Source organism: Hippocampus bargibanti, linkage group LG11, assembly GCF_051943395.1.
Source record: "Hippocampus bargibanti isolate YZ-2025 linkage group LG11, ASM5194339v1, whole genome shotgun sequence".
Classification (NCBI taxonomy): domain Eukaryota; kingdom Metazoa; phylum Chordata; class Actinopteri; order Syngnathiformes; family Syngnathidae; genus Hippocampus; species Hippocampus bargibanti.
In genome coordinates, this window is record NC_142744.1 from 21,310,702 (window position 1) to 21,382,790 (window position 72,089).

At 45.2% G+C, this 72,089-nt stretch overlaps 1 protein-coding gene and 1 long non-coding RNA gene across 5 annotated transcripts; both read left to right on the forward strand.

The window, feature by feature from the left end:
• Positions 1–12,190: 12,190 nt before the first annotated feature.
• greb1l (GREB1 like retinoic acid receptor coactivator) lies at positions 12,191–43,739 on the forward strand. 4 transcript variants are annotated; one of them, XM_089008048.1, is made up of 26 exons: positions 12,191–12,384; positions 18,214–18,317; positions 25,648–25,807; positions 25,893–26,072; positions 26,343–26,519; positions 26,656–26,835; positions 26,900–27,022; positions 27,215–27,337; positions 28,196–28,333; positions 28,468–28,593; positions 28,934–29,071; positions 29,653–29,841; positions 30,398–30,697; positions 31,805–31,933; positions 33,409–33,543; positions 33,882–34,076; positions 34,152–34,329; positions 35,140–35,329; positions 36,487–36,620; positions 37,816–38,158; positions 38,264–38,379; positions 39,745–40,516; positions 40,695–40,812; positions 40,874–41,020; positions 41,505–41,644; positions 42,790–43,739. In XM_089008048.1, exons 3-26 carry the CDS (start codon positions 25,651–25,653, stop codon positions 42,961–42,963), a joined length of 4,602 nt encoding a protein of 1,533 aa, XP_088864174.1. In that variant the 5' UTR covers positions 12,191–12,384; positions 18,214–18,317; positions 25,648–25,650; the 3' UTR covers positions 42,964–43,739. The 4 variants fall into 4 exon arrangements, with proteins under 4 accessions (XP_088864174.1, XP_088864172.1, XP_088864171.1 ...); XM_089008046.1 differs by having other exon boundaries at positions 12,192–12,399; positions 33,879–34,076; positions 42,790–43,738; XM_089008045.1 differs by having other exon boundaries at positions 12,192–12,384; positions 33,879–34,076; positions 42,790–43,738.
• A 15,796-nt stretch (positions 43,740–59,535) lies between these two features.
• LOC148891927 (uncharacterized) lies at positions 59,536–64,745 on the forward strand. The gene is made up of 3 exons (XR_016116419.1): positions 59,536–59,670; positions 60,698–60,836; positions 62,439–64,745. It is a non-coding gene; the product is annotated as an uncharacterized LOC148891927 (long non-coding RNA).
• Positions 64,746–72,089: the final 7,344 nt, after the last annotated feature.

The window sequence follows — 72,089 nt, forward strand, 5'->3', positions numbered from 1 at the left end:
GAGAGAGAGAGAGAGAGAGAGAGAGAGAGAGAGAGAGAGAGAGAGAGAGAGAGAGAGAGAGAGAGAGAGAGAGAGAGAGAGAGAGAGAGAGAGAGTGTCAGAGAGAGAGAGAGAGAGAGAGAGAGAGAGAGAGAGAGAGAGAGAGAGAGAGAGAGAGAGAGAGAGAGAGAGAGAGAGAGAGAGAGAGAGAGAGAGAGAGAGAGAGAGAGAGAGAGAGAGAGAGAGAGAGAGAGAGAGAGAGAGAGAGAGAGAGAGAGAGAGAGAGAGAGAGAGCCAGGGGCTATTATCTCCTCTCTGTGTCATTGTCGACTTCAGCAATGGCATTCACTGGGAATGTTTGCCTTTGTTTGGCATGACCTTTGCTCATCTGAGGTCTTCATTCACGCACATTTGCACTTCAGGGCCCAGCAGGCGGTGTCGGGTCAGGAGTGTAAGAGTGAAGGCGGGGCGGCATCCGCAAAGGCTTTTTTATAAGGAAATGAGATCTGCTGATCGCAGTGCGCGAGTCCTCACACGTCTCACTGTGGGAATTTGGGCATCGGCGACTGTTTTTGTTTTGCTTGCTGTTGTTGCGCTTTGGTTTTTGGTGACGGTACACGAGGGGAGATGTGTTAATTGGCACCTTGTTCACTCGCTGTACTTCCTCTCCCCAACTGATGCTAATTGCTCATCTGTGGATTTGTCAGTTGAACCTCATGCTCCTAATAGTGCAGTGTCAGACCCACCACTTGTTGCCACAGCTGTTAAACCAAGTCAGCTCCCCCATACACACACACTTTTCAAAGAGGGCTACAGTAAAGCGGTCAATCTATATGACTAATAATTAGACCTTAAAGGACAACCGACGTCACTTTTTTGTTTCTTAACTGACATAAAAAAAAACGTTTTGTAGCATCTAAAATACCCAAAACATGCAGTATGATATTTTTATTGAAATGCAAAACACCAATAAAAATGACTTAAAGTGGCAAAAATCTGCAAAAAATTGAGCTGCGAATTGGGCATTTTCAGAAAGTCCCGCCCCCAGTTCATGACGTCATGCCAAGACGTCTTGCATTGCGGGAGAATAAAAACAATGGCTTCAGATTCGGATAATATGCTTTCTTGTCACACATCCAGTTATGAATATGATTCAAATAGTTCTGAAGAGTAAAGCATACATGTTTGCACTCGATTAAAGAATTTATTCCGTGTCATTTTGAGGCAAACGGGCGGGGGGGAATGTCTCACCGAAAAAAAGGGCAAGAAAATGGCCACCAAGCTGTGAGGAATGAATCAGCCCGTTTCCACAGGCTGATAAATTCCTTCCATGGAGCTTGGACTCCCTCTTTTGGCGGCTTTTGGGTGCAACACAAGGTTTTCAAACCAAACAGTACAGCAAAATACACTGATGTGATGTAAGGACGCTACAATGCGTCTTTTTTACGGTCAGGGGGCGGTCCTTTAGTGACGTCACGTACGGACTCGTCACCAACTCAAAAACAAGACTTCCTGAATGTTCAGCGCGAGTCTTAAAACGTAAAATATAGCTATATGCGGTGGAATCTTATTAAAATACGCTCAGTAGAAGTCATTTGAAGCCATTTTACAAATTATGGACACAACTTGTCCGGAGACGTCGGTTGTCCTTTAAGTCAACCTCACACCCACCTCAACGTCAACAACCATATGGTTTATGCAATCAAATTTAAAGCTTAAATGCTACAAATAGAAGTTGGTAATACAGATGTAAAATATTTTGGCACACAGTCTATTGTTAAAATGCAGTGGTGGGCAGTGCTTGTCACTCCTAGGCCTTCAGTCGTGCTATGTCTGAATCAATCCATCGCTGCCACTGTAAAAAAGTGTGGTGTGATTTACTACACGTCCCGAACTGTACTAGTGGGTACAGTTAGCCAGGAAATAATCTGTTATTAAACTGTTCAAGTTTTTACCATCAATGTGTGGATTCATGATATGGGGTCAGAAGCCACTCTTTCACACCGGGTCAGAAGTCGCTCTTTCACAATGCAGAGAAGACGATTGGCGAAGGATGGCGAATCATCATTAATAACGAAATAAAATTGCAATATTATTTGCTATTTTTGTGAGTCCGATCTTTCTTAATGATGTCCAACTTTTCTTGAAAATGGCTTTAACAGTAAGTCTTCAACCAAATCCATTTCTTCTCCTCCTTCAGCCATTGTGGGTTGACAAAACCGTGACTAAATCAACACAATATATCTGCTTATGCAGTTCGTGACTATATACAGTGTGCTTGCTCTGGCCACTATGTGATTGTGAAGGCGCAACAGGGAAAAAGTAATGAAAGGACACTGAAAGACAATTTGGAATTATTTAATACGAATTCTTGGACATGGTCGGTGATTCAGATATTTTTCGTCCAACAGAGAAGGGTTTGCAGGCCTTGACGGTCTGCCACTGTTAAAATGAGCCGAGATACAATTAGAGAAGAAAAAAATGCAGAGGAAAGATGCCTCTGTCAAGTCAAATTTTGAACAGAGATCTCCGCTTAGACAAATATTTACAATCATGACTCCCATTCTTGTACTCCTGAACCTTTTTCCCTGTTATATTTCAGAATCAGAATCAGAATCAGAATCAGAATCAGAAAGCCTTTAATAGTCCCACAATGGGATAATTTGCAGTCCACAACCGCAATTTGAAAGGGTGGGGTGGGGGTGGGGGGTGAAAAGTTAAAAAACAAAATATTCTAAGCACAATAAAAATGTCAGAAGACTGAGATTTATGCTGTAATAAAAATGTCCGAAGACTGAGATGTATACTGTAGCTGAGATGTATCTTCTATTATGTCTTCTATTGAGAAGATGAATAATACAACATAATACATATGCATTGAAGCAATATTTGAAATAATCATAATAATCTTAACAATAATGATCTTACCAACAATAACAATAACAATAACAATAATAATAATAATAATAATAATAATAATAATAATAATAATAATAATAATAATAATAATAATAATAATACGTCTGTGCAAGCTCTCAGTCGTACAGGAGTGGTCCATCGATGAAAATGTTTCTTCAACCATGAATCTGTACTTCTTTGAAGGTGTCGGACGTGATATAATAATAATAATAATAATAATAATAATAATAATAATAATAATAATAACTCAGACATCTTGGATAAACATTCACCTCAGCAGTGACATTTAGACGCTTTGTGATGACACATTCGCATAGCGAATAATAATAATAATAAAGACAGTAAGCGCGGCCCGGTAGTCAAGTGGTTAGCACACCGGCTTCACAGTGCAGAGGTCGCCGGTTCGCGTCCCAGTCCGGCCTCCCTGTGTGGAGTTTGCATGTTCTCCCCGGACCCGCGTGGGTTTTCTCCGGGTCCTCCGGTTTCCTCCCACACTCCAAAAAACATGCACGGCAGGCAGATTGACCACTCCAAATTGTCCCTAGGTGTGAGTGTGAGAGTGACTGTTGTATGTCTTTGTGTGCCCTGCGATTGGCTGGCAACCAATTCAGGGTGTCCCCCGCCTTGTGCCCGAAGACAGCTAAGATAGGCTCCAGCAACCCCCGCGACCCTAATGAGGAATAAGCGGTATGGAAAATGAGATGAGATGAGAAAGACAGTAAGCTTGGCAGCTAATTTTCATGTTCTCGGATTGACATCACTAAAAGGCTCATTAGCCCACCAGGATTGTACTTTTGGCTATTCTGTGACGGAATCTGGACAAGGAAAACCATTATAATCGATAGAGAAAACCTTTAACATAGTTGCAAAGCAGATGTTTCGTTGTACTTCTCGTACTGTGGGAGTCAAAGGGCTCTTCGTTTATAACACAGACTATAATCTCTAGCTCGTGCTGTGTGTGTGTGTGTGTGTGTGTGTGTGTGTGTGTGTGTGTGTGTCTGTGTGTGTGTGTGTACGTGTGTGTGTATGTGTGTGTGTGCGTGTGTGTGTGTGTGTGTGCATGTGTGTGGATGTGCGTGAGTGTGTGTGTGTGTATGTGTGTGTGTGTGTGTGTGTGTGTGTGTGTGTGTGCATGCGTGCGTGCGTGTGTTCTATCACTGTGAACAAATGGATTAATTATTTTTTTAGGTGTGTGTGCAATGGGCGCCTAAAGTGCTCTATCATTCGTTGGGTGGCTGCTGAGTCAGCTGAAAAACAAAAACATTCTGCGCTCTCCTGGGAATCCCCGAGAGGAAGAAGCCTTTCTCCCCATGCCTGCCCCCCTGGTGGCGTCATGTGACTCATCATTCCTCAGTTGGCGGCGGAGATCCTTCCTTCACCTTTTGTGCAGGCCACAAGCTGGAAAAGGGGGCTCAATGCGGCTGGTGCTGAGGGACGACTCTAGGGGTGGGAAGCCATTCAATCTGCACTCTTTTGTTGTTGTCTTTTAAAGGCCAACTCATTATCTGCGTTTTAAATGGTTTATTTAGGATGCTTGTCAAAACCACTGTCAACTCTTTTCCCATCGTTTTAACATGGGCTCACTTTTCCTCTGTGATACCTGTGATACTGTATATCCACTTTTTATTAGAACAAAAACTCCATAGTCCAGGCACCCTTTCACAGTCAAACCCAAGCCCGCTGTTTGGACAACTGTGGTGGTTAAAAAAAACCAACAACAACAAGCGTGTGAAAGCCTCCCTAATGGAGGCAGCCATTGGCTAGCATGGCATTTACAGCGGTTCCCCCTCGCGCTGACTTTGCCCCTCGTATAACCATTGAAGTCGAGGTGCGAAGAACTGCGGACAACTTGATTAAAACAACTGTTTGGGCGCGTCTGCGGTAATGAACTGGAACATGGGGGCTAATGGCATTTACTGTACACAATCTGGGGTCCATTCAGTTCTATCAAGAATTTTTGTCATTGGCTGATGTGCACCAGTAAATATTCGCACACAGCTATAAACTGTGCTTTCCCACCATGCGGAATTTCTGTTTACCTGACAAATTCTTGGCTCAGCTCATTAGAGGACAGGAAAAGCGCACACAAAGAGGCCTTTTAGTCTTCTAAAGTGGTCCAAAATACTACATAATGGGAACTTTGCAACAGTACTCTCAACAAAGGTCACTATTGGTGACCTCAGAATCAGTCGGTCATCTTGAGACACAACTTTTCAAGGTCAAGAGTGAAGTAATACTGAGAGCGGAAACGTTTTCAAGCATAAGTTCGTTTGTGTTTTTTAAACGTAAACCACTCAGATTTATAGTTAGACCCATCGCAACGTGGTTCCCAACTAAAATGCTTTTGTTTGGCAATCTCCCCCAAGTGAAGTGATTTACAGAATGAGCCAGTCAGTCGTTGTACTGGGTTGTGTATTTGCCCAATAACTTCTCTTTGCACATGTTGTTGACCTATTTGGAGCTGCGTGGCATTATTCACATTAAAATGTCTTATCCCCTCCACATATTAAATGCAGAACGCACAACAAATTAATGAATAACTACTTTTCAAATCTGAATTAAAAAAATAATGACTTTTATTGTGGTTTACATGGGACAATTTAAAAATTTAGTTTGGGCTTTAGCAAGCATCATGGAAGTTTGATTTGCTTTGGTGGGACGAATAAAATTATGTGCTGGGCAAGATTTGACTTTGACACCTGTGGGTTATTGGAAGACTCTAAATTGTCCCTACCTGAGATTGTGAGTGTGAATCGTTATCTATGTGTGCCCTGCGACTGGCTGGCAACCAGTTCAGGGTGTACCCCGGCAACTAATGTGGGGAGCATCCAAAAATGCAACAAAACTACTGAGCAATAGCAATGTAGGACACAAACACGCTACGTGTGCTCACAGTGTTAGAGTGAAACTTCTACAATTAAATCATGTTTACAGAAGGAAATTTTTCACAACAGGGGACTTTTCACTGAAGCAAATTTTATCTCAGACGTAAACAAACGCACGCACGCGCACACGCACACACGCACACACACACGTGCACACGCACACACACACACACACACACACACACACACAAATGTATGTGTACCCCAGTGACGTGCGGTGAGGTTCATGGCTGGTGAGGCCCTGACGTCATCATAGTCAGATTTACAAACATATGAACTCTACAGAGTAGTTTATTCACCATTTGATTGGCAACAGTTAACGTATTTTGTTTAAAATTTCATGTCAGCATTCTTTATATAAACTGTAGCATAGAAAAAAATAATTAAAAAAACGTTTTTAGCGTGTTACCTTTACTTGTAAATGAAGTCCATGCGCCGCTCCTTCTGAAGAAAGGCATCGATAACTTCTTTGTAGAAGCCTTCCTTATCTTTCTTCAGTTTCTTCAGTCTCTCTGTCTCAACGGAGATCACTGCCAGTGAAGAAAGTCGTACTTGATCAGTCCTGTTCCGACTGTATGTTTTCAGTGCTGAGAATGACAATCTCGTCTACAGCAACAAATGGGGCTTCACCGATCTCCTTTTTAATGTCATTTCTAATGACATCACCAACTGCTTCAATTAAATCGTTCTGTATTCTGTTTCACAGGCTAGAAAATACAGTGGATGTCCCAAAATGACTCGCTAGCCTGTCATCTTTCTCAGCGAAAGCATGTAATAGTTCAACATAGTTGCCACGATGAGCAGAGCCTTTACTTTTATCATTTCCACGAAATGCCAGCTGTTGTTTGGCAAGGAAGCAGGTGGCATTGATGAGATCTTTTAAAATCTCCCGCTTCTCCTTTACCTTAGCATTGTGGATGCTGATGTTGAGTCTTCGCTCATTTTTGATGAGGCTCCATTGTAAATTTTTCAGGTCGCAATATCCCATTTGAGTCCAGACATTGTCACAAGTTGAGAACAGAAGGCAGGAAAAGCAGAAAAGGCGGTTTCTTGCTGGACATCCACACAGCCAGCCTTTTCGTGTGTACCAGTCCGCCTGAAAAGAGCGAGTATTGTGTCCCGTTGTCTGAAGCAAACCTTTTAGCTCCGGTGTTGGTCTTCCTTTAATTATTACCTCCTGCTTCGATTGAAAGTCCAGTTTAGAAAATTCTTTCAATTTAGATATGTAATCCTCCATTCTGAAAGTTAGGCCAAGCAACACGAAACTTGCTAACTGTTTACTGTAGCTTTCTGTCTCTAATTCTATTATTCTGCAGACGTGGAGTCGGAAGTATCTCTGGAATCACAAGCGCCCCCTGCCTGTCATGAGGCGGGAGAACTGTTTGCCTCACCTTCGCACAGCGTTTTGATAAAAATAAAACAAAATAAACACTGGAGTACAGTGTTTATAATGTACAATGACATTATATACACCAGCTAAACTGTGGAAATTTAGTTCATATACTAAACGTGTTTGAACGCTTTAATAGCGATATGCAGAAGGACAGCAATGCGGTCTCACTGCAGAGCAAGCCAGCACAGTAAGCATAGTGATTGCGCAATCCATGTTGAGGCTCAGCCGGCTGCTGCCTCACCGCTCGTCTCTACTTAGTATTTGAACGGTAAATGTGAAAATTCAGCGATTTTGAAAAAAATCCTAAAACGGTGAAGTTAAATGGACAACAACTTTAAAGTACAAATCACTAAATACTTATAACTGTTTCATTTCTTTTTTCATTTGATATTTCCATGACAGCTTTCCATGATGACAGGTGAGGCACTACCTCACCTGCCTCCCCTGACTGCACGTCACTGGTGTACCCTTTATTTTTATTCCAATAGTGCATTTGTACAAACTTACACTTATTGGACACTTCATATAGCCAATCTAGAAGGAAGTAAAAAATGGGAAAAAACAGAAATTTACCATCGACATTCACATTCACTTACTTGAATTCATTGCATAATGTCATTTACTTTTCTTCCTCCATTTTTTGTCAAGGTTTGCAAGGTGGTGATGGTTGTGAATCCCAAATAAGCAGGCAGGAGGGAGCAGGTGGGAGTATTAAAATAAAGTCAGCAGGAACAAAATCTGAAATATCAAAGTAAGCAAACATGTATGCTTTCCTCTTCAGAACTATTTGAATTTTTTGCAGATTTTGGACACTTTAAGTCATTTTTATTGGTGTTTTGCATTTGACTAAAAATATCATACTGTGTGTTTTGCGTATTTTAGATGCTATAAAACGTTTTTCTGATGTCAGTTAAAAAACAAAAAAGTGACGTCGGTTGCCCTTTAAAGGACAACCGACACCATTTTCTACTGACCGAAGACAGCTGGAATAGCCTCCAGAATCCCCCACGGGAGGACGGAATGGCTTTAATGCAGTGGTTCTTAGTCTAGTTGGATGCACCGAACCCCACCAGTTTCAAATGCTCTTTCATCAAACCCTTCTTTAAATGACTTTGTCCATTAACTGCAGATGAGACTGAGGGGTGGAACTCACTGAACCCAGAGGGTTTGATCGAACCCAGTTTTAGAACCACTGCTTTAATGTATTCAGATTTGTTTCACACCAGAGGGTATTTTCGCACAAATATTGTAGAGGTGTTTCACTGTTATTGGAACAAACTACAAACAACATCGCTAGGTTTACAGCTAATAGCCAAAATAGCTGACAATTCTTCAATTACTCTTCAAAAATAGCTGACGATCCCATTTACTCTTCCTGAGCATTCAGCTTGTATGTGTGGTCCAAAATACATCTTGCCAACAACCTTCTCTCCCTCCAACTCTTCAAACACCTGGATCCCTTCAGATAAATTTAAAACAACACTTTCCAAATCTATTTCTGTCTATACACTTTCCATTGTGAACATTGCCCTTTAAGGAAGATATATTTTTTTCAGGCTTTATTATTTTTCCATTGAATTACTGTGCTATAAAATATTTAATTTGCGATTTTCTGTAATTTTAGAGCTTTTTTTGTGCACGCTCTGCAAACTGGAGTGTACTGAATATAATTAAACACGCTTTTACCTTCCACAAGTGATTCAATGAAAATTTTAAATTATGTAAAATCTTTTATATGCATAATATTTAACTTGTGCCATTGAAATGGCTGTACACACTGTAATGAGTCTGCTCCATTAAAAAACTTCCAAACATTTTTAAAGAACCTACATCCTGCATTTTTTTTAATGGAGGCTGAAACAAAAGCTGAACTGAGACAGCAGGGCTTCACTGTGATGAAAATAAACAAATAAGTAAGTAAGCAAGTAAGTAAGTAAGTAAGTAAGTAAGTAAGTAAGTAAGTAAGTAAGTCAGTCAGTTAGTCAGTCAGTCAGTCAGTCAGTCAGTCAGTCAGTCAGTGAGTGAGTGAGTGAGTGAGTGAGTGAGTGAGTGAGTGAGTGAGTGAGTGAGTGAGTGAGTGAGTGAGTGAGTGAGTGAGTGAGTGAGTGAGTGAGTGAGTGAGTGAGTGAGTGAGCTTTATTTATATAGCACTTTTCACAGGTAAAACCACAGTGTTTCACAAAATTTAAAACAGCCATAATAAAAACAATACACAGAAAAGTGCAAGTGGAACATGATGCAGGCATAGAACATAACAGTTAATCAACACCTGTTTAAAAAAAAAAAACTCTTTAATTGTTTTTCCATACAGCGTAGTGATAGGGGTAGTGCATTCCATAGCCGAGGGGCTACCGCTTGAAAAGCTCTCTCACCTCTAGTTTTAAATCGGGTACGGAGGAAAACCAGCAACCGTTGGTCAGATGATCTCAGACTGTGGGTGGGGGAATAAAATTGTATAAAATCAGACACATAAGAGGGAGCTTGTCCATGCAAAGATCTGAAAGTGAGAACTAAGACTAATTTAAATGAAAAAAATTAAATGCACTGGTAACCAGTGCAGTGAGGCCAGCACAGGGGTGATGTGTGCCCTCTTGCTAGTTTGGGTTAAGAGTGTTGCAGCAGAGTTCTGGACAATCTGGAGACGCTCCATATCCTTCTTGTTAAAACATGTTAAAAGGCTGTTACAATAATCTAGGCGAAATGAGATAAAAGCATGCATAATCATTTCTAGTTCACCCCTTGATACCAGTGACCTAATTTTTGAAATGTTCCTCAAGTGGAATAAACTGTTTTTCTGCCACAAACTTTGCATTTAGATTCACCGACATTGCTGAATCAAAAACAACACTGAAATTCCTGATTTTAGACTGGACAGATGAGCATAGCACACCAATATGCTGCTTGATCTGGGGGATGCAGTCATGTAGGACAGGGGTGACCAACCAGTCAGAGAAGGGGAGCCATTTTTTAAAATTATGTTACTGCAAAGACACACACACACACACACACACACACACACACACACACACACACACACACACACACACACACACACACACACACACACACACACACACAGTCCTGTTTCAATGGTTTTGTGAGGTGCAGATAACTCCAGATAAGGAGTTGCCGTTGCTGATAAGTTTAGAGAAGAACTAGTGTTACATTTGAACACTAAATGTCACTCCATTTCCCACCTCAACTTCTTCAAAAATAAAGAAATAAAAAGTGGTCTTGAAACTAAAATAACAGCAGGAATGAGGTTTCTGAATGGGTGCATTCAAAGTCCTCACCCCTGTATTGAATTTGGTTAAAATATTGTTTTACTTTTTGTGGTGTGAACTTTTTCCTCTCATTAACCACGCACACACACAGATAAACACACCACAGCGAGTAAAAACGGTGTGTATCCAAGTGAAATGAAACTACACACAGAAAAATCATTTTTGGTGAATCTTTGACGACCTCTCTGAAACTTTAACAGATGCATGTATAGACCCTCGAGAAGCCTTTAGAATGAAAAAGTTGTGAGTCCTCACTTGTCAAAAATATACTCACTGCGTATGGTATAAAATGTTAGTGGTCCTCACAAGACTAGTCATACAAACACACACAACAGCCGGAGCGCCCGAACATAAATGATACCTAAAAACACAAACACACACATCTTTTTTCCCCAATTTCCTCCTCCCACCGTTCGCAGTCTACTTGGGACCAATCTGCTGGTTCTTGGTCGATTGTGATTGACTTAGCATTTACCACATGGCATCGATTTCTCCGCATGAGTGGTGATCCAGTCATCTGATCGTCTGCCCTCTATGTCAATCAAGTAGCGGGATTGATGATAGGCTGATGCGGTTCGTTCTGTGTATTCAGAAACGTTTGAATGGAAGCGCCATCCCGAGGCGTTTTGGTTGTCGTGTGAAAGCCCGGGAGCCGCATTGAAGCAGCCAAAGAGCCGCATGCGGCTCACGAGCCTCGGGTTGGCCACCCCTGATGTAGGAGGAATGTGTCTATAAAGGGGGACAAATAAGAATGTTGTCTACCAACTGTCACTGAATTGTATAATCCCCAAACAAACAGTTTTTGCGGGTGGAACCTGCATTGTGGCGTGTCATTGGTGATGGCTATTTCCTTGACATGGCGAGATAACGGCACCAAATCCCTCATTCTGCCATCAACATCCGCCTGTCGCTTGTTCCCATCTATTTATTTTGCAGAGGATGACTCACTGGTATTTATAGCAGTTGAGTGAAAGTCCCTGGCCACCCTATCCAGCTCCCTCGAAAATCCCAACCCCTGTATACTTGACGTGGGGGTCAATCCGGGCTGCTGTGACAAAATGCTGCCTGACATTCTGGCCTGCCGAAATATTCAGCTGCACCTATCCCCGACTTTCCACCCTGTACCCACACTAAATAAAATGATAAAGTGTTTCGATTCAAAGTTACCCCCCCCCCTTGACATTCCCACTCCGTACACAGTGCTTCCTTCATTCCAAACTTGACACAGTGGCCTACGCCAGCGTGCTGGGTGGTCACGCGTGGCAGACCCTAGGAAGGTAAAGACCCCCTCCTCGTCCTTCCCCTGTTTTCACCATCTTTCTTTCCATTAAGACCCCCCCCCCCAATGCCTTACCAGAGCATCTGTCACCACAGGAGACCAGATGAATGCATTCTCCTCCTCCTCCTAGGCAAATGGCCCAGGCAGGACAGAGGAGAGTACCTCGAGGGAGTAGGGGGGCGGGGGGAGGTGTCTATCTGTGTTTGTTTGCATGCAGGCGAGAGAGAGAGAGAGAGAGAGAGAGAGAGGGTAGGGGGAGAGACAGAGAGAGAGCGAGAGCGAGAGCGAGAGAGAGAGAGAGAGAGAGAGAGAGAGAGAGAGAGAGAGAGAGAGAGAGAGAGAGAGAGAGAGAGAGAGAGAGAGAGAGAGAGAGAGAGAGAGAGAGAGAGAGAGAGAGAGAGAGAGAGAGAGAGAGAGAGAGAGAGAGAGCGGAAGATTCCTACCGCCTGACTGACGAACTGACTGTTTGTGTGTATGTGTGTGTGTACGTGTGTCATGAGACGGCACACAGCTCCTCCACATGCCTGGCTGGACTTTCCACAAGGATTTACTTCCAATGGACTAACAACACTTTCCAGGAGCAGTTTTTGGGGGTTTTCTTCAGCACACGTTGAGATTTCGGACGCCTCGGAAAAGTCATGCAAGGTAGAGCAAACTATTGTGAGTAGCTCTAATGTGAGAGGCTTTTAGCGCCTCATCTCGAGGACGTGGTTAGATGTTAGTCCTTTTTCTCTTTACCCCCCTCCACCTTCCCATCCCCCCCCCTCTTCGGCTTTTCTGATGTTAACAGCAGCCTCTTTCCTGCATGACAATGAACACGACTGATGCTTATCCAGCTTTATTTAATATGCGCGTGACGTCTTATCCAGGGCCAATGTTGCAACGAGCAGAGTCCAACGGTGCGGTGAACCCCCCTCTTTTATTTCTTACTTTATGTTGTTTCTATAAAAATGGGAAAGCCCGTGCGTGTGAATGGGAAAGCAGGCTACAGTCAACTCAATTGAGTAGCCGCCTCCCAGCTCCTGTTTAATGTAATTATAAGGGAGAAAGAAAAAGAACGCTGCGGTCGTGCAAAAAGACAAGCTTTCATGCAAAGTGTTGGGATCGAAACATTAGCTCGAGGTTAACGATCACAGATTATTTTTCATGTCGCACATCCATCAACATCACGTCAGTCTTCTAACCCTTTTGAATGAAACAGTCAATTTTCCATTTTGCCAAACATCCGACAGGATTTGATACATTTATGAGAAGAAACCTGGAGTCTAAGAAATGATTAGCCTTGGTTGAACATTTGACTGATGCAATTATTCAATTTTATTCGAAATACGTTTTTTTAAACATTTTAAAACAGCTACATATTATCAATCATTTGAAACCCAGCTCAGAACAGCCAAACCTTTTCATTATTAATTGTGAAGAATGTTTTCATTGATTAAACGTACAGTGTATTTGTATTTTATTTTCTGATGAATGTTTACATTATTTCCGAATCAGGCCCCTAACAAATTTATATAATTTCGGTAGACATTTTTGATTCTGTTTTCACTCATTGCAAGCCAACCTTACCAGATGTCAGAATCCTGTTTCACAAAATATTTGTTAGCATTGTTTTCAAGATTAGCTTATGCAGACATTCAAAATTATGCCTGTCATCGTTTTGAAATAATTTTTGGGGGAAAATGGGCTTATCACTAAAATGCTATCGTTGTTATCATCACCATCATCTTGAAAATCAAACTCTTCACATGTAAATATTTTACATAATGAGTTGTTTATTGTATTTATTACTACATGTATGTTTTTTTAAAGCACATATTTTTCATCATTTATTTCTGATTCACTTATTCATTATTTCCATTAGTAAGCAACGTGACTCATCAGAAAAAAACAAAACATCTAATGTATGTTACACCTGACAAATGATTTCGTTTCAAATGATTACAAAACAGTATTTATTTCTGTGGTTTAGCAAACAAACAGCACAAATAAATAAAATGTTTGCTCACTTTATTTTGAGAGAATGACTCATATATAAATAACTTGCATGATAAGTAGACAAACAAGTAAATGACATAAATTTTAGTTTTAAATCAAAATATTCCCTGTCCTGATGAAACACAAGAAAGTGACAATGGTCAGTGCGAAAGAAAAAGTAAAAAGTTGACTCCCTGACGGAAGGATCATGGTCCTGACTTGAACTGGAATGAAGACTATTTGGTCGGTGGGCCCATTTACGCCGCAGCATTCTTGCTGCTCTCCTAAGTACAGTTCGTCCTGGGGTCATGACTGGAAAAACTGGACGTCTTTCAGTGCTTTTAGGGGGTTTTGTCCTAATTTCATAGCCCCGTTCTCTCTTTGGAGCCATCTCCCTGTGGCTTGTCAGATAACAATCCGAACAGGCGTGCAGATTTGTTGCGTCGGCATAGCTTGAACTTGCAGCCACTTGGTTGGACACAAGATCAAGTGAGGACATAAGGACATAAGGAGAAGAATGTAACCACAGACGAGCTTCCTGGCTGACACATTGACTTGATTGGCTGTATCCAAGCCGGCTAATCATTGACAAAGACAAGCTCCCGTGCAAAACGTGTGTACACTTGAAGGACTTGGACCCCACTTTGGTGATGACGGGGTCAATCGGGACACAGTGGGAGGACTGGGGGGACTTTGCTTTGTGTTATGTCATAGGCTAAGTGATTAAACAATACTGCAGCAAGGGGTCAAAGTAGCAGCATAGGTTGATTTTGTGCAGCCAACGCAAACTAAAGCATCCCCGTTGCGTGGAAATAGCTTAGAGGCAGGGCGAGGTATTGCACAGCTGTTCCTTGACACTCTCCAATCACAGTCGGGGTGTTCGCGAGTGTCTTCTTTCTCCTTGCTGGACTGCCATTCCCAAAACATTATCATGAAAATCCATGCCAAGGTGAAAAAAATCGAAATAAATGAATGCACAGTAAGGATGAATGCTTCAGAAAAACTATGTACAGTGATACCTTGGCTTACGAACTTAATTGGTTCCCAGACAGACTGTGTAAGGTGAAAAGCGTGTATCCCAAAAATTAATTTCCCATAGGAAACCATTAAAATGAGAATAATCCGTTCCCAGGTCCCCATAAAACATACTTTTCTACTAAATAAGCCTTAAAACTACACAAAATATACCTTATTTTATGTATAATAAATGTGCTATGGTATTATAATTAAAGAAATAAACTGTACTGTATAATTTTTAATTGCATTTTATTTACCTTTGTGATGGTCGTTGATGGCTTGTAGGAATGGAGTGGCCGGTTTCATCACCATTAAACACTTGATGAGGAAGGTAGCCTTCTTCTTTCACCATCTTGAGGAATGATCCATTGGAGGTGCTTCCTCTGCGACCATTTTACCTAGTTCCTCATCAATTGTGTTCTGTTTAGTTGGGTTCATAGCTTTTTGCATCAAGTGTACAGATGGCTTATGCGGGTTATTTGTGGAGCCTGATTGATGGGATATTATAACCTTCCAGTCTACACTCTGCTTTTCAACTATCAAAGTTTAAACGAGTCCAAATTTCACTGTTTTGTATCCATTTTCTCACCATTCCACATTAGTTTTTTTTAGTTTCAAACTCTGTCGTCTCCCTTTCGTGTGTGTGTTTTGTCATGATCCCTGTGTCATCTACCTGTCTCTTTAATGTTTACCCCCCCCCCTTCACTGCTGCGTTCTTGACCAATCACGTGGCTTTAATTGAAGACGCCATTTTGTTTTTTTGAGAACGGCCTCACTCTCTCTCTGTAACCCCCAGCCCCTCACTGCTGCGTTCTTGACAAATCACGTGGCCGGGTGTGGGGAATAGAGGACCAAAACAGTCGGCTGCCATTGTCTTGTTAGAACGGGCCCGTTTGCGAACGACACATCACTCGTTGTGGCAGCTCCGTGTGTATCCCAAAAATAGTTCGTATGCCAAGGTAAAATTTTCATAAATTTAACGTTCGTAAACCGAAAAGTTCATAAGCCAAGGGGTTCGTAAACCGAGGTATCACTGTAGCTTGAACTTTTTTTTCCTTGCTAATGTGATTGCCATTTCTCATGTGGCTTACATTTAAATAATTAGAGTTAATTTATACGCTTAGACTTTGAACTTTTTGAGTTATCAGCTTTTACATGCTTTCACTGAAAACCACATTTTAGATGAAGGTATTTTATCATGAAGGAATGAAAAAAATACATGGCCTGGTATGAAAAAGTGATAGGCCCTTAAAGCATATATCTGGGTGAGCCACTCTCACCAGCAACAAATTAAATCAAACGCTTTCTGTCACTACATTTCGATAGAATTATTTTCACTGACTCTTCGTTGCACAATTGCTTCAAGTCTGCAGCACTCTAAAGCAGTGGTGGGCAATTCCAGTCCTGCAGGGCCGCTATCCTGTACGCATCCTCCTTCTCTCCCTGTTGCAACACACCAGATTCAAATGAACAGGTTCAATATCAGGCTTCTACAGAGCTTGCTGATGATCTGATCATTTGAATTAGGTGTGTTGCAACAGAGACAGATAGAAAACACGCAGGACAGCCACCAACCAGGACTGGAATTGCCCATGCATGCTATCCGTGTTTTCTCGCTTGAACAGCCTTTTCGGCCACGGCATTTCAATCAGATTCAAGTCTGGACTCTGACGTGGCAACTTTTATTTGGTTATTCAGAAGGTAACTTGTTTCAGTGGTTTCAATTGTTGCCATGAAGCAGAACCCAAATGGGCTTCAGCTTGAGGTTACAAACCTAAAGCTAAACATTTTTGTTCTGGACTTTCTGGCTAAGTGCAGAATTTATGATTCCATCAATCACAACAAGCCGTTCAGGTCCCGAAGTCACAAAGCAGTCGCATACTATCACACTACCACCACTAAATGTGACTTTTGTCATGATTTTTTCCCCCATAGATAGTGTGTTGTATTTATGCCTGCTGTAATGAGCCATTATAGTCAGCAGTGGTTTAGGCGTTGGAGCTCAGTTTTTTTTTCCTCCAAGTTTCTTCCTCATTGGTGAGAACCTTGATTCCTTTGTGACCTCTTGGATGAGTTGAGGTTGCACTCTTGGGGTCATTTCTGTGGGCTGGCCCACTCACGGGCAGGTCCACCTCTGATCCACACTTTCATTATGTGCACAAAGCCTCACACTTTGTAGCCCTTTTCAGACTGATAGATGTCAATTACTTTATGTATTTCCTATGTCTTTGGGAATTGGATCATGACATTTTGTTGCAGCTTTTGGAGCCCTTTTGGTTAATATAATTTTCCAGGCAGGCTGGATTGAGTTGATTTCTTGATTGAAACGGAAAACCTTGGGCGTGGTCAGTGAAAATGAATTGAAAAATGGTCAATTCGTGAATTAATTACTTTTTCGCACAGGATCATAAAGCTTTGAATACGTATGTATTTTTTGTCATGTTCATAAATCAACTCACTATTTAACTCATTTACTGCCATCCACTAATTTATTCAGGAATTGAAAATATGACGTGGCGTGCCATTCCCAAATTTGTTTGGGTTTTGGTTTTTCTTGCGGCGGGTGCCGATAAAGCTTTGGTGAGACCTCTGGCAATGTGTTTTCCCTTCCACGAGGGGGCAGCATTTGCTTTTTGTACAGCCGCCCCCACTTGTACCTCATGTTACTCCAGACCCTTGTAAGGTAGGAAGACTATTTTTTTCTGATGAAAGAAGTGAGTCGAAGATTTCTAACGCTGTAGTAAATCGTTATGTTGTCCTAAAACTCAGTATTCTGAGGGTCCTGGAATTTGAGTGACAATGATAAAAACCCTGGCACTGGAGTGGACACATACTTGCACATGTCCGGAAGTGAATGAGTTAAAAAATCTGTTGACTTGGGTTATACATATGCTTTTGATTGATGACCTTAAAAATTAATGTTTTTAAGAAAACTTGAATTTTATAAAAAAAAAAAAAAAAAGTATAATATAATGGTTTTTTTTTTCTTAGTTTATTTATCCATGCATCCAGCTGCTTATCGACATGAAGGTCGCTGGCGTGCTGCGACATATGCCAGCTGTTTTCAGGCAGTAGGTTGGGTACACCATCAACTGGTTGCAAGAAAGTCACATGGTACACAGAGACAAACCTTTCATCCACAATCACACATACTGACAATTTAGAACATTCAATCAACCCATCATGTGTGTTTTTGGAATGGACCCAGAGAAAAACCCACACAAGCACGAGAAGAACACGCAAAGTACACACAGAAAGGCCAGGGACAAAATCAAACCACAGCTCTTGTTGATTCATTTATTTCCCCATTTCATTTGTTTGTTTGTTTGTTTATTGATTCTACCCAAAATGTGATATACTGTACAGTATTCTTAGCCATTTGTCTATCTCACGCTGATATTAATTACTGACTGGGTAACACAGTTCAAGTTTACATCAGTGTGCATGAGCTGATGTGCAGTGTGCGTGTTCCTCCTTCAGGTGACAGAGCTGTGAATAAAATGTCTTACTGAAGCACTGAGCGGCAGTGACCCAGAATGAAGCCGAGGTGAACAAGTCCCTTCACGCATGCCAACACTGATCACGTGAGTCGCCGCCTACTATGACTTCTTCGTTGTCTCCTTCCTCTACCGCCCGTGAATGCGAGTCAGTTGTTAAAAGATCACGAGACATCACAACAGCTTGTCCTAAGAAGCACGCCTTGAGCCTAACAAAGTTGAAGGGCTGCACTAACTTCACAAGCAAGGGATCACCTCACTCTATTGCCCTCCCTAAAGTATTTAACGGGAGGATAATGCAAATGGAGCAAAGCGCTAATTTTGTAAACATTTGGAACATGACTCCCTTTACTTTTGGCAAATCTTTTTTTCGGCTTGCAATGCTTTGCAATAATTCCCATGCACAACACATACTTCTCAATGGACAGACTCGACTATTAGTGGATTGGATTTACGTTTATTCAGCTTACAGTGAAGAAATTTACATTTTACAGAAGCAAAGTTATGAAAGGATGATGAAAAGAAAGAAAGAAGTAAAACAAATACAGGAGCTGCTGGAAAGGAGCCACCCTCGCCACCTTGAAGTCAAATGTGATGAACTTCAGTTGTAAGCATACTGTAACTGAATTGCAGTGTTTACACTAAACAACATTGATGCATTGGCATGCTGACTTGGTTTTGCTATTTTCATTGTGGCAGTTTTTGTTGTACCATATTTTTGTTTTTACGACATACCGTATAATGCATGGATCCATCATGCACTGATGTGTGCTCACTTGGTCAACATTGGGAACCTCACTCTATCTGTTGTTGCTTTCAACAGTATCTCATTGTATACAATGTTGGTGTATTATTATCATAATAACAACAACAACAACAACAACAACAACAACAACAACAACAACAACAACAACAACAATAATAATAATAATAATAATAATAATAATAAATAATAATAATAATAATAATAATAATAATACTACTACTACTACTAATAATAATAATAATAATAATAATAATAATAATAATAATAGGCGGCCCGGTAGTTGAGTGGTTAGCACAACAGCTTCACAGTGCAGAGGTCACCGGTTCGCGTCCCGGTCCGGCCTCCCTTTGTGGAGTTTGCATGTTTTCCCCGGACCCGCATGGGTTTTCTCCGGGTCCTCCGGTTTCCTCCCACACTCCAAAAACATGCATGGCAGGCAGATTGACAACTCCAAATTGTCCCGAGGTGTGAGTGTGAGAGTGACTGTTGTATGTCTTTGTGTGCCCTCCGATTGGCTGGCAACCAATTCAGGGTGTCCCCCGCCTCGTGCCCGAAGACAGCTGAGATAGGCTCCAGCACCCCCCGCGACCCTAATGAGGAATAAGCGGTACGGAAAATGGATGGATGGATAATAATAATAATAATAATAATAATAATAATAATAATAATAATAATAATAATGTACATTTCATTCATAAGTGCCTTTAAAAACGCTCAAAGACTCCTTACAGTCACTGGATAAGTTTTCGTGCGGGTGAGCAGCGGCAGCCAGACGCCCAAGCGTATTGACATGTTAAGTCTGCCAATAGCAGGAAGTTCACTCAGTTCCCTGCCACTCTGTGTTGAAGGTTAGAAATGTGTTGTATGAAACATGAATGTTTGTGTGAATGTTTGTGTGACATTTCTGTGCAAGCTTCACTGACATCGTCAATGTCATACCACTCACGTTCCACTTTTATGCTCTATACATTAATACAAGGTTGACAAGAAACAACGTAGATGCACTCATGCGCAGACTTTGACAATTTTGGAATTCTCTCATCATTCACGTTTAGCTTTCATTGGATTTGCAAAGTTTCATAGTAAGCATTGATAATCTCACTGTGCTTGGCTCGAGAATCTCACCAGTTCGTGCTTTAATGCAACGATTTGAAGCGGTTATATTTCCACTTGTTGATGCAACTGTAGTGACATATTACCTCACTCCATACTCCATCCACTTTTCACTGTTCAATGTTTTGTCACATTCAAATATAATATATTTGGTTATTTGACAATTTTACATATTGAAGCCTGGAGAACTACACTCCATTAACTTTCCATCATTTTGTCTCGGAGAATATCACAATACGTATTTTGTTATTTTGTAGCTTACAGCGGTACTGTACAATTTTGTATAAGCAATGATTGGTCAATGGCACCACAACAGAACACGTGTTTTGATGTCGTCTGCATCTACTTTTGGCAGCCAACTGATCAGTTTTGAAGTACTGTATTTTCCGGTGTATAAGGCACACCGGAGTATCAGGCGCACAAAATATATATTCCAAATATAATATATAAATATCTAAAGGTTTACAAATATAAAGCACACCACATTATAAGGTGCTACAGTAGAGGCTCGATTTATGCACTACTTTTTGTAGGGAGGAAATTGAGTCGCGTCTGCTTACAGCAGCCAATCAATGTCATCATCATCTATCTACAGTAACTTTCTACAGTAACTCTACTGGTAGATATGCTGACCTGCTAACTTTGCTAGGCAGAGCTTTTTATGCTTGAGTGTCAATTAGAGATGTCAATGTGTGTGTGTGTGTGTGTGTGTGTGTGTGTGTGTGTGTGTGTGTGTGTGTGTGTGTGTGTGTGTGTGTGTGTGTGTGACGGGTGTCACAACAGTGACTGTCTTGAGCTCCACGATGCGGCCGTCTTAATTAATAATACCAGACACGTGGAGGTCTTTTTATTTCTTTTATTTCTGCAACACAGTATGGCAGAAGGGATGGGTGAAGTTGCATGGGTTTCGTTTTGTGATTAACATAAGTCTCGTCCAAGTTGTTCTGCATATGCAAAACATTGTAGATAACAAAACAGAATGAACAACGTGTGATCATATAGTGGTTATTTACAGAAAAAGAGAATACAACACAACACATGGGTTTCGTCTTGTGATTAACTGCGCAACAGAAAAGCACTATGAGGCAAATGTGCTTCAAAGTTCCACTCGACAAAACTTGAATTAAATAATGACACAAAAAGTAATCTGGACTCGAAAGGAATCGGGGAACTAATTAGATAACACTGGACAGTACAAAAGGGGAAACAAAATAAGATATTGTCATGAAAATGCGCGTTAATCCAGACCATCAGAGAAATGGGACTCACCATAAGTCTCGTCCAAGTTGTTCTGAAAACTATGGATGGCAATTGGTGCCACACTGTGCCTCACTTCCGTCATAATTTAATAATCTTAGTGCACAACTCCGTTACATACACCCCCCTAAAAATGTGCAGAAGTGAGGCAACATATACACGGAAGACAATAGAAAGACCAACAGGCAAAATAGACAAGGTTATCGGGCAAGGATGTACAAGAATGCTGTCTTATTGTCACTCATCCGACCAACTACGTCAGGTGACTGGAGAAAGGGATCTGTCGCCTGTGTATCAGTGGTCTGTGCGCCCATCGTAGATGCACTGCACTGGGTCTGGGAAGGAACTCTGTCCCCACTAACATAAGTGGCCTCAGCTTGAACCTGCCCATTCCCCTCTACAAACTACACCACTCTGGATTGCACTACATAACTGGAACACTGGTCGGGAAGCCTCTACCTCGACCAACATACTTATTCAAAGGTGTGCTACATGTAAGGCGCTCATTCTTAGACGTAACACACAAAAAAAGGTACAGGAAAAAACGTACAGGAAAAAAAACACTAATTTCAAAACAGCGGTTCAAACAATTAACACACTACATGTATTTGCAAAACGGGGGTCGACACACCGTCCACCGAGTGATGGGATGAAGACACTGTGCAGCATCGCGGTCCCCGTCCGAAGTGGAGAGTCACTTGTGATCGACAGGTCACGGCACCAACGTGACGGGTGTCACAACAGTGACTGTCTTGAGCGCCACGATGCTGCCGTCTTAATAATACCAGATGCGTGGATGTGTCTTTTTATTTCTTTTATTTCTGCAACACAGTATGGCAGAAGGGATGGGTGAAGTCGCATGGGTTTCGTCTTGTGATTAAGATAAGTCTCGTCCAAGTTGTTCTGCATATGCAAAACATTGTAGATAATAAAACAGAATGAACAACGTGTGATCGTATAGTGGTTATTTACAGAAAAAGAGAATACAACACAAGTTCACTGTTATTTACATGATGTCCCTGCACGCATCACATTCGAGACTGTCGGAGACTGTGATTTAAGGGTTTAATTTGTTTTTTATTGTCTGAAGCAAGTTCAGTCTTGAGTGGTTCTATTGCTCAGAAAATTATTTTGACTGTTTTTGATAAATTAACCTAAGAACCTTTTTATTCATTCAGCTTTTTATTATGTAATTTTTTGGAGATTTACAAAAACAAACATTCATTCATTGTGCGGACAGCTTTATTCTAACTAGGCTCGTGGGCAGTGATGGAGCCTATCCCTGCTGTGTTCGGGCAGTTGGCAGGGGACACCCTGAACTGGTTGCCAGCCAATCGCAGGGCACTCAAAAATAAACACAACAGTGATATTTCCTTCTTGTGGTTGAAACTAAAGGTTGCAGGTAAGAGTTTGAGTAGTGTGAAATGCAGCAGAAATTAATTAACTCGGGTTGCATCTGTCCAACTATACTGGCAAAAAAACATATAAAATACATTATAATGCCACATTTTCTTTCATCTTTTGATCTGCCTCAAAAATGTCATCAGAATCAGAAAACCTTTAATCGTCCCACAATGGGGAAATTTGCAGTCCACAGCAGCAATTTGAAAGGGGATGGTGGGGGGGGGGGGTGAAAGGATGAAAGAAAAACAAGATATTCCCTGCATAGTAAAAATGTCAGCAGACTGAGATGTATACTGTAAATGTGCAAAACTGTTTCATAAAAAACTTCATCAAGTATCAAGAGCAGGTAGATTGATTTTTGTATTGCTGTCTTGCATCAACACATATTTCCATGACAAGAGTCCAGTTTATTTATTTATTTATTTATTTATTTATTGGCATATGATTATATTATATTATATCTATATATATATTATATTATATATTATATTAAGCAGTCGGTCGGAACAAGCGCCGATACCTCTCCTTCTTGCAGCGCGGGTGTAATAGTCTCTGGCTGAAGGAGCTACCCAGTGCTGTCAGGATGAAAATAAGGGGTTTCTCAGTAAGTTTTAGATAATATTAAAAAACAAAAGTTAATTAGAGTAATTCATTACAGACCCAATTAATTGATCGCACCAATTTTTTGTTCGCCTCACAGCACAAATGTAAATGTATTGCAGTGCAGACTCGGACAACATTGGCAACCTCAATCAATTCACTTGGCACAAATCTGTGATGTAGTGGTAAGCAGTATTGCAATATTTAACAATCGATGCAGATATACGTCAAACATAGGTAACCTCAGTTGATTCACTTAAAGGACAACCGACATCTCCGGACAAGTTGTGTCCATAATTTGTAAAATGGCTTCAAATGACTTCTAGTGACCGTATTTTAATAAGATTGCAGCACATATAGCTATATTTTACGTTTTAAGACTCGCTCTGAATATTCAGGAAGTCTTGTTTTTGAGTTGGTGACGAGTCCATACGTGACGTCACTAAAGGACCGCCCCCTGCCCAAAAAAATGACACATTGTAGCAGTCCTTCCATCACGTCAATGTATTTTGCTGTACATGTTTGGTCTGAGAACCGTGTTGCACCCAAAAGCTGCCAGAAGAGGGCCTCCAAGGTCCATATAAGGAATTTATCAGCCTGTGGAAACAGAGGTGGCCACAGGAGGTCGCCGTTTTGTGCCTCTTTTTTTGGGTGAGAGACCGTCCCCCAATGTTGCCTCAAAATGGCATGGAATAAATTCTTTAATCGATTGCAAACATGTATGAACGCCTCACAGTTCGAACAAATCGGACTTCGAACAAAATATTCGAGATATTCTTATTTCGGCGTTCGAACACCAATCGGTGTGCGAATGCCAATACGACGCATGAGTGCGTACGCGAGGGTGGGGTGCTGAGCGGCGTACGGGTGTATCGCTCTCTCCGTGACCAACTGTTGTTGCTTGCGGACGTGCTGCGTTTTGCTCTAGCGCTTAATATAGGTGTACGAAGAGTTTTCACCCCTAATCATGCCTCCTAAGAAAGTAAGTGCTGCTTAAAGTGAAAAAAGAAAAGTAGTGCGTACAACTATTGCATTTAAGAAAGAAATAATCGCAAAATATGAAGGAGGTGTGCGAGTGTCTGATCTGGCTAGGGAATACAGCATGGCGAAATCTACGATCAGTACGATATTAAAGAATATGGAGGTTGTGAAATCTAGTGATGTGACTGTGGGAGTGAGAGCAAGTGTCATTGGATCGATATTTTAAGAGAAAAGAACATCCTGTAGCCGAGTCATCCGTAGCTGTTACGTCCGAGCGCGAGTGACGGCAGCTGACTCGTCGGAACGTAGTGGAATGTTTGGGATCCCAAAGCAGACATGTACTACCCAAGCAGGATGTTTATTCATAAATAAAAGAAAACACAGCGAATAAGAAGGCAGGGGGTGATCCGACCCGCTTACTATGCCAAAAAGCAAATGGCACACGAGGGTGCAAAATTACGCAATCCCGGAAGATGTCATACATTTACAGGACGCAGGGAAAATACCTCGGACCGGATACACTCGCGCATCGAAGGAAGAGTCCAGGTACGGTGGCGAGTTGAGTCAATCATCCGGCATTGGCGTGGTGATCGCGAACCGTATAAATGCCCCGTGTCCGTGATTAGAAAATTGACAGCAGGTGGAGAACGGCCGGGAGAGGCAGCCCCCCCCCCCGTCACTCGCAAGTGACAGGAGCAAAGAGATGGGTTCGGTGTTCGAAAAAATCGCTTTTCGAACAGGGTCCTGGAACGAATTATGGTAGAGAACCGAGGTATCACTGTATTTGAATCATATTCATAACTGGATGTGTAACAAGAAAGCATATCAGAATCAGAATCAGAATCATCTTTATTGCCAAGTATGTAGAACACACAAGGAATTTGTTTCCGGTAGAACACGCTGCACTAGTATCGTCGTCAAAAAAACTGCTAAGTGGCACTACACAGTTCCATTTTGGCTATATTATTCTATAGCCTATATTCTCCGAATCTGAAGCCATTGTTTGGATTCTCCAGCAATGCAAGACGTCTTGGCATGACGTCACGAACTGGGGGCGGGACTTTCTGAAAATGCCCAATTCGCAGCTCAATTTTTTGCAAATTTTGGACACTTTGTCATTTTTATTGGTGTTTTGCATTTGAATAAAAATGTCATACTGCGTGTTTTGGGTATTTTAGATGCTATAAAACGTTTTACTGATGTTAAAAAACAAAAAAGTGACTTCGGTTGTCCTTTAAATAATAAATTTACAGTGTTTCTCCGTGATTGGTTCACTCAAAGTTGTCCTTCGGCCAGATCATGGGGAATTCCTACGCCGGGCAGCTGAAATCTGCACGCTTTGAAGAGGCTCTTCACAATTCCATCGAGGCGTCCCTGCGCTCCAGCAGCGGAGATCCGCAGCCCATCTTCACGCAGCTCTACCTTAAGCCGGAACCCTATCGTGCTAACATAGATGGTCAGTCAATGGCACACTCTCACTCTCACACTCTCACAGGCAGACGTGAGCAGGCATAATCTAATACGATAATGATATCCTTTAGCGGATATGAAACCAAAAGTGGAACCGCACGGTGGTGAGATGCCCAGCCAGGAGCTCCTGACCCACAGCCAATCATCCAATGATGCCGAGGAGCTCGAGGAGGAAGACGACTCAGACAGCAACAGCCCCCCGTTACCCTATATGCAGACCCCTGTGCCAGAAGGCTGCTGCACCATGGAAGGTTAAAACCTATACATACAAAGAAAATCATTCTTTCTAACCTTATTTCACTTGGCTATTTGCGGAACAAATTGGCTCGTGATCAATAATACGGAGATTCTTCAGAAATAAAATGTTGTATGATGACGAAGATGCAAGGTTGTATCTCAAATGAGCAAATACTTTATCTGTATTTTCAATCCATGGTCAGAGTAAGTCAAGACACCATGCACAGCTGTGTATTTTAGTGACTAAAATAAGAATAATTACCAAAATAACATTCCATTCACAGGATTCTGCCAGGCCGGCAAGGACCTGCGCCTGGTCTCCATGGCAACGGAGTCCATCGATGTCCCCATGGGCTTCGAGCTGGTTGGTGCTAAGTCTCCTAGCTTGGCTGAGCACATCCTGGTGTGCGCCGTGGACCGCCGCTTTTTGCCCGATGACAATAGCAAAAATGCACTTTTAGGTAAGTGTGTTCCCTAAGTGGACAGACTGTCACACCATCTCACTGTTGTAGCATGGTCGCCATTTTGTGTGTCCCACTGTCGACTTCACATTGCATCCATATAGTTTTGAGTGAGGAAACAATTCTGGATTGCAAGCAGGTTTTTCTGGAAACTGCGTGGGCTGTGGCGAGAAGGGCTTCAGGTACTTCACTGAGTTCTCCAACCACATCAATCTGAAGCTATCCACGCAGCCCAAGAAGCAGAAGCACTTAAAGTATTACCTGGTGAAAAACTCTCAGGGTGCTTTGTGCAAAGGACCCCTTATCTGTTGGAAAGGTAGCAATCGCCTCAATCCAACAGCGTCCTTTTTTTTTGTGGCTCAGTCATCTTCTCCCACCAGATTCTAAAACGCGCCCGGTCTCCAGTGGGGCCTCCACATCCAAACCCAGCTCGTCGTCTTCGGCTAGCAGCAAAGAAAATGGAGGAATCGGCGGAAACGGGTCATCTCCTTTCTCCCTCTCAGGTTTACCAAAACGTTTTGTGTGTGTGTGTGTGTGTGTGTGTGTGTGTGTGTGTGTGTGTGTGTGTGTGTGTGTGTGTGTGTGTGTGTGTGTGTGTGTGTGTGTGTGTGTGTGTGTGTGTGTGTGTGTGTGTGTGTTAGTGTTCTGGCATTAATTAATTAAAATGCAATTTTTTTTCGCCTCCTCACCACCAGATTCTCCACCCACCAGAATGACGGCAGCCTCGTCTGTCTTTTTCGGCAGTTCTGACTTGAGCAGAGAGTGTGGCTTCATCAAACCTCTGGCCTCCACACCTGGAAACAAGACACTTCCAATAGGTGAAGAATGCCAATTTTGCCCTCACAACATTCCTAGAAAGTTGTCTCACTACAGGTTGCTGTTTTTTTTCCTGCATGAGGCAGATGGAAGCATGGCTGACAATGGATATTAACGTTTTAGGCACACACACACACACACACACACACACACACACACACACGTGCACACACACACACGCACACACACACACACATGTACACATGTGGCAATCAACAACAAAGGAAGGGATGCTGTAATGACTTTTCCGGTTTGGCTATCCATCATTTGCCCCCCTTCACAAAGTTGTGTGTTATTGACAGACAAAACGCAATGGAGGACATCAATTTTTTGGGCTTTTGTGCATGTGCTGAATATGAGATTGCAACAGGCTCTCTTGGGTCATTGATAATCGACGCTCAAGGATTGGAACTCAGCAGAGCCATTTTGAAATGATTTCATCTTATTGATCACTTTGCTGCTGTGAAATTTAAATTTCTCCACTGCAAGACCATCTTGAGCTTGTTGTGCCCACCTTTTTAATTACTATACCCACACTGATATGACAGCACTAATCCAAAAAGTTGCCTGATGATCACTACAGTGACACAGAGTCAAGAGCAGACCTCCGTCAAGGCCAAACATTAAATACAATTAATTTCAAAGATGTACCTCTTTTACATAGCAACTATAGCAAATATAATATATTTGGTTATTTGTCAAATAAATGGAAAATAAAATGATTTTACAAATGTGTGAAAAATGTCTAAAAACATAAGTGTTGGAAACAAAATGCAAGATGTATTTGCTCTCCTTTTATTGGTTTGGTTTAGGGCCATCAAAGTACGGTAGTAAAAACATTTTTTCTTGCAATTTTCTAGTTCCCACTGCGCTTAGGGTTAACGGGACAACAAATGGCCTGGCCATGGATGGGCGTCCTCCCTTACTCAGCCCCTCCCCAGTCACTTTAGGAGCTCAAGGTCAAGCATATCGCTCCACTGAATTGGGAGCCAGTCCAGGTAAGACTTCCTGCCTCTGTCACTTGTGTTCCACGTTCCAAATGGGACAATTTGATACAATTTTGTTGGGGTTTTGCGTGTGTGTGTGTGTGTGTGTGTGTGTGTGTGTGTGCGTGCGTGCGTGTTTTGCTCAGTGTCATCCGCCATGAACTCTGGCCCTCCCAAGAAGCGCCATCGGAGCTGGCATCCCACTTCAATTGTTCCGGTCCCGCACATGGGCATCCCCGTGCCAGCCATCCGACCTGCAGTCTGCCCCGCAGGTCAGTTTGGAATATTATCGCGGGGGTGGGGGCTTCGCACCAAGATCCGTGTATCCAACTCAAAGCCTGTTGTCTGCTTTAGCAGACATGTTTACGGAGGATTTTTTTCTAATAATCCCTCCAAATCAGCTTTGAGGATGACAAAACAACATTATTGACCTTCTGAGGTAGTTTAGGGATGAGTCACCCTCTTATCTCCATGGAAATAGAAGTACTGGAATAAAAAACACAATTTCTTCCATGTGATTCTCCTCTTATTAAATGTAAATTGGTCGCCAAAATGTCATGAACCCTAAAAAGAACATTTGCTTGTGTTGTCATTCCCCTGTTTACTATTTAGGTTCTGTTTTAACCGGGGCTTCTCCTCAGCCCCCGGGGCCAGGCGTCATCCAGCCTCAGCCTGTCAGTGCGGGGGCATCCGTCATCATTCCGGACAACCTGCTCAACTCTGCAGGGATTCGCCCCGTCATTCTCATTGGTACCAAACTCCTCTTCTTTGTACTCTTGATGAAAATCCAGTAAACTGCTAATGAAATTAATATAAGACCATAGTTTTCACATTTGAAGTAAAAAATATTGACTGTTACTGTGTTTTTTACATGGGCTAATTTGAAATTTTGGTTTGGATTTTAGCATTTAACATTTTAACATCCATCAAAATTTTACATTATACAATGCAGGAATCTAATTTAAATTGGTGGCAGCCCTGTGTTCAAGTATTTCGTGCCTCAAACTCACGATGCGGGTTTTCTCCGGGTACTCCGGATTCGTCTGACACTCCAAAAATACGCATGGCAACATTGAACACTAGAAATGGTCCCTAGGTACAAGTGTGAGTGCAGAAGGTTGTTTGTCTCCGTGTACCCTGCGATTGGGTGGTAACTGGTTCAGGGTGTCCCCTGCCTACTGCCTAGAGGGAGCTGGGATTGGCTCCTACCACCCCTGTGACCCTCGTGGCGATAAAGCAGATTGGAAAATACATTTATGAATAAAGAATTTCAATATGACACATTTCATCCCCTCTTTGATTCCATGCCACTTCTTTTGTTGTCCACCCAGGGCATGGCGCCTTACCTTATTTCTATGGCAATGTGGGCGATTTAGTTGTGAGCCCTCTGCTGGTGGGCTGTTACAAGAACTTCCAGCTGAATGAGAAGACTTTAGAGACCCTTGGCCTCAGCAGTAACTGCCAGCAACTCAACGTGGAGACCTTGATTCTAATCACATTACAGTACTTGGCACGTCTAGGTGAGCTGTGAAATCCACGCAACAACAATAACAACAACATGACTGGTTAGCACATCCGCCTCACAGCGCAGAGGTTCCGGGATCAATGCCACCTCCAGCCTTCCTTTGTGGAGTTTGCATGTTTTCCCCATGTCGGCATGAGTTTGGTCCAGGTACACTGGGTTCTGGTTTGGAACCTCGTGTGTCTGCTTTACACATGTTAAAATCCGATTGTCACCTGTCCACCATTTCGAGACGGTCAGTGTGCATTTAAAGTGAATGAGAGGCACCATTTGATTGCACATGATTGAAGTTCCCACAGTGGCAAAGACCTCTCTCACTCTGATACGAGCTTTACTTCTCTGAGGAATAAACAACTTCTAGGTCTAATCCACCAACGTTCAGCTGCGCACCACACAGAATGTATGCTGTTGATAGAAAAGAGCTCATCGTCCTTAAAAGTGGCCATGAAAAAGCTGTAATGGTCATGAGACCAAACAACACTTACGTGATGTACCAAAACATGACTCCAGATAAACAAATACACAAACAGCTGGTGTACATGCCTGTTGTGCAGGTCCAGAGCAAATCCCCCTTCGGGAGGAGCTGGAGCAGATTGTCCTGAAAGCCATGCTGTGCTGTCCTGGTGGTCCCACCATCTCCCCATCGCAGCTGCCTTGGCTGGCTCGCTTGGAGGCCAGCGTTTCCGGGGGCGCTGTCCAAGTTGTGGTCACCCATAATTCACTGGGCGAGGGTATCTGTGAGTCTCTGCGCTCACTCAGCGAAAGTCCCAACCTCCAGCAGTCGCATCCCACTTATGTGGTCATCATTAACTCCTCCAAAATGAGCGGCAATGAGTTCTGCGTGATGGTCTTAGGTATGTTTTTTTTACAACATTATGAGCATCTCCCATGCTGCATTAAACAGTGGTGGGCTGTATTTTTGGTACCTGGCCCTTCAGTGATAATAATAATAATAATAATACTAATAATAATAATAATAATAATAAAATCTGCCCTGCGATTGGCTGGCAACCAATTCAGGGTGTCCCCCGCCTCGTGCCCGAAGACAGCTGAGATAGGCTCCAGCAACCCCCGCGACCCTAATGAGGAAGAAGCGGTACGGAAAATGAGATGAGAGATGAGAATAATAATGATAATAATAATAATAATAATAATAATAATAATAATAATAATAATAATAATCTCATCTCATTTTCCGTACCGCTTATTCCTCATTAGGGTCGCGGGGGTTGCTGGAGCCTATCTCAGCTGTCTTCGGGCACGAGGCGGGGGACAATAATAATAATAATACATTTCATTTATAAGCACCTTTTCAAAATTGTCAAGGACACTTTACAGTCACAGGATAGTGAGGGCTGCACCTCTTAATCGCAGCACTATCATATCACACTCTCATCAGTCTGAAACAAAAAAGATCATCAGAGTCAAGCTCAGCATCAGCGTGGTTTGCAAATGGGCCTATTCACAAATTCTACTAAAAATGTTGAGGTGACAGACGCCACTTCATTTCGTCAGATAGGAGCACACAAAAAAGCTATCTTACAAGCCTTTTTGGGGAACCGTGAATTTCTCATTTATTTTTGGTGTATGTGGCAGGTTACTTTCTCCCATGAATAGCTAGGCAATATTGTATAGCAGCATATACGAATTGTGCTGCATATAGATTCGGAAGCACTTCCAAAGTTCCCAGAATTAAATACTCAAAAAGAGATTACGTGTATCTTGCGACATGTATTCCCGGTCATACTTGCTCTGACCAACCATTCCGGGATCTGAAAATATGCAGAGTCATTGTGGGCCATCTCGCCAGACGTGTGAGGCAAATATGAAATCTGCTTTGTTTAGGAAGCAGTCCCTTGGCAAAGGTTTCAGTTATATCGGTCAGCACAAATGATTATGAGGTGATTGGGTAGATGAGACTGACATGGCTCACAACTAAGAGAATAATTGGTTCGCCACAGGAAAGTTCCAAGCACGGGCTTTAGCGGAGGGCATGCTGACCACCAACGAGTTCCTGAAGGAGATCAGCTATGAACTCATCACTGGCAAAGTCAGCGTGTTGGCATCTCACTTCAAAACCACCTCTTTAGGTAAGTGTTGATTTGACAAGTTCTTCTTTATTGCTAATAACATTCTCACGCCCAATACATTGCAAAATAATTGCCATATTTGCATCTGTCTGCAAAAAGGAATCAATGAATGAATACATGGGAAAACATTAGAATAAAAATATGAAGAAAATGTTATCCTAAATGAATAATTAAACAATCATTTCAAAAGTGAAAGCAAAATGTAAGGGGAGACACAGTGTGACCTTATGATCTGATGAGATCTTACTGAGATTAAAAAAATGTTGGAATTGACAGATTTGTTATGTATGCTTTTTTTCTTGTTTTCAATTTTTGTTTAAAATTTGGGTATATTGACAACTTCATGACATAATTAATAAATTGAACAATGTTTGCAGAATACCACAAAAACAGCTTCATACAGCTAGCTAGTTACTAGCTAGCTAACGAACTAACTGACTAACCACATAACTAACTAGCCAACAAACTAACAAACCTACAAGCCAACCAAAACAACGAGCTATCCAATCAACTAACTAACTAACTAACTAACTAACTAACTAACTAACTAACTAACTAACTAACTAACTAACTAACTAACTAACTAACTAACTATAGTAATACTAATAATAATAATACTACTACTACTACTACTAATAATAATAATAATAATAATAATAATAATAATAATAATAATAATAATAATACATATTACATATTAAATCAAATTCCTTGTGTGTTCTGCATACTTGGCAATAAAGATGATTCTGATTCTGATTCTGATATTACATACATACATTTTATTTCAAGCACCTTTCGAAGCTTTCAAGGACACTTTACAGTCACAGACAAGCGTAGATACAATAATAAATAAAATACAATTATAAATAGAATACAAAATAAAATACAATTAGAAATAGAATACAAAATAAAATACAATTAGAAATAGAATACAATAAATAAAATACAATTTTAAATGGAAACAAGAGATAGAGCTACACTGAAAATGCAATTTTAAATAGGTAGGTTTTGAGATCGAATTTGAAGGAGGGAAGAGAATTGATGTCACGAATGTTGGGAGGAAGTGAGTTCCAGAGTTTTGGGGCAGATCGGCTGAAAGCACTGTCCCCCATCGTGCTGAGATGGGCAGGGGCACACAGAGGTGGAGGATCTGAGGGAACGAGAGGGAAAAGAAATCCGAACTAACTAACTAACTAACTAACTAACTAACTAACTAACTAACTAACTGAACTGACTGACTGACTAACTGACGAACTAACTTCATACAAGTAACCATTAAATAAATACAACTTTTCTTCAAATTGTTTGTGAAGTAACTCTGCATCATTGTACATGAGCGCCACACATATCTACTGTATGTCGTGTGGCGTTCGTTCATGTTACCATGCTTGTGTGTGTGTGTGTGTGTGTGTCTGTGTGGGCCTCTGCGTGCATGTGCGTGCCCATGTTTCCATGTCAACGGTTTATGCTCACAGGGGACAATCTGGACAAACAGCTGGTGCGGTATCAGCGGCGACGGAAGGGCCAGGTCATCCAGCCCTTTCAGGGCGATGTCACTGACCACATCCACTCACAGGAGGCTGCCAGCATGTCACCACCTTCGGACAGAGGTGAATCTCAAACCACACCAAAAACAACGCAACCATGATTGCGTCTGTGTTTGACTTGAGAGGAGGCAACAATCGTATCACAAATACAAATATAAATACTTGTGTACAAAGAGAGGAGAGAGATAGAGAGATAAACAGGTAGATAGATAGAGAGAGAGAGTGAGTGAGTAAGAGAGAGAGTGAGAGAGGGAGAGAGAGAGAGAGAGAGAGAGAGAGACAGAAAGACAGGCAGACAGACAGACAGACCCTTCTAGAGCACTAATCACAATTGAAAGATTGAAAGATGCGCACTCCATATAATGTCAGAATTGTTTTTGGTTGTTTCTTTGGGTTAGAAGTGCTCAGAAAGATCTTCCAGATCTTTCCGGCGCAGTTGAGTGTGGCGCGCCGCCTGCTCTCACAGGTCTGCTCAATTGCGGATTCGGGCAGCCAGAACCTGGACTTGGGCCGCTTCTGCAAAGTGGACTTTCTGATTCTGGTACCGCCCTCTCACATCCTGGTCAACCAGACAGCACAGCGCGTCCGACAATCAGGTATGTCCAAAAATGGACAAAATGCACAAAAAAATCATCTTACTGAAAACTATGCTTTTATTTTTCTCCCAAAAGGGGTCTTGTTAGACTTGGGGATGGAAGAGTCATACCCACCCCAGAAGTGCGACAAGTACGTAGTGCGACTGGATACCGATGTGCATGCCAAGATGGAGGCCTTCATGAGAAAAGTCAAACAGAACCCATACACGCTGTTTGTCCTTATCCACGACAACTCTCATGTTGACCTCACCAGGTACCAGACACAATTTTTGAGAAATTATTTTGACGGACTGTCTGGCCTTGGTCTGGTTCTATGGTGAAAACAAGGGGAGGTGGAAGAACCTTGACGTTTGCAAGTGGGCCAGGTCACTTGAAGTTGTGTTTTAGATCCCTCTCCAGGTGCACACGAGTACATTGAAAATGCATGAAGGGTGAGATAATGAATTAAAGCGCAAGCATTAAGAACATAGGCAGACAGAGATTAATTCATAAAGTAAGAAGTGGTCAAGAAGTGAGTTGTTACAATCAAACAAACACTTTTTTTCAAGTTTTTGATCCAAATTCAGCCAAGTACAATTTTTTTCCATGATGACTGAAGTTTGTCTGAATATACAGTTATCCTGCTCATTAATTACAATACAGTACAATACATATTGATTTCTATACCGCTTTAGCGGCAGCTGAAGCTGTAACACAGCCCTTAACATGGAGAGCTATCATATGCAAGAAATAAAGCAGTCACAAAGATAGTAGAAAGCACCAGGGATTGAAACCGAAAACAAGTCAGAATCATGCTGAGTCGAATGTGAAAAAGTATGATAATTTTGAGACGGGTTTTACAGATGGGCAGCGAGGGGGCCTGCCAAATGTTCAGTGGTAGATCATTCCAGAGAGTGGGAGATTGGGAAATAGCTTGTTGGTTTACTCATTTGCAATTTAGCTGGATGATGATAAACTACATGGGAAATTCAAGAGGTTATCATGTGGGAACTGTTGTAGTTGTCTCTCATTTATTTTGACCCTTGCTAAAAATCACTGCACTCTCTACTTCCCACTGAACTAGTGCTCTGTCAGGCTCTGTATGCCACGGAGAGCTGCAGGGTCTGGCTGACCGGGTGGTTAACTGCCAGGAGGTCCTTGAGGCCGTCAACCTGCTAGTGCTGCAAGTCAGCTGCTTCCCGTACACACTGCAGACGCACCAGTCCCGCATCAGCATGCACAATGAGGTGCACTGGCCCCCCAATGAAAGCCTGGTGAGTGTCTGCAACAACAACAACAAAAATAACAATAAAAAATAACATAACACGGATTAATGAATGAGGGCGGCCTGATGGTCAAGTGGTTAGCATGCCGGCTTCGCGGTGCCGAGGTCGCGAGTTTGAGTCCCCGTCTAGCCCGCGTGGGTTTTCTTTGAGTCCTCTGGTTGGTTAAGTACTTTGGGGCAGCGATCTCCAACCTACGGCCCATAGACCAGTACCAGTCGTGGGTCTATTGGTAGGGAAAAGGCCCAGCCAGGAGACAAAACAGGGGCCGACGACTTTCAACTAAAAGAAGGCTACATTACTAGACAGTAACAAGATTTCCTATTTAAAATATGGATTTATCTCAATGGGAGATTCCCACGCAGCAAGCTCACCGTGCACAATATGAGGCAATTATGGGTTATATTTTTCATGCACTTTGTGTTTGTCCTATTTTTGAAGGCATGTTGTCATTGCGACCCAATCCAGCGTTTCACCACCTGCACCACAAGTTAGACCTAGTTTCAAGTCTAATGGACAGTACTTTCTCTCACTGAATTGTCAGATGTGCCGGTTGTTCGTAGTAGCAATAAAAATGTTGCCCCCCCCCCCCCCCCCCCCCCCCCCAAAAAAAAATAAAAAAAACACACTTTCTTCTATGTGGACCCACGGGGGTCCAGAACCACAATTTCCTATCCAACTTTTTCTGACTTTGATGTTAAGGGGAGAAAACTGCTTCAAGTAGGCTAAATCATGAGCATGTGTGTGTCCATCTTTCAAGGGCCGTTGTGTATGGGGCTAAGACACTGGTGTCAAAGTCAAGGCCTAGGGGCCAAATCTGGCCCACCATATCATTTTATTTGGCCCGTGATAGCAAATCAAGCATGTCAGTTGCCATGAGATTTGCTAAAGTCCGAACCAAAATGTCAATTTGCAATATGTAAACTACAAAAACAGTCATTATTCTTGACTTTTGATTTGGTAACTAGTTATTCATTAATTTGTTGTGTTTTCTCTTTATAAAATGCAGAGGGGATGAAACATTCTAATGGCTTCCCCAAATTCATAACGACCTTTGAGAAGAAACTGGAACTGCAATGTGGCATGTACCAAAAATGACTGACACCATTGGGCTAATAGATTATGTTGTATGGTTTATCCTCCAACAGGGGTCCCTCTCTCCTGGTGAGTTGGCTTACTTTGGCCTGGGCGACTACAGCAGATCCCTGCAGTGGGGCGTGGCCAGCCCTATTCTGCGTTGTGACGACGCCTTTGAGAAGATGGTCCACACACTTCTGCACAGGTTCAACGCCTTTAGAAATGACTTCAATCAAGCGTCCTCCTATGTTTTACCTCTGACGCACTTCTCAATGCAAACAGTATTTGATATTTTCATCACAATTGCCAGACTTCATTAAATGTATGATCAAGTGTCAGTCAGTACTTGTCCTTGGCATCAGTGTATGCCTTCTTACATTATGTGCTCTATGGCAGCGGTTCTTAACCTTTTTCCTCAATTTCCCACTTTCCAATTGGCCAACTCCCGGTTCCCCATGACAACAATAAGTCAAAAATACAGTTTAATGAGACTTTTGTGCTTGTTTATTAGCTACTAGGGCATCAATATTTGGTTCAACTGAAGAAATGACCCGTCATTCCCCACTTGGCCAACCCGCTATTCCCCACTAGTGGGGAATTCCCCACAGGTTAAGAACCACTTCTCTATAGGAATGACCATTATTGCAGCCTACATGAATGGAGGATCTTATGTGCCTTTTCCTCTTGGTTCTAATGACCCCTATATAGCTTTCAGTAGACATCTATGCTGCAAGTTGTGTTATGGTACTACAAAAAAGTTGCGCAACTTTAAATTCAGACTTGCAAGAATATTTTTATCCACTCATCCTTCTGATCGGCTTATCTGCACATGGGACACGGAGCAAGCTGCAGCCTATCCCAGCTGTCTTCCGAGAATGGGCAGAGTACACCCACAACTGGTGGCCAGCCAATCGCAGGGCACACAAATATGAACAACCATCTGTGCCACACTCACACCATGGGACAATTTAGAGTGTTGCATTAAGCTGCCCCACATTTTTTGGGGAATGTGGGAATAAACTGGATCACCCAGTGAAAACCCTCGCTGAGAAAATGCAAACTCTACACAGGAAGGCCTGAGACAGAATCAAATCCTGCACTTCTTCACTGAGAGGCTGACGAGAGAGAGAGAGAGAGAGAGAGAGAGAGAGAGAGAGAGAGAGAGAGAGAGAGAGAGAGAGAGAGAGAAAGGAGTTAGTTAGGGAAGGAGGGGGAGATGGAGAGATATGTTTTACTAAACAGAGAAGTGGCACTCAAAAATTTCTTGAACATCTGATGTCGAGGGGAAACACTGCATTGCAAACGGTTTGCTGACCACAAGCGACACCTCGTGGACAGTATGAGAATTGCTGCTTGTAATACAACTCAATGCGCTAATAAAGATTGCTTTGTGTCGACAGACACCCACACCTGCACAGCATGGTGATCCGCAGCTACCTGCTCATCCAGCAGTACACGGAGGCCATGATGGCACTGACCTCTTCGCCGTCACTGAGAGACCACATCACGCCCGAGACCCTTGCCATGGTGGAAGACCTAATCAATGCACCTGCCCGAGAGGGCTCGCAAGGTCGCGGACACATGCTGCTGGTGCGAGTGCCTTCGCTACAGTTAGCCATGTTGGCACGCGAGCGGCTGGAGGACGTGCGCGACAAGTTGGGGCTACAGCTGTGCTTCGCCGTGCTGCTGGGAAGCCCCGCCTCGGAGATCATTCTGCACAGGAACTTTACTTGTCGCCTGCGGGTGAGATGCGCTTCTCATCTTTTTCGCCACCAGGGAAATAGCAAGATGATTTCAACTGTGTCCATCCCAAACTGGAAGTCTTAGCTATCGATTGTTTTCTTGCAGGCTTGGCGGGGATGTGAGAACGAAGACTGGGTGCCCCTCACATATGAGGATCTGGAGGGTCTGCCTTGCATCGTTATCCTCACAGGGAAAGACCCCCTTGGAGAGACCTTCCCGAGGCAATTCGATATTGCTACCTTTTATACATACATTAGAGTTCATTGAAGTTTTGCGGGCTGTCATGACGGCCTTTCCAACAATGAAGCTTTATGCTGTTAGATTGCAAAAAAAAAGACAAAAAAAAATATGACAAATCCCTACTTTTTCTGAGCAGATCATGACAAAAATCATATTTGACATGCGCATCTCTCATGATTTCCCTTGTCAAACTTTACTCCAGTCATGTTGTGTTCTCTTTTCTGAAACTGATTAGAAAGGACCAAAACCTTGTCCAAGTAGTAATTAGTATCAAGGAAGTAGGGTATTTTCCGTTGTAGAAGGGGAACCCAAAAGCTTTCATTTTCTTCAAAAGATGACCTTGCACCTTATACCCAGGTGCGCCTTACAGTTTATGTGAAGTAATATTGAGCGACAACCGTTTTTGCAACCACTGTTAGCAGCCATCGGCTTCAATGCCCCTAGATAATTGAATTGGTTTAGCCTTTATTAGTCTCACAGTGAGGAAATTCACATTTCACAGCAGCAAAGTTATGAAAGTAAGAGGAAAGGAAAGGAAGAAGTAGAAAAAACGGATACAGGAGCTGCTGTGAAGACAGCCACTCTTGCCGCGCCATCTTGAAGTAAAAAAAAAAAAAACAAGAAAAAAACTAATGACAAATAATGTGACACAACATAAAAGACACGTATATTCCATCTTAAGCACTTTCTGCACCCTATTTGTTGCATGAAGCAGTTCTAGATGAAAAAGGAGAGGATCAAAGCGCCCTTTTCAAGAGTGCATCAGAGATGTCATGAAGCAATGTGCACGTCTGCTACAAGCTAAATGTTTTAAGCAAACACGAAGCTGTAGCATCCATTGAAGAAAAGAGATTGTCTCACATCTACTGCTCCATGTAAATCTGCTTTCATTCCAAGCCGCGAAGATGCAGTGCGTAACTTTAGTCTCTACTGCAGCACCTTAAAATGTGGTATGACATATATTTGGAAAACTTTGATGTATTTATATACTCTATTATATTTGTAAAATGTTTTTCATTTACCTAACAATATAGTCTATAAAAAATACACCATTCATTGGGGTTGCGCCTTAAACTCCAGTGTGCCTTATACACCGGCGTGTATGTTTAATTGATCCATCTCGACCGATTGACAAGCTTTGATTGTTGGGGAAGAGCGAGAGTTTAGCCTGGGTTGTAATTGAAAGGTACATCAAGTCGAGGCCGCATCAATGTGTAAACGTATGCACTTCCTTTTTTGAAATTATGTCGTTTCCCAACCATTTAAACTACACTCTAAGCAATGATTCACTTTTGGAGCTTCAATTAGAGTGAAATAGCAACACTCGTCCCCTTATGCCTTTCCAGGTCTCTGAAGTACAGCGATCTGCGTCTGATAGACTCCAGCTACCTGACGCGTACGGCCCTGGAGCAAGAGGTAGGCTTGGCCTGCACCTACGTATCCGTGGGCGTGATCCAGGAGCCGACCAAAGTCGTTGGCCCTCGGGAGTCGGACGGGGAGAAGGTTGTCCCTGTCGTCAATGACGGAGAGGAGCTGGAACGGCCTCAGAGCAACGGTAGTGCGGCCACCAGAACTTCGGGATCCTTGGTGGAGAACGGGGTCAGTTCATCCGACAACGCGGAGGCCGCCCTCAAAACTGCCGCCTGCGGCCCGGAGGGTCCAGACACGTCGGGCCTTAAGCAGGAATGCGACTCCCTGGGAATCCAGCTGCCATCCAACCCTCCCAAAGCCTCCAAGGCCCCTCCGTCGCTGTACTCCAGTTCCTCATCTTCCTCGCCGTCACCCTCCTCGTCGTCTGCGCAGCGTCCAAGCCAGTCCACGCAGCACGGCCGTCAAACCAAGCCATTACGTGTGTCGCCGCGTACTGTTATCATGTCACGGCCGGCGTACAATCTGCTGTCTGTCGACCCGGGAGGCCAGCTGAGCTCCTTCTCCCTGTTGCCTCACGCCGACGTAGCCTGGAGCAGCCCGCTGAGGCCCTCCGTCACTTCAGGCCTGCATGGCAAGGAGCAGAGCGCCTACTATCGCCAGTGGACCGTCGCCAAGCAGCACCACGCTGACTATGAGGCACCGTCCACGCCACACCCTCGACGCCTCCTGCTCAGCGGACCGCCACAGGTAGGAAGTTGAACACACTCCTTTTGGTTGTGAAGAAGGTGAGGAAAAACACAACAAAAGGACAAGTAAGAAACTTGCGGAGGCAGCCTTTTTTTAGGTTACAGCTGTTGTCTCTTATCCTGGGTAGTTATGTGCAGCCTATGAAGCGATAAAAATTCCGCTCACTCGTTTTTGATAGGTGGGGAAAACTGGAGCCTACCTTCAGTTCCTTCGTATCCTCTTCCGGATGCTCATCAGACTGTTGGAGGTGGACGTATTTGATGAGGAGGAGTCGGATGAGGAAGAGTCCGTTGAAGGTAACACCAGATTGACACCTGCACGTTAGGCGGTCAGCTAATCGGGGGGTTTACGCTACAGAGACATCAGAGGTGATGAAGCCTGCCAACGCCCAGTGGCCAGACATTGAGGACATGCACAAGCTTCCCTTCGACCCCAACCCCCGAGATTCCAAGTTCAGGAAGGCCAGCCCTGTACACTGCGACAAGAAGCCTAAGTGCCCCAGAGGTGAGTTTGTTTATTAGTGGTGCAGTCAGAGTTTTGACAATGTGAAATGGTCAGTCAATTGAATCTATACTATGATGAAAGCGACCCGGTAGTCGAATGGTTCGCACGTCGACTTTACACTGCAGAGGTTGTGAGTCCGAATCCCTCTCCGGCCTGCCTGTGTGGAATTTGCACATTCTCCCTGGGCCCACGTGGGTTTTCTCCAGGTCCTCCGGTTTCCTCCCACGTTCCAAAAAGATGCATGACAGTCAGATTGAACATTCTTTATTGTCCCATGATGTGAGTGTGAGAGTGAATAGTTGTTTATCTCTATGTGTCGTGCGATTGACTGGCAACCAATTCAGGGTGTCCCCCTGCCTAGTGCCAGAAGACGGCTGGGAGAAAGCTCCAGCACCCTCTGAGACCCTCGTGAGGATTAAGCAGTCTGAGGATGAATGAATGACTGCTATTATGCATTCAAACAAATGTTTTTTTTGGGTATCAGTGCTTAAGAAAGAAGATGGATGCGGAACAGAAGCAAAGCGGGAGACCAAGTCCATACGGCTCACTCGTTTTGCCGCTCACAACGCCTTTCATCACTGTGAGCAGTGTCACCATTACTGTGACACGAGCCCTGCAACACAGGTGAGAGAGAGTCTATCACTAACCTGTTATATCATGTTTGCATGGTGGTGGATGGAGGACACCAAAAAGCAGGCAGGAGGGAGGAGCAGGCAGAACTTGGCATATTGTATTCAAGAAATATTAAGAGAAATAAATCTAAAACAAACAGTCATAGGAGCAAAGAATCCAAAGTATCAAACAAAAACCACGACTGAGGCAAAAAAAACAAACAAACAAACAAACAGACAAACAAACAAGCAAGCAAGCAAGAAAACAAACAAACAGACAAATAAACAAGCAAACAAGCAAGCAAACAGACAGACAAACAAACACACACACATACACACACACACACACACACACAAACAAACAAACAGCGTAAACATAAATCAATTACACCAACAAATATGACAGAACAAACAATGGCCCGACACCGAGTGGTCGACCCGGGAATCCTTTTATATTACTAATGATATAATTACCAACAGGTGTGCCACTGCAGGTGGAGCCCTACAGCGCCACCTGTTGGTCACAAACAGAAACATGACATTATAGTGCAGTACTGAAGTTAGAATGAAAGTAAATATTTGTATGAAACATACTTAGAATGCATAAATATGATCCAATGAATAACTGAATGTACAGCACCAAGTGTGTCTTTTCGAGCCATGTGACCACACATTTTGACATTGTTGAGCAAATTAGTTAATTGTGCTCCATTTGTAACCGTGATGTGATCATCACCGTCTCTGAAAAACACCCCGCAGCCATATCTATAAAACACAGGTGTTAAAGTCAAGGCCCGGGGCCAAATCTGGTCCGCCACACCATTTTAATTGGCCCGCAAAAGCATGTCAGGTTCCATGATGCTAGCTAAAGTCCGAACTAAAATTTGAAATTGTTGTATGTCAACAACAATAACAGCCATTATTCTTGACTTCAGATTTGAAAACTAGTCATTCATCATTTTGTTATGCGCTTTGTATGTAACATGTGGAGGGGATTAAACATTCTCATGGCTTCCGAGAGGAAACCGTGACTACAATGTTGCCCATGGCAAAAAATGAGTTTGTCACCCTTGCTATAAATCAAACAAATACTGTATGTACTCAACCATGTAGTCAATCTAACATACATCACTCTTTCAATGTGTGTGTGGGTGACAGCTCTCCGAGTGCACTTTCCACGCCTTCACCTTCTGCTCATCCATGCTCGGTGAAGAGGTCCAGCTCCAGTTTGTTGTCCCCAAAGACAAGGAGCAGCACTTTGTCTTCAGTCAACAGGGTAGTCACCTGGAGAGCATGCGCCTCCCTCTGGTCTCTACCAAGGTTAGTTCATAAGCCTCGGGATAATTCAAACATTCAGCCTTTAGTAACACAACACTTAGCCTTAGAAAAGTAAAATATGAAAACAATTGGAACATAACACATTTCAAGCGAAAGATACAATGTACAGCAGGAAGGTAATGTGAGGGCAATTCGCTATACGAACACATTTTAAACATCTTTTCTATTTCCTTACACATCATTTTCTCGGACTTCCTGTCATGGCGTCACATCCAGGCCGTCTTTATAAAAACTGTCCCAACAAGCCCCTCTGGCTTTTTTCTTTCACCTCTCTTGGCGTTTTCCCTCTGCCTGCCCCTCGGGGTAGGCAGGAACATTTTGTGCCCTCCCAAAGATTAAATAATCTTTTTGTTTTTACTTTTGATTCCAACTTCATTAATAATGACCCTAACAGCAATGAGTGGAATTGTAGTGTAAGTAGCAGTATGGCACATTACTGTATATCTAATATTACTCCCAGCTTTGATTATTCTCTATTACCTAAGTACACAAGTCATTCACATTGGTCATTGTGTACAGTTCACACATGCTTTACTGAGTTTCATATGTCCTTAGTTTTCTTCTTGTGAGCAATTTTCGTAGCTTATTTGCAATTACTTAAAGGACAACCGACGCCGCCCGACAAGTTGTGTCCATAATTTTTAAAATCACTTCAAATGACTTCTACTGAGCGTATTTTACGAAAATTCCATCCCATTATAGCTATATTGTACATATTAAGACTCTCGCTGAATATTCAGGAAGTCTTGTTTTCAAGTTGATGACGATCCCCTCGTGATGTCACACTTGGAACGCCCCTGTTGATGGTGAATCATTGTGTGTTGCACCAAGACAACTATTTGATATTCATTGACACAAGCTCCCAGCAGGCAAATCAGCCCATTTCCAACGGATCTTGGGCGGCATCTTCTGCATCTTCTGGGTACTACATTGCTGTCATTGACGGCTCAAATTGATATGGGAGGACTCCTTTAATCGATTGCAAACATTTATGCTTTCCTCTTCAGAACTATTTGAATCATATTCATAACTGGATGAGTAACAAGAAAGCATCTTCTCCGAATTTGAAGCCATTGTTTTGATTCTCGAGCAAGGCAAGACGTCTTGGCGTGACGTCACGAACTGGGGGCAGGACTTTCTTAAAATCCCAATTCGCAGCTCAATTTGTTGCAGTTTTAGCACATTTAGTCATTTTATTGGTGTTTTGCATTTGACTAAAAATATCAGCCTGCGTGTTTTGTTTCTGTGTCGGTTGTCCTTTAAATAGCAGGATTGCACCATAGCTACCAAATCAATGTTTGTCTCACGGCAGCCAAAGAATTAAGCAATAAATGGAAAACATAAAATTTGACTTAATGTATTTTCTGCACTATAGCACAACAGATTATAAGGCGCACCTTCCATGAATTACATATTTTAATTTTTTTTCCATACATAAGTGTCACGTCACTCGAGGCTCGAGGGCTGGGCTCGAGTGACGAAAGGACAGCGGGGAGTGTGGATCCAAAATACACGGCGAGACAGATACTCTGATACAAAAGTCTTTACTGAGGCACGCATGAAAAAATAACAAACAGGGAAGAGTGGAGGAAGATTACTAAAAGACAGCAGACCTGGCAACACGGAAGTGGAAAAGGCAATGTCCAAAAATACTCCGACAGAGACGGTAGTGAGCGGCAGACAGATATAGGCAGAAGGCACAATCAGTGAATGACAATCAGCTGTGGGAACCCAGGTGAATGATGATTGGAGGGGCCGTCTCCCAAGAATGTCGGAGGAGGTGACAGGAGGGGCGGGGCGCGCCCCGGATGGCAACGAGATGTGACAGTGCCCCCCCCTCAAGGGACGCCTCTCGGCGGCCCCCCAGGTTTGGATGGGTGAGCCGCATGGAACGCCCGGGTGAGGGATGGGTCGAGGATCCAGGAACGTGGGACCCATTGACGTTCCTCAGGTCCATAGCCCTCCCAGTCGACCAGGTACTGCACTCCTCTGCCCCTGCGCCTGGAGTCCAGTATCTCCCGCACGGTGTAGACTGGTCCGTCGTCCAATACCCGGGGGGAGGTGGGGGGGCGGGCGTGGGGGCTAAGGGGCTGGTCTCCACTGGCTTGAGGAGGGAAACATGAAAAACGGGGTGGATCCTCATGGTGGGTGGCAGCCGGAGCCTCACCGAGACTGGGCTGAGGATGGCCTCGATGGGGAAGGGACCCGTGAAGCGTGGGCCCAGCTTGGCTGAAGACCCTGCCAGCCTAAGGTCCCTCGTCGACAGCCACACCTCCTGCCCGACCTGGTAGTTGGGTGCCTGTCTCCGGTGACGGTCCGCCACCCGCTGGTTCCGGGATGCGGTGCGTGTCAGGGCGTCCCTGGTCTCCTTCCAGACTCGGTGGGCCCGTCTGAGGTGATGTTCAATAGACGGGACCTCCACCTGGCCCTCCTGAGTGGGAAACAAGGGCGGCTGATAGCCACAGGCGGACATAAATGGGGACCGACCTGTGGCTGCGGAGACCAGGGAGTTGTGGGCGTACTCCACCCAGGGTAGGTGCAGGGCCCACGACGCCGGGTTGTGGAGGCACACGCACCGGAGGGCCGCCTCCAGGTCCTGGTTCTTCCTCTCCGTCTGTCCGTTGGTCTGGGGATGGTATCCAGACGACAGGCTCGCCGATGCCCCTAGGGACCGACAGAAACGTTTCCATACCTTGGACACGAACTGCGGTCCCCGGTCCGACACGATGTCCGTCGGAATCCCGTGGAGACGGACAACGTGGTTAACCAGGAGTTGAGCCGTCTCGATGGCGGACGGCAACCTGGTTAACGGGACGAAGTGGGCCGACTTGGAGAATCGGTCCACAACAGTAAGGACGACCGTCTTGCCACGGGAGGGGGGGAGGCCTGTCACGAAGTCGACGGAGATGTGGGACCAGGGTCTAGACCAGGGGTGGGCAAACTTTTTGACTCGCGGGCCGCATTGGGTTCTAAAATTTGACAGAGGGGCCGGGCCAGGAGCATTTGGAGGGAGTGTTTGGGCCGGAAATACTCCGAACAAGTTATGTCCATAATTTATAAAATCACTTCAAATGACTTCGACTGAGCGTATTTTACAAAGATTCCACAGCATATAGCTATAGTTTACGTTTTAAGACTTGCGCAGAATATATGAAGTCTTGTTTTCGAGTTGATGACGATCCCCATGTGACGTCACGTTTGGACCGCCCTGACCGAGAAAGCGACATACAATGCATTTTGGGTACTTTGTTTAGTCTGAAAACTTCGTGTTAATCCGTGTTGATGGCGAAATTAGAAGGAAAACACATACATAACGCCATGGTGAATCGTTGTGTGTTGCACCAAGACAACTATTTGATATTCGCTGACACAAATTCCCAGCTGACAAATCAGCCCATTTCCAACGGAGCTTGGGCGCAATCTTCTGCTTTTTCTGGGTGCTACATTGCTGTCATTGACGGCTCGAATTGATATGGGAGGACTCCTAGAATCAATTGCAAACATTTATGCTTTCCTCTTCAGAAGAACAAGAACAAGAAAACATCTTCTCCGAATCTGAAGCCATTGTTTTGATTCTCGAGCAACCTTCTGAAACTGGCCATTTCCGGATTCATTTTGAAGTCATTTTTATTGGTGTTTTTCATTTAACTAAAAATATCAGCCTGCCTGATTTGGGTATTTTAGATGCTATAAAACGTTTTTCTGATGTCAGTGGGAAACAAAAACAAAAAATGGTGCCGGTTGTCCTTTAAATGTAGTATGTACAAACCTCATAGCACAGTAAAAACACTACAACCCAATTTATTAACTGTCTTTCAAATGTGAAAAATATCCCTGATCAGTTAATAAATTTGTCTCAAGGAATATGCAAGATATGGCATTTACAAACTATTTCGCAGATACTTGGAGGAGGAAATGGAAATAGATTAAAATAACATATGCACTGTGATTTATCAAGATTGCGTCTGTTTTTAAGTTTCCATCGAAGGGGCAAAGAAATCAACATTTATTGAAAAATGGAATCACTTTCAACATTCAAAACATATTATTACACAACGAAATATTCAAGCTCAATAATACCTACTTGTGTTAAATTCCGCCAAATCATAGATGGTTTGTCCTGACCGCGCGCTCAACAAACTCCTCACTGACGCTCTCGCCTTCACGCGCTAACAAAACACGTGTACCGTCGCCGAGCACACAAACATAGACTACCTGCAGTTGAAATTTGCATACTCGGCTCGGCAGCCAATCAGAAGCCTGCTTCTTTCTTCCGGACTTTCGCAAGCGTTACGAAGTCGTGCAATTGCATGTCATTTTCCAAAATAGATGCACAGAACCTCAAACTAGAAGAAAGATTCAAAAGAAGCTAACAACATATGTGACGCTACAAAACGTAAATTTACATTAAACCGTGACTGTAAAGTGTACGTGAGACTTATGAAAGGGGCTTAGTGGCTCGTAGGAATCAATGCAAACGTTGCATTGTGCACCACAATGACAATCGACTACTGTAGCAAAATTTACAGCCATGCGCATTTGCCGTAAATTAAGCAAGGTAGCATTTGTAGTTGGTGCATTCTTGATTTAAAAAAAAAACTTTATACTTTGTGACAATGTTTCTTAATGGGATTGGTCTCATTTTGCTTCAAGTTGGGAAAAATGGGCCAGGCAACTTTTCAGTTATCTGCCCTGTTGTTCGCTAGCTTTTTGTCATGAGTTTTAGACACTGTTTGTACTATAATTTGGGCAAGTTCGGCGGGCCGGATTGAAAAGCCTAACGGGCCGTATGTGGCCCGCGGGCCGTAGTTTGCCCATCCCTGGTCTAGACGGTACCGGTAGCGGCCGGAGGAGTCCTGCCGGGGGCTGATGGGAGGCTTTCCCACAGGCACAGGTCGGGCAGGCCTTCACGAAGAGGGTGATGTCCCTCCGGAACCCCGGCCACCAGAATCGTTGGGCGATGAGTTGGATCGTCCTGTTGACCCCCGGGTGACAGGCAATCCTGGAGGTGTGCCCCCAGACGAGCACCTCCGTGCGAAGAGTGGGGGGGACGAACAGGCGATCCTTCGGACAGCCCCTGGGGATGGGGGTCGTCCCCTGGGCTTGCTGGACTTTTCTCTCAACCTCCCACCTCAGGGCACCCACTATGCGCTGGGCCGGCAGAATGTTGGTGGTGGTGGTGGTCTCCTCCTTTTCTGCCGGCTCATGGATGCGGGATAGGGCATCGGGCTTGGTGTTCTGTGACCCTGGGCAGTAGGTGAGAGAAAAGTTAAAACGGGTGAGGAAGAGTGACCATCGGGCCTGACGGGAGTTCAGTCTCTTGGCCGACCGGATGGCCGCCAGGTTCTTATGGTCAGTGAAGACGGTGAAGGGGTGTTTCGCTCCCTCAAGCCAGTGTCTCCATTCCTGCAGGGCCAGGACGACCGCCAGCAGTTCCCGGTTGCCGACGTCGTAGTTGGCCTCAGCGGGGCTGAGCCGGCGGGAGAAGAAGGCGCATGGGCGTAGCTTCTGGTCTGTGGGAGAGCGCTGGGAAAGGACGGCCCCTACTCCGGACTCGGATGCGTCAACCTCGACCGTGAACGGGAGATCCGGGTCGGGATGACGCAGAACAGGGGGATTGGTGAAGGCTAGACGGAGGCGATTGAATGCCCCCTCAGCATCGGGCGTCCACCTGAAGGGAATCTTGGTGGACGTGAGGTTAGTGAGGGGGAGTGCCTTCTGACTATACCCGCGTATGAAGCGGCGGTAGAAGTTGGCAAACCCCAAAAATCGCTGAAGCTGTTTCCGCGTCTTTGGGATCGGCCATTCCACCACCGCTTTGGTTTTAGTGGGGTCGGCCCTGAGCTGCCCCCGCTCCACGATGAACCCTAGGAAGGACAGAGAGCGGACATGGAACTCACACTTCTCTGCCTTCACATAGAGCCGGTTTTGCAGGAGCCGCGCCAGGACCCGTCGGACGTGTTGCCGGTGCTCCTCTGCGAAACGAGAAAAAATGAGGATATCGTCAAGATAAACAAAAACAAAAACATTGAGGAAGTCCCTGAGCACATCATTGATCAAATTTTGGAAGACGGCGGGCGCGTTCGTGAGTCCGAACGGCATCACCAGATATTCAAAATGTCCTAACGGTGTCTTAAATGCAGTTTTCCATTCATCCCCCTCCCGGATGCGGACCAAGTGGTACGCGCTACGGAGGTCTAATTTGGAAAAAATGGTTGCTGATTGAAGGGGCGTGAAGGCTGAGTCCATGAGGGGGAGGGGGTATTTGTTACGGATGGTGATGTCGTTCAGACTCCGATAATCGACACACGGACGCAGGGTTCCGTCCTTCTTGTCAATGAAGAAGAACCCTGCGCCCAGCGGAGACCGAGACGGCCGAATGAGTCCCGCCGCGAGGGAGGAGTCTATGTAAGTGCTCAGGGCTTCCCGTTCCGGTTGTGAGATGTGGAAAAGTCTGGAGTCCGGTAATGGAGCCCCTGGCTGCAAGTCAATAGCACAGTCATACGGTCGGTGGGGCGGCAGGGATAGGGCGTTGTCCTTGCTGAACACCTCCCGCAGGTCGTGGTAGCAGTGTGGCACGCCCTTGAGGCATATGGCCTCAGGCGGTCCACCGCGGGAGGCGTCTCGCCCTGCCGTAGCCGACCGTAGGCAGTTGGCGTAGCAGTAGGGGCTCCAGCCCTGAATGGTGGGACCCTCCCAGGAGATTGACGGGTCGTGGGTATTGAGCCAGGGGAGACCCAATACCAACGGCGCATTCCGGGAGGGCATAACAAAAAATTGGCGGTGCTCGACGTGGTTCCCCGCGACCCGGAGTTTGAGCGGGGCCGTGAGGTGGGTGACTCGGGCTAACAGTCTGCCGTCCAGGTCGACCATCTCCTTTGGGGGGTGGAGATCGATCAGCTGGCAGCCCAACGAGTCCGCCAGCTGGGGGTCTATGATGCACCCTTCGGCCCCCGAGTCCACTAGGGCCCGCACGGTTTGGGAGCTGGACGGGCCGATTAATTCGCTGTCCAGCTCCAACCGCGTAACTGGTGTAGTGGATTTGACCTCCAGAGGTCGCTGTGGTCGCCGTCTAGTCGGGGATTTGCGTGGACCTGAGGTCTTCGCCTGGGGGCCTTGGGTGCGACGAGCCCCGGGGGTAGGGCGATCGTTTCCCCCCCCTATGATCATGGGTTCGGGGGATCCCTCCAGGCGCCGCACACGCTCGCTGCCGGGTGTGGGAGATCTGGACCGGCTGCGTGGCTGTCTGGGCCGTCGGCCGCGCTGCTCCCTCTGTCGCTCCAGAAGGCGGTGATCCAGGCCGATGACTATGGCGACCAGGTCGTCGAAGGTGGTGCCCGCGTCGCGGGTAGCCAACTCGTCCTTGAGGTCGGTGTTCAATCCGCGACGAAACACCCCCCTCAACGCTCGGTCGCCGTAGCCGCTGCCAGCGGCCCGGATGCGGAAGTCGACGGAGTATTCCGCGGCTGAACGGGCCCCTTGGACGCAGTCCAGTAGTCTCCCCTCCGCTTCGGACTCCGTCACCGGATGATGGAAAACCCGGCGTAACTCGGCGACGAAGTCCGGGTACGAGGTGCGCAGCTCCGGTCGGGATTCTCGGATGGCCAGCACCCACGTCTCGGCTTCTCCCGTGAGCAGGCTGGTGATGAAGGCTACCTTCGCCTCATCGCTAACGCAGGCGTATGGATGTTGCTCAAACACGAGCGTGCACTGCATTAAAAACTGAGCGCAGCGCCCGGTTTCGCCTGCGTAGCGGGAGGGAAGAGGAAATTGGGGAGCGTGCCTACTCACGGGCGGGGAAGACTTGGCCGTGAGAGCGGAAATGCGTGCCTCCGCCGCCTCGAAGCGTTGAGCCAGCCTGGTGGTAATTTGGCTGATTTCCGCGATGGCTCGGGCCAGCTGGCTCGAACGCTCCGCTTGCTCGGTGAGGGCGGCGAGATATCTGTCTTCGCCGGCGGGATCCATAGGTGGTCGGAGTATTATGTCACGTCACTCGAGGCTCGAGGGCTGGGCTCGAGTGACGAAAGGACAGCGGGGAGTGTGGATCCAAAATACACGGCGAGACAGATACTCTGATACAAAAGTCTTTACTGAGGCACGCATGAAATTGCCAAGTATGTGGGTCACACAAGGAATTTGTTTCCGGTAGAACACGCTGCACTAGTATCGTTGTCAAAAAACTGCTAAGTGGCACTATACAGTTCCATTTTGGCTACTGTTGAAAGAGTTCAAAGAGTTAATGGCTTGGGGGAAGAAGCTGTTTAAATGTCTGCTGGATTTGGTGCGCATGGATCGGTAGCGCCTGCCTGAGGGGAGTAGCTGGAAAAGGTGGTGGGCAGGGTGCGGAGGGTCCAGTAGGATTTTCCGCGCCCTCGTTTGGATTCTTGCAGTGTGCAAGTCCTCGAGAGTGGGTAGGGCGGTGCCAATGATTTTTTTCCGCCGTCTTAACTGTCCGTTGAAGTCGGATTTTGTCCATTTTTGTGGCGGCCCCGAACCAAACGGTGATGGAAGAACACAGGATGGATTCGATGACAGCCGTGTAGAAATGTTGCAGCACCTCCTGTGGCAGGCCATGCTTCTTTAGCAGCCTCAGGAAGTACATTCTCTCTTGGGCCTTTTTCAGGATAGAGTTGGTGTTAACCTCCCACTTCATGTCCTGGGAGACTGTGATTCCCAGGAACTTGAAGGTCTCAACGGTTGACACCAGGCAGTTGGATAATGAGGAATAAGCGGTACGGAAAATGAGATGAGAGCTGAGAAATTATAGGCTAATTATCGTTAATAATTGAGTTAATTTTAGATACATTTATTTTGATAATGCTATACTTTCAAACAGAAGAAGTCATTTCAGACTTGTGGTTTATAATAATAATAATAATAATAATAATAATAATAATAATAATAATAATAATAATAATAATAATTCATTTATAAGCACCTTTCAAAACTCTCAAGGACACTTTACAGTCACAGGATATTTTTTCTGCGGGTGAGCAGCGGCGGCCACATGCGCCAGTGTTCACTCAACCCGGAAGTAATATAAAGCAGTGTCTGAAACTCATGACAAAAAGTTACCGGACACCAGGGCAAACAACTCTGAAAAGTTGCCAGCCCGGCCATAAAGTTGCCTGCCCCATTTTTCACAACACAAAACACAATAGGACGACTACTCACAAAAAAACCATTGTTGCAAAGTATTAAGGATCTACCTACCACAAATACTCCCTTGCTTAATTTTTCGTAAATATCCCTCGCTGATGATTTTGCTCAAGTTGTCCATTGCATGTTTGCTTACTGGCTTCAATTAGGGAATTCTTTCTAGACCTTCATTAAATAATGATTCATTATTTCTAAGAGCTTCAAAACTTTTAAATCCCTCAAGATGTTCATTCAATTCAGGTTTAGATCCAATTAGCTTTTTATGCATAGAAGCTTCTTCCGGGTTGAGAAATGGATTATTAAATTCAGGGAATTTGTTGGTATACCAAAATTTTAGATAAAAGAGAGGTCAGATTTCTTGCCTGTTATTCAACCAACACGGATGAACACAAGTTTTCCACTATCTCAACCAAAATCTTTGATTTTGGTCCAGATAGGCTACCTATGAAACGAGGAATAGTTTACTTAAAACAATGTTGAGAAATTGCAAAGTCTTACAATGGGGAATAGCAAATGCGAATTTTATATACACTCAGAAATATTATGGCTCAAATTAGTTCAACTAAAAGCAGGAACCTGTTTACATTAGGTTAAACTGCGAATGAACATAAGGGTTTAACAGGGGAAAACTGAAAGTAAAATGATTTCATCAAAAACTTATAAACCTCGTGTGGTTTTGTTTCCTCGGACGACTTTTAATAGGGCTAGTAATCGGATTGCTATTCGTTATGCTATGAGGTGAACGGGATTGGCACTGGCCATGGTTATTGGATAACACAATTGGGCCAGGGAGTGGCTCTGCCCCCCAACGAAGAAGGAGTATTCAAGCATAAGCCCATGTCCAATTAGGGTATGTAAATGGCCAGTAGCGTTCTTTGCTGACTAGCTTGTGGATGGGAAAGTCTTTGCCTTTTGAGTAACCCATATGTCTGAGTGTCCTTTTTGTGGTCTTTTTTCACATGTGATGTTGGGATTGTAAGCCTGAAGTGTTGTTAGATTTTTAGGGTACATTCCTACTTCATCGATTTAATAATCTCGGCTAAGGATGCCGATGCGTTACTGTTGGCAGTTGGTGGTTTGGGTGTTGCAATTTAGTTTTCCACTCTGATATGTGCGTCCTGAGACCGGGCACTCCCCAGATGAACTGGGGGCTGTTAGCTCCATTTTTTCTGGTTTCGGTTTGGTTTACTTTCCTATTAAAGTGAATGGAACTGTCCAATCCCGGTTTTTAAATTTTGAATGCCTCCTGGTGCCCCATTCAGTTGTGAGAGGAAGACATCTGTCCCTTGTGATTAGTGCTTCGTTTTTGTCCAGTCCAGTTATTTGAGGCACCCGGTACTTGAGGAGGTACCCAGTTTTGGAAGCACCGGATTCAGGTTGCAATGGGAAGCGCTTTTCCACACAGCGTCACGACAGATGAGCCGAAATATTATCTGGTCGTGGCGTCTCTCAACGAACAGACGACTCGTCGTGTGCTGCCTCTCTTGCGTGCACCTCCACCGAGCGAAAAATACGCAGCGCTCAAACACCTGCTGCTCCGACGGTTCACGTTGTCGGCCTCTGAGAGAGCAGACAGGCTTCTTTCTCTTCCCGGACTCGGCGACGGAACAGCAGTGGACCTGATGGACAAAATGTTGTCGCTACTGGGTTCGGATGACGGCGGATTCCTGTTCCCCCACGTGTTCCTTCGCCAGCTACCGGCCTCTGTGCGCGCCGTGCTAGCCAACTCGACGTGCCTAGCCACCGGCGACTACCGAGGTTTGGCTGAAGAAGCGGACCGGGTGCTGCTGGCGACACGGAGGTTCGCCGTGCAAAGCGTGACGGCCGAACCCCTCGACGGAGCGGCAGCGAACATCGACCCGACCCTAGTAGCCGGAGTGGTCACGCGGAAGCGACACGAGAAAGCCCTCTGTTTTTTCCACCAGCGGTTTGGCGCCAAGGCCCGACGCTGCACACCACCCTGCACCTACGAGGCTCCGGTAAACCCAATAGCGGCCGTGGGTGCCGGCAACGAAAGCGAGCTGCTTTTTATCACAGACTCCTCGTCAGGTAGACGTTTTCTGGTGGACAGCGGGGCACAAGTAAGCCTGCTGACGCCCACGGCCTCGGACAAGACGGCAGGTGGATGTCCCTGCGCGCAGCTAACGGCTCGCCCATCGCCAGCTTTGGCACCAGGTCGGTAACTGTGTGTTTCCACGAACGAAAATTCGAATGGGACTTTATTGTGGCCTCGATTACAGTTCCGATAATCGGCGCGGATTTTTTATGCGCTCATGGACTGCTTGTGGACATTGCTAACCGTCGTTTGATCGACGCCATCTCTTTCGCCACTTTACCATGTGAGGCTGGAGGGCTTGGAGCGTTGACGCACGCAAATTATTTAACGTCAGGTAACGTTTATGAACGCCTGCTGACCGATTATCCGTCGTTAACCACACCCGCCTTTTCCAATGCCGATACAAAACACGGGGTACAACATTTCATTCCCACGGTTGGCCCGCCAGTTTTTGCCCGCGCTCGTCGCCTCGACGCGGCAAAATTGGCAATGGCGAAAGGGGAGTTCGCGACGATGGAGCGTTTGGGCATCGTGAGGCGTTCCAACAGCCCGTGGGCCTCACCATTACACATGGTGCCCAAAAGTGACGGTTCTTGGCGGCCGTGCGGTGATTTTCGTCGGCTTAATAATGTAACCACACACGACCGTTACCCAATTCCGCACATCCAGGACTTTTCCGCACGTTTGGCCGGAGCCGTGATCTTTTCCAAAGTTGATCTCGTTCGCGGTTATCACCAGGTTCCGGTACGGGCAGAAGATGTGCCAAAAACTGCAGTAATAACCCCTTTTGGCCTCTTTGAATTCCTCCGTATGCCTTTTGGCCTGAAGGGGGTGGCACAGACCTTTCAGAGACTGATGCACTCAGTCTTGGGAGGCCTAGATTTTGTGTTCGTCTACCTCGACGACATTCTTGTGGCCAGCCCTTCACCAGAGGAACACCTGTCGCACTTAAGGATGGTTTTCAAGCGTCTTGATGCGCATGGCCTTATCGTTAACCCTGTGAAGTGCCAATTTGGTTTGCCCAAGATCGATTTCTTGGGGCACCGCATTTCTCCACAGGGTGCCATCCCCTTACCCGCCAAAGTGCAGGCTGTGGTGAATTTCCCCCGCCCAGCCACAGTTAAAGCTTTGCAGGAGTTTTGGGCATGATAAATTTTTACAACCGGTTTCTTCCTCACGCAGCCGACCTCCTACAACCCCTCTACGGCGCCTTGAGAAAAAAGAAGGCTAATGACCCCGTCGAGTGGGCCCCGCAACGAGTGCAGTCCTTTGAACGAGCCAAGGAGTCTCTTGCGGGTGCAACTCTTCTGGTCCACCCGATCTCAACCGCACAGGTGGCCTTGACTACCGACGCGTCTGATGTTGCCGTAGGGGCGGTGGTTGAGCAGCTTGTGGAGAACGAATGGCAGCCCCTTGCATTTTTCAGTCGGAAGCTGCAAGATAACGAACGCAAGTATAGTGTTTTCGACAGAGAGTTGTTGGCACTCTATCTTGCAACACGCCATTTTCGTTTCCTCCTCGAGGGGCGCCGGTTCACCGCCTACGTAGATCATAAACCCCTTACATTCGCCATGTCCAAGGTGACCGAACCGTGGTCGGCCCGACAGAAACGGCATCTAGCGGCTATTTCCGAATTCACAACAGACATTCGGCATGTGGCCGGCAAATGTAACCCTGTGGCCGATTGCCTGTCACGCATGATCGTGTGTCCAGTCCAGCTCGGGGTGGATTTCTCAGAGATGGCCACGGCCCAATCTGAGGATCCGGACATCCACGAACTCAAGGCAGCAGCCGCAGGGCCCTGAAACTGGAGGAGGATGGCAGTGTGTGAAGGGGGTCCCGCTCTCCTCTGCGATGTGTCTACGGGTCGCACTCGTCCCGTGGTTCCGCAGGAGTGGCGTTGGCGAATTTTTGATTCAATTCATTCCCTTTCACACCCTGGCGTCCGGGCGTCAGTCAAACTACTTGGGGCCAAGTTTGTCTGGCCTGGGTTAAGAAAGGACGTCAGGAAGTGGGCAGCTGCATGCGTGGCATGTCAGCGCGCCAAAGTCCACAGGCACACCCGGGCGAACCTAGAAACTTTTCCGATTCCGGCCAGGAGATTTGACCACGTCCATGTGGACCTGGTCGGGCCCCTCCCTCCTTCGCAGGGTTGCACACATCTCCTCACTATGGTCGATCGGACCACTAGGTGGCCGGAAGCTGTCCCCCTGTCCTCCACAACCTCGACAGACATTGCCCGCGCATTTCTGTCATCCTGGGTCGCACGTTTCGGCACGCCGTCCGATATCACTTCGGACAGAGGCCCCCAGTTTGTGTCTGAGCTCTGGTCGGCCATGGCGCAGTCCTTGGGTGTGCAGGTACACCGCACTATGGCCTACCACCCACAGGCTAACGGGATGTGTGAACGTTTCCACCGGTCACTTAAAGCCGCGCTACGGGCCGCACTATCGGACGGTAACTGGGTTGACCGGCTTCCGTGGGTCCTGCTCGGGTTACGTTCAGCTCCTAAAGAAGACCTTAACGCCGCTCCGGCAGAGTTAGTACTCGGTCAGCCACTCCGCATCCCTGGTGAATTCCTGCCTGAAGCTTCGGGTGCACCTTCTTTCCCCCTTGTGCCAGGGGAGCCCCTGGCTCCAGCACCATTTCACCATGGCGTCCCCAAAATATTCGTTCCGTCTGCTCTCAGGTCAGCCCGTTTCGTCTTCGTGCGTCATGATGCCCACCGCTCTCCCCTCCGGCCGCCGTTATGATGGCCCGTTTGATGTGCTCGAACACAGGGAAAAGAGTTTTGTGCTCGATATGGGTGGGAGAAGGGAGGGCATTTCTATAGACAGACTCAAGCCGGCTCACATAATTGCAGGCGAGGACGTTTCGCCGGCCCAGGTCCCACGTCGCGGACGCCCTCCAAAACCTCCAGCCTCTCCGCGGCATGCCAGGGTTGAGTGTCGTTCCCCCACTCAGTTCTCACCCGGATCACCTGCCCGAGCAATTTCACCTTTACCACCGAACGACGGACTGCATAGTCGTTGTGGCAGGCTGGTCAAGCCCCCTGCAAGATTTTCGCCTTGACTGTCCTTCTGGGTGTTCTGGGGGGGGGGCTGTGTGGCGGGCACTGGGACCGGGCATCTCACCCAGCAGGTGTACGGGAGGGAGCGGGTTTATGTCACATATATTTCACTGCAGTTTCGGTTTTGGTTTACTTTCTCCTTGTTAGCAGTTGGAATAAAGACGTACTCCAATCGACCGTGTGTTCTCATTCCTCAACTGCTACAATACCACGGTTTACGACCCCCTTGGCTACGAACTTTGCGTTTGCAATGACATTTAGGAAATTTACGGCATAGAACATTTTTCGGGAACCACGAGCTGTACAATGAGGATGTCATTTTTGTACAAACTTTTTGCTTACAGCTGGGCCATTACTTCGTAAGCCAGGATCACTGTATACTAAGACAGTACAAGAGAGAAATTGGAAACAAATTATTGGAATCAATAAAGCAACAATCACGTCTAAGCGAAGCTGAATTACAAAATCATGAAACATGTAATTAACAAACCATATAAGCCCAAAATTCTACTGCTGTGGAGTCCAAGTTTACATCCTTCTGTAAGTTTAACATAACAAGGGCACACAAGTATTATGGTTCCAGCATCCCCAAAAATGGCTCCACACTCCAGAGACCCTAATCGGTAAAGTCCGGCCTCCTGTGAATGGAGTTGGATGAAATTCTCATTTTCGAGATTCTTGTGTGGTTTCTCAGGGCCAGGGGTCGGTTAATCTTACAAGCAAAACAACTGCTTGATGCTGCACAGGCAGAATATGACATTAAAATTTTTCCATGTGTAATGTTACGAGTTGTTATTAGATTAAGTAAGCCACATGCCTTGTTAAATATGTCTGCTTTATTCGACCACGGCGATCAATGAGCTGAATTGTTGCAAATTATGTTGCTGGGTGTTCCAGCCTCGTAAGGCCGCGAAGACACGGGGCTGAAAAGGTTCATTGGAACGTCAAATAAAAGTTACCCTTAAGAGGTAACTAATGCCATTGACACAAAATAGGATTTTTTTGCTTCTTAGATTTACATTTTTAGTTGATCATCAACATATCACAGAGATGGAGACGCCCCAAATGATTGAAGTACAGTGAGACCTCAGCTCACGAACTTAATTGGTTCCCAGACAGAGTGTGTAAGACAAAAAGTGTGTATCACAAAAAAATTCCCATAGGAAACCATTAAAATGGGAATAACCATAAAATATACTTTTCAATTAAATAAGCCTTAAAACTACACACAACATACCTTATTCTATGTATAATAAATGTGCTATTGTATTGTAATGAAAGAAATGCACTGCACTATATAATAAAGTCACTTTATTTACATTTGTGATGGTCATTGACGGCTTGATGGAATGGCGTTGGAGGTCCGAGGTCAAAGGGAATTGCTGTTTGGAAAGAGAGTCACATCCCATAAGGACTGTAATTAAAGAAATAAACTGTGCTATAAAATACAGTCGTTTTATTTACCTTTATGATGGTCATTGATGGCTTGAAGGTCAGAGGGAATTGCTGTTTGGTAAGAGAGGCACATTACATGAGTCTGTGTAAGCTCTCAGTCGTACAGGAGTGGTCCATCGATGAGAAGGTTTCTTCAGCCGTCATCTGTACAAAAGTGAAGGTTTCGGACGTTTCGCCTCCTATCCAGGAGACTTCGTCAGCGAACTAAAGTCTGACTGGTCGTATCGGCCCCATTTATATATCCCTAATGTCCAGACCTAGTGGTGCCGGACACAGCTATGATAGGTCCCTACTCTCAGGTTGGGGGGGGCGCGGGACCCCCCCCTGTGGCCCCACTGATTGTTCCTACATTCCTGACTAACGATTGGCCTATTACCCCCACTCCCCCTTTAACGGTATCACCTCATCAGCATAACGACCCTCATCAGCATTGCGAAAGTTGCCTAACCTGTTTTGCCTGAGCAGGCTATTGTATGAACGATCCAAATTGAACCTCACACCACCAGACCGGTTTAATGAAGGATTTTGTTGTTTTATAAGAATCGCCTCTTTTACCCCCCTTTCAAACCATCTATGTTCTTTCGCTAAGATTTTAACCTCATTGTCGTCAAATGAGTGGTTAGTAGCTTTTAGGTGCAAATGTACGTGCCGATTGAGGCCCACTGAGTATTATCCCTGCGATGTTGATAAAGTCTTTTTTTGAGAATTTGTTGAGTCTCCCCAATGTACTGCTCTTTACAATTTTCATTCTTACAATGTATGGAATAAACTACATTACGAGAGGCGATTCTTATAAAACAACAAAATCCTTCATTAAACCGGTCTGTTGTTGGATGCGCCGGCTCAGTTCTTGCTGGAAAGGTTCCTGCAGAGCTGCAGCCACCGACTGTTCCCTAAAGCAATTCAGAACCCAAATAACCCAGTCTTGTCCATTGACAGCTACCTCAATATCAGCCCGGAGGTAAGTATTGAGCTCGGCGCTACCTTGACTTTTAAATGCCCCAATTTACAAAGATGAAAATTTTACTTTGTGACAGTCATACGTTCAGCCACGAAATAGCAGCAGTGAACTTCATAATATCCCGCCAGCATCATTACAAGTTTCAACCTTGTTTTTGTTGTTTGTTCTTCCCAGTTGCCTTATTGGAAAGTAGATCATAGTCCTGAATTGAAAACTAAATTAATGAAAACACACATTTTCCAATCCGCTTTAACTTCACAATGGCTTGCTGGAGTCTGTCACAGCTGTCTTCGGGCAGTCGGAGGGGGACATCCCGAACCGAATGCATACAGTGATGAACAACCAGCCGTGCACACACTCGCAACTAAGGACGATTCCGTTTTTTGATTTAGCCTGCCATGCATGTTTTTGGAATGTGGGGGGGAGGGGGAAACCGTAGTACCTGGAGAAAACCCACGCAGGCTTGGGGAGAACATGCAAACTCCACAAAGGAAAGCCAAAGGTTTGTCACATTTGCAAGGTGGTGGTGGACCCCCCGAAAAATCAGACAGGGGCAAACAAGCAAACAATGACCGACACTGAATGGTCATGACAGGAGTCCTTTTAAACTGACACGAATGACAATGACCAACAGGTGTGTAACTGCAGGTGAAGCCCTGCAGTGCCACTTGTTGGCCACCATGACAAAAATGCAGGTAACATCCGACTTACGGTTGTAAGTCAAATGGCCATAAGTTGAAATGCATTCAATATGCCAGACGCAAGGTTTATACGACAGAATAGTATACGATGTAAATCTGTTGTTTTCGCTGTTGAAAAATCGCTCTCCCTGCTAACGTAGAAGCCAGAAGAGGTCGCCCAACACTCACACTGGACTTAGTCGTGAAATCACCAAATTCTATGACATTAAATATGTTTGTGTGTGTGTGTGTGTGTGTGTGTGTGTGTGTGTGTGTGTGTGTGTGTGTGTGTGTGTGTGTGTGTGTGTGTGTGTGTGTGTGTGTGTGTGTGTGTGTGTGTGTGTCAGATATCCGTGTGCTACATCAACTCCCGCCCACACTCCACCAACCTCAACCACCAGGGTCTGGTGTTCAGCGGCCTCCTGCTGTACCTCTGCGACTCCTTCGTTGTCTCCGGACTCCTGAAGAAGTTTCACTTCCTGAAAGGTGATTTATTCATGATATTCCTATGACGTTGTTAGTGAATTTGACCTCACATGGGACCACAATTCTGTTTGTCAGAAAAAAATTATAAGCAAAATTTATTACCATTAAAAAATGAAAGCTTAGTCCAAGTTGCTTTTGTTTTTTTTTGGAATGTGTCGATGTGAATGGGGCGGATCTATTCTGGTGGACCACTGGGGCAATGCACCACCCAAAATTTGGATTTGATTTGCCTTTTATTAGTCTCACAGTGGAGAAATGTACATTTCACAACAGCATTTCCTTATGGAAGGAAGGGGAAAGGAAAGGAAGAAGTACAAAAACAAAATACAGGAGCTGCTGGAAAGGCAGCCACTCTCGCCACGTCATCTCAAAGTCAAAAGAACAAAAAAAAAATGACATCACCAAGACACAGTCATTCAATCTTCATCACTTTCTACGGCCTTTTTGTTGTAAAAAAAATAAAGCAGCTCTAGATGAAAGAGGAGAGGATCAAAGCACCCTTTTCACCAGTGGATCAGGGACATCATGGTGAACTGTGCACGTCTGCTACAAGCTAAATGTTTAAAGCAAACACAAAGCTGTAGCATCCATTGACGAGAAGAGATTGTCTCGCATCTCCTGTCCCATGTAAATACTCTTCAATTCCAAGCTGCGACAGTTTTGCGCTGACGCTCCTTTCTTCTCATCGCGGGCTCCTCAAGCCATACATCCATCCAGCTGCAGACTGTCCAACAGCACCAACCTTTCCGCTGAACAAACCGGGGCTGTGAAAATGCTGACCATTACAGGTGCATAAAAAGCACACTCACCCCAGAGCTGTCCAGCGTTGACATTCAAATGGCGCCAACATTCCTCCCAATCAAAAACGGTGCTGGCATATTCATGCTGCCGAAAAGGCGTAACTGCTCAGTACAGTCTCCTCCTTGAGCAATGTCGTGGCCAAAAATGCTAAAAACAATCCGTATCTGTTTCACACAATATAGAACAACACAAAGTGACAAAAGAACACATAAAAACAACAACAAAAATGTAAATTTCTCCACTGTGAGACTAATAAAGGCATATCCAATCCAATCTATCCAATCCAAACTGCAAGGCTCTTGAGAGCACTTGCTGACAGCTGCCTATGCGGGGCCATCTTGGACTTCCTTGTGAAATTTGTGAAATTATGACACAGCAATATACTCTATATAAAAACAAAATATTCTTGCTTGGTGGATTCGTTTTAGCGTGTTTTATTGACATTGAGTTGAATAATTTTAAATTGCCACTTTTGGATTCTTGGATGGTAAGAGCAAAGCTTGTTTGAGCAACTCCAAAAAATTGCTGTGGCAATTTTCACATTTCTTTGACATATTTGAAATCTTTTCATAATGTGGTTTATTGCCTTCTTAGAATATTTTTATGTTTTTTTTAATAATGTGACGTAGTAATTGTGCAATTAAGAGGACAATTAATTCAAGTCATCCCTTTCTAAAGGCCCCTGTAAAAAAAGCTGCACACCGCCACTGCATTTCAAATGATTAGTTATAGCTATAGCTGTGTCACCCAGATTTGTATTAACCCTAAAAAAAAAAACTGTATTGCGACGGCATCCTACAGGCGCCACCCTGTGCGTCATCTGCCAGGACCGCAGCTCCCTGCGTCAGACCATTGTGCGACTAGAACTGGAGGACGAATGGCAGTTCCGGCTGCGGGATGAGTTCCAGACGGCCAACTGCAGTGAGGACCGCCCCCTCTACTTTCTCACTGGACGTCATGTTTGAACCATTTCGCCTAAAAGCAAAGCAAAAGCAAATGCCAGCCATTTCTGCCATGAAATCGCGCTATGGGAGGACACGGATGTGCTCGCCTGATGGACGCTATGCAATGCTCTGATTGTATGTCAAATTGTCTTTCTTTTTTTGTTCAGCCACTGTGCGCCCATTCGTGGACGTACGTGTTCATCTCAGGGTTTTTAAAAGGGAAAATCAGACTTGTGGGAATAAGACGGGACGACATATTCTCACTTTGTTTACTTTCTTCTTGGCACCAAAGACATCGTCGAGCTGCACCTTTTTCTTGTCCTGTCATGCCTTTCACTGCCTGACAACTCCACACAAAACACTGCCGAGTGGACATATGACAGTAGATGCTGTATTCAAAGTGCATTATTTGGCAAAGTGGGCCATATTGCAGCCAAGCATTTCATTTGCAAAATGTTCAGTTTGCTTACCTACGAAGGAACATTGAGAAACTGTCTGTCTGCTTACTTATAGGCAGGATGTTCCCTTCTTTATTACCATTACCCCTAACATTTTTCATCAATGGGAGACAAGAAGATTTAAGATTGACCCACCACTGACAACCCCCACCTCATACTTAGCCTCCACTGCCTCTCACACAGGCTTGAACACAACTTTTAGGCATACCGTATATCGTTGTATGTACTATGCCATTCCATGTAATAACGGCTTTTTATTCTAGATGGAATTTAAAGGACACATATTAGCTTTGTAATATTAACTTTGCTGCTTATTACGGTTCAGTAATCCTAATTAATGTACTGTTTTCCGCACTATAAAGCACACCGAAAAGCATCCAATTTTCTCAAAATCTGACAGTGCGTCTTAATCAGATGCGCCTTATTTACATCTGGATTAATATTCAGATTTCTTGAAAGTAGCCTTTGAAGTGTTCTGTAAAGCGCTTTGTTACTGCTGCAGCAGTGATGGAGGCTCAATACAAATAAAGCTGTATTGTATTGCATTTTATTCCCTTTAGCGTAGCTTCATCAAGTGGATGCAGAACACAACCACATCCACTATTGTAGCTTCTATTCTGTGCGCCTTATAATGCAGTGCAACCTAGACTGTATATAAAAACTTTTTTCAAATAGACCATTCATGGACAGTGCGCCTTATACTCTGAAGCGTCTTATACTGCGGAAAATAGGGCACATTTTGATCCTTGACCATACTGGAGCATCAGGGCCTGTAGATGTTTCTTCGCCCAGCCTAATCGAACATCTCATCTGAGGATAAACCTGGTGTTGGGGCGGCTTTTATGCAGAAGTCCCACAAGGTTCGCCCCAACACATTTTCAGAAATAGGCTGACCAAAGATTTACTTGGTTGTTTAGTTTCACATTTACAATGGGTACACTGGCACTCCAGAAAGCCAACTATTTGTATCAAACAACAATAAAAATTACATTTTCCATAGTTTGTCCCTTTTTAACATTGCCTTTTCTATTGGAAAGGGAGAATGTGTTTTCTAAGAGTTTGTGCATGGGCTTTCTATGAATTAAGGAGATGTGACACAAAATAGACTACTGTACTTTTTAAAGTTTACCATATTATTATTATGAATACTCTATAGTCTATCTTGCGCCTTCCAAGCCCCCTTCACTAGCTACAACTTTCTGTTGTCAATTTTTCTTTTGCATGTGTGTCACTTTTACCCAGTTTTGGTGTTGTTTTCTGTCAGCAGGAAGAATCTACCTAAGATGTGTCCTTAACCCCGTGTCTGTATGAGCTCACCAGGGAGTTATTTATTTCAATTTGAATTTTGTTGGACTGATAATCATGTGCTTGATTCCATGCACGCCAGAGTGAGTGAATCTACTGAGGGTAAAGAAATGGAATGAACTTTCACAAAACAAGTTGCCAAACCAAATCATGAAAGCCAATCGAATCAGACCCCCTAAAATGATTGTGGTGATCATAAGCCTACTACCCCACAAAAGGTCCATGAGAATTAACATTGAAAAATATGCAAGTTGCTCACGCAATTTTGCAGAGAGAAGCAGCACGGCGATGGCCTTCGCCATCTACCTCATATGGTCACAGCAGAGCCGTTGTCCTTGTTGTTGTTTTCGTTTTTGCTGTGTGCGAAATTGATGAATGTAAGAATAAAAATAAAATTACATCTCAAATGTTTGTTTGTTTTTTTCGGCGACCTTTACATTTTTTTAAAACCATTAGCATGACCGCACAGGGAAAAAAAGTATTCACAGTGACACAAACACAAAATAAATGTGATTATCAAAATAAAACATTGAAAAAAAACCTGACCCAAATTATAGGCTAGGCGGCCTGGTAGTCGAGTGGTTAGCACACTGGCTTCACAGTGCAGAGGTCACCGGTTCGCGTCCCGGTCCGGTCTCCCTGTGTGGAGTTTGCATGTTCTCCCCGGACCCGCGTGGGTTTTCTCTGGGTCCTCCGGTTTCCTCCCACACTCCAAATTGTCCTTAGGTGTGAGTGTGAGAGTGACTGTTGTATGTCTTTGTGTGCCCTGTGATTGGCTGGCAACCAATTCAGGGTGTCCCCCGCCTCGTGCCCGAAGACAGCTGAGATAGGCTCCAGCAACCCCCGCGATCCTAATCAGAATCAGAATCAGAATCATCTTTATTGCCAAGTATGTGGGTCACACAAGGAATTTGTTTCCGGTAGAACACGCTGCACTAGTATCGTTGTCAAAAAACTGCTAAGTGGCACTATACAGTTCCATTTTGGCTACTGTTGAAAGAGTTCAAAGAGTTAATGGCTTGGGGGAAGAAGCTGTTTAAATGTCTGCTGGATTTGGTGCGCATGGATCGGTAGCGCCTGCCTGAGGGGAGTAGCTGGAAAAGGTGGTGGGCAGGGTGCGGAGGGTCCAGTAGGATTTTCCGCGCCCTCGTTTGGATTCTTGCAGTGTGCAAGTCCTCGAGAGTGGGTAGGGCGGTGCCAATGATTTTTTTCCGCCGTCTTAACTGTCCGTTGAAGTCGGATTTTGTCCATTTTTGTGGCGGCCCCGAACCAAACGGTGATGGAAGAACACAGGATGGATTCGATGACAGCCGTGTAGAAATGTTGCAGCACCTCCTGTGGCAGGCCATGCTTCTTTAGCAGCCTCAGGAAGTACATTCTCTCTTGGGCCTTTTTCAGGATAGAGTTGGTGTTAACCTCCCACTTCATGTCCTGGGAGACTGTGATTCCCAGGAACTTGAAGGTCTCAACGGTTGACACCAGGCAGTTGGATAATGAGGAATAAGCGGTACGGAAAATGAGATGAGAGCTGAGAAATTATAGGCTAATTATCGTTAATAATTGAGTTAATTTTAGATACATTTATTTTGATAATGCTATACTTTCAAACAGAAGAAGTCATTTCAGACTTGTGGTTTATAATAATAATAATAATAATAATAATAATAATAATAATAATAATAATAATAATAATAATAATTCATTTATAAGCACCTTTCAAAACTCTCAAGGACACTTTACAGTCACAGGATATTTTTTCTGCGGGTGAGCAGCGGCGGCCACATGCGCCAGTGTTCACTCAACCCGGAAGTAATATAAAGCAGTGTCTGAAACTCATGACAAAAAGTTACCGGACACCAGGGCAAACAACTCTGAAAAGTTGCCAGCCCGGCCATAAAGTTGCCTGCCCCATTTTTCACAACACAAAACACAATAGGACGACTACTCACAAAAAAACCATTGTTGCAAAGTATTAAGGATCTACCTACCACAAATACTCCCTTGCTTAATTTTTCGTAAATATCCCTCGCTGATGATTTTGCTCAAGTTGTCCAATGCAATGTTTGCTTTGCGTCGTCGGCTGCAAGCCACGTGAACCCTTCTTTCCACGACGCTTTTCATAAAAATAATGATACATTTAATTTCTAAGCGCCTTTCAAAACTCTCAAGAACACCTCACAGTCACTGGATAATGTAAGTTTACGTTTTGTAGCGTCATAAATTTTGTTAGCTTCTTTTGAATCTTTCTTCTGGGGCTGAGGTGGTCATTCAACAAATGTCAGAAAGAAAGAATAGGGAATGAAACCAAAAATTTTCAAGATACAAAAAGGAGAGGAGTAGCAGTACTTTACATTGCAGGAGTTTCTGAAAAATTACAGTCCTTTGGCAACACAAAATTCCTACTTATTTCAAACCGATAAATACGTTAAGGCAAAAATTAGTGCATCCAAAAGATAGGCTACCAAATGAAAAACAAAGTAATAGTAGTTTATTCAATACATTGTAAGAATGAAAACTGTAAAGAGCAGTACATTGGGGAGACTCAACAAATTCTCAAAAAAAAGACTATTAACATCGTAGGGATAATACTAGTGGGCCTCAATCGGCAGTACATTTGCACCTAAAAGCTAGCAACCACTCATTTGACGACAATGAGGTTAAAATCTTAGCGAATGAACATAGTGGGTTTGAAAGGGGGGTAAAACAAAAAAGTAAAAGAAGCGATTGTCATAAAACAACCTTCATTAAACCGGTCTGGTGGGGTGAGGTTCAATTTGGATCGTTCATACAATAGCCTGCTTAAGCAAAACAGGTTAGGCAACATTCGTAATGCTGATGAGGTGATACCGGTGGGAGTGGGGCACATAGGCCAGTCGTTAGTCAGGAATGTAGGAACAATCAGTGGGGCCACAGGGAGTGGTCCTCTGCTCCCCCCAACCTGAGAGTAGGGACCTATCATAGCTGTGTCCGGCGCCGCCATGTCCGAACATTAGGGATATATAAATAGGCCAGTCAGACTTCAGTTCGCTGACGAAGCCTCTTGGATAGGAGGCGAAACGTCCAACACCTTCAAAAAGTACAGATGACGGCTGAAGAAACCTTCTCATCGATGGACCACTCCTGTACGACTGAGAGCTTACACAGACTTATCAATGAAATGTATTATTATTATTTTTATGATGATGATGATTATTATTATTATTATTATTATTATAATGCGGTACGGAAAATGGATGGATGGTTTACTTCATTATGCAATCTGGTAATGTTTGGGTGTTGCAAAAAAAAATCCATTATAAATACAGTGATACTGTGGCGGGCACTGGGACCGGGCATCTCACCCAGCAGGTGTACGGGAGGGGGCGGGTTTATGTCACATATATTTCACTGCAGTTTCGGTTTTGGTTTACTTTCTCCTTGTTAGCAGTTGGAATAAAGACGTACTCCAATCGACCGTGTGTTCTCATTCCTCAACTGCCTCACTGGTGACCCCGACGTTCGAAATGTTCATGGCAGCAGACGAAGAGATATCTTCCACGGCCATGCCGCCACGACCGGCGCCTCAGCTCGCAGCTGCCGCCTACGCAGCGAAGCTGCCCGAGTTTTGGAGTAGCGACCCGGCTTCGTGGTTCCAACATGTGGAAGCGCTTTTCCACCTACGAGGCGTCACGACAGATGAGCCGAAATATTATCTGGTCGTGGCGTCTCTCAACGAACAGACGACTCGTCGTGTGCTGCCTCTCTTGCGTGCACCTCCACCGAGCGAAAAATACGCAGCGCTCAAACACCTGCTGCTCCGACGGTTCACGTTGTCGGCCTCTGAGAGAGCAGACAGGCTTCTTTCTCTTCCCGGACTCGGCGACGGAACAGCAGTGGACCTGATGGACAAAATGTTGTCGCTACTGGGTTCGGATGACGGCGGATTCCTGTTCCCCCACGTGTTCCTTCGCCAGCTACCGGCCTCTGTGCGCGCCGTGCTAGCCAACTCGACGTGCCTAGCCACCGGCGACTACCGAGGTTTGGCTGAAGAAGCGGACCGGGTGCTGCTGGCGACACGGAGGTTCGCCGTGCAAAGCGTGACGGCCGAACCCCTCGACGGAGCGGCAGCGAACATCGACCCGACCCTAGTAGCCGGAGTGGTCACGCGGAAGCGACACGAGAAAGCCCTCTGTTTTTTCCACCAGCGGTTTGGCGCCAAGGCCCGACGCTGCACACCACCCTGCACCTACGAGGCTCCGGTAAACCCAATAGCGGCCGTGGGTGCCGGCAACGAAAGCGAGCTGCTTTTTATCACAGACTCCTCGTCAGGTAGACGTTTTCTGGTGGACAGCGGGGCACAAGTAAGCCTGCTGACGCCCACGGCCTCGGACAAGACGGCAGGTGGATGTCCCTGCGCGCAGCTAACGGCTCGCCCATCGCCAGCTTTGGCACCAGGTCGGTAACTGTGTGTTTCCACGAACGAAAATTCGAATGGGACTTTATTGTGGCCTCGATTACAGTTCCGATAATCGGCGCGGATTTTTTATGCGCTCATGGACTGCTTGTGGACATTGCTAACCGTCGTTTGATCGACGCCATCTCTTTCGCCACTTTACCATGTGAGGCTGGAGGGCTTGGAGCGTTGACGCACGCAAATTATTTAACGTCAGGTAACGTTTATGAACGCCTGCTGACCGATTATCCGTCGTTAACCACACCCGCCTTTTCCAATGCCGATACAAAACACGGGGTACAACATTTCATTCCCACGGTTGGCCCGCCAGTTTTTGCCCGCGCTCGTCGCCTCGACGCGGCAAAATTGGCAATGGCGAAAGGGGAGTTCGCGACGATGGAGCGTTTGGGCATCGTGAGGCGTTCCAACAGCCCGTGGGCCTCACCATTACACATGGTGCCCAAAAGTGACGGTTCTTGGCGGCCGTGCGGTGATTTTCGTCGGCTTAATAATGTAACCACACACGACCGTTACCCAATTCCGCACATCCAGGACTTTTCCGCACGTTTGGCCGGAGCCGTGATCTTTTCCAAAGTTGATCTCGTTCGCGGTTATCACCAGGTTCCGGTACGGGCAGAAGATGTGCCAAAAACTGCAGTAATAACCCCTTTTGGCCTCTTTGAATTCCTCCGTATGCCTTTTGGCCTGAAGGGGGTGGCACAGACCTTTCAGAGACTGATGCACTCAGTCTTGGGAGGCCTAGATTTTGTGTTCGTCTACCTCGACGACATTCTTGTGGCCAGCCCTTCACCAGAGGAACACCTGTCGCACTTAAGGATGGTTTTCAAGCGTCTTGATGCGCATGGCCTTATCGTTAACCCTGTGAAGTGCCAATTTGGTTTGCCCAAGATCGATTTCTTGGGGCACCGCATTTCTCCACAGGGTGCCATCCCCTTACCCGCCAAAGTGCAGGCTGTGGTGAATTTCCCCCGCCCAGCCACAGTTAAAGCTTTGCAGGAGTTTTGGGCATGATAAATTTTTACAACCGGTTTCTTCCTCACGCAGCCGACCTCCTACAACCCCTCTACGGCGCCTTGAGAAAAAAGAAGGCTAATGACCCCGTCGAGTGGGCCCCGCAACGAGTGCAGTCCTTTGAACGAGCCAAGGAGTCTCTTGCGGGTGCAACTCTTCTGGTCCACCCGATCTCAACCGCACAGGTGGCCTTGACTACCGACGCGTCTGATGTTGCCGTAGGGGCGGTGGTTGAGCAGCTTGTGGAGAACGAATGGCAGCCCCTTGCATTTTTCAGTCGGAAGCTGCAAGATAACGAACGCAAGTATAGTGTTTTCGACAGAGAGTTGTTGGCACTCTATCTTGCAACACGCCATTTTCGTTTCCTCCTCGAGGGGCGCCGGTTCACCGCCTACGTAGATCATAAACCCCTTACATTCGCCATGTCCAAGGTGACCGAACCGTGGTCGGCCCGACAGAAACGGCATCTAGCGGCTATTTCCGAATTCACAACAGACATTCGGCATGTGGCCGGCAAATGTAACCCTGTGGCCGATTGCCTGTCACGCATGATCGTGTGTCCAGTCCAGCTCGGGGTGGATTTCTCAGAGATGGCCACGGCCCAATCTGAGGATCCGGACATCCACGAACTCAAGGCAGCAGGCAGGGCCCTGAAACTGGAGGAGGTGGCAGTGTGTGAAGGGGGTCCCGCTCTCCTCTGCGATGTGTCTACGGGTCGCACTCGTCCCGTGGTTCCGCAGGAGTGGCGTTGGCGAATTTTTGATTCAATTCATTCCCTTTCACACCCTGGCGTCCGGGCGTCAGTCAAACTACTTGGGGCCAAGTTTGTCTGGCCTGGGTTAAGAAAGGACGTCAGGAAGTGGGCAGCTGCATGCGTGGCATGTCAGCGCGCCAAAGTCCACAGGCACACCCGGGCGAACCTAGAAACTTTTCCGATTCCGGCCAGGAGATTTGACCACGTCCATGTGGACCTGGTCGGGCCCCTCCCTCCTTCGCAGGGTTGCACACATCTCCTCACTATGGTCGATCGGACCACTAGGTGGCCGGAAGCTGTCCCCCTGTCCTCCACAACCTCGACAGACATTGCCCGCGCATTTCTGTCATCCTGGGTCGCACGTTTCGGCACGCCGTCCGATATCACTTCGGACAGAGGCCCCCAGTTTGTGTCTGAGCTCTGGTCGGCCATGGCGCAGTCCTTGGGTGTGCAGGTACACCGCACTATGGCCTACCACCCACAGGCTAACGGGATGTGTGAACGTTTCCACCGGTCACTTAAAGCCGCGCTACGGGCCGCACTATCGGACGGTAACTGGGTTGACCGGCTTCCGTGGGTCCTGCTCGGGTTACGTTCAGCTCCTAAAGAAGACCTTAACGCCGCTCCGGCAGAGTTAGTACTCGGTCAGCCACTCCGCATCCCTGGTGAATTCCTGCCTGAAGCTTCGGGTGCACCTTCTTTCCCCCTTGTGCCAGGGGAGCCCCTGGCTCCAGCACCATTTCACCATGGCGTCCCCAAAATATTCGTTCCGTCTGCTCTCAGGTCAGCCCGTTTCGTCTTCGTGCGTCATGATGCCCACCGCTCTCCCCTCCGGCCGCCGTATGATGGCCCGTTTAGAGTGCTCGAACACAGGGAAAAGAGTTTTGTGCTCGATATGGGTGGGAGAAGGGAGGGCATTTCTATAGACAGACTCAAGCCGGCTCACATAATTGCAGGCGAGGACGTTTCGCCGGCCCAGGTCCCACGTCGCGGACGCCCTCCAAAACCTCCAGCCTCTCCGCGGCATGCCAGGGTTGAGTGTCGTTCCCCCACTCAGTTCTCACCCGGATCACCTGCCCGAGCAATTTCACCTTTACCACCGAACGACGGACTGCATAGTCGTTGTGGCAGGCTGGTCAAGCCCCCTGCAAGATTTTCGCCTTGACTGTCCTTCTGGGTGTTCTGGGGGGGGGGCTGTGTGGCGGGCACTGGGACCGGGCATCTCACCCAGCAGGTGTACGGGAGGGAGCGGGTTTATGTCACATATATTTCACTGCAGTTTCGGTTTTGGTTTACTTTCTCCTTGTTAGCAGTTGGAATAAAGACGTACTCCAATCGACCGTGTGTTCTCATTCCTCAACTGCTACAATACCACGGTTTACGACCCCCTTGGCTTACGAACTTTGCGGTTTGCGAATGTTACATTTATGGAAATTTTACCTTGGCATACGAACTATTTTTCGGGATACACACGGAGCTGCTACAATGAGTGATGTGTCATTTTTGTGACACACACTTTTTGCCTTA

Coding starts and splice junctions, on each gene's coding strand:
- greb1l (XM_089008046.1), top strand. CDS start 25,651: ATGGGGAATTCCTACGCCGGGCAGCTGAAATCTGCACGCTTTGAAGAG. Junction 26,073..26,342: donor AGGCTGCTGCACCATGGAAG/GTTAAAACCTAT, acceptor TTCCATTCACAG/GATTCTGCCAGGCCGGCAAG. Junction 38,159..38,263: donor ACTTTACTTGTCGCCTGCGG/GTGAGATGCGCT, acceptor GTTTTCTTGCAG/GCTTGGCGGGGATGTGAGAA.